This window comes from Papaver somniferum, chromosome 5 (genome assembly GCF_003573695.1).
Source record: "Papaver somniferum cultivar HN1 chromosome 5, ASM357369v1, whole genome shotgun sequence".
NCBI lineage: Eukaryota > Viridiplantae > Streptophyta > Magnoliopsida > Ranunculales > Papaveraceae > Papaver > Papaver somniferum.
The window spans coordinates 213,084,770-213,156,858 of NC_039362.1; the positions used below are offsets into that span (position 1 = coordinate 213,084,770).

Genomic DNA, 72,089 nt, shown 5'->3' on the forward strand with positions numbered 1-72,089 from the left:
AAATATGTGGTTTTAGATTTTAATGTTATTCAACGCTTCCGCCCTGCATCAGTTGGTTCAGAGACAGGCAAAGCTCCTGCATCATGTTTCGAGGAAGAAATTATGATGTTGTTCGAAGAGCCGCTCTCAGCGATGAGAAAGAGCAAGCGGTAATAGATGATCTAGAACGGAAGGTTAAGGCGCTCACCCTCCAATTGGCTGAAATGCATCATCAGCAAGAGCCCCATCATGGTCCTAGCCTACAGCGAGTGGAGGAAGTGACCGGTGATGAACAAAAAAACTTCCTTGGCGACAAGGAAGAAGGATTTCAAGGAGTTGCACATGATCCACGAGATTCGTTGGAATCCGTATTAAAGCTTGAAATCCCAAGATTTGATGGCATTTTTTCTTTTTCTGTGGTTGAGAAAAATAATGTTGCCTTGGATTGGAATCTACCACCAATTTATGATATTTATCCTGATGATGAGATCATATTATGTTCTAGTTATGTTGATTCATACTCTGTAAAAGCTTTATGCAGTCAGGTGGATCAACGACATCAACTTCACATTTTCAAAGCGCAAATATTTTTGAGTCCAATAGCAATTATGCCAAGATTATTTAAGTCGACGGATTATAAATATTTTCATCGACGAATTATTTATACAAGAACTAATACTGGCAAAATTCGAGGACGAATTTTTTCTGAGAAGGGGAGAATGGTGGAGTATTCATGGGATGAAAATATGCTTGGATATTTTCATTATTATTTAATATATTTTAATTACCTAGAAAGATATATTGTAATTAATTAAGATGTTTTCATTTATTAATAATATTTTAGAAATATAATTGTTTATTTAGGGATTTTATATATTAGTTTAGAAATCTCGTATTTTAAGAAATAAGTATTTTGATTATTTGTCTGGAAGTTATCTATATAAAGAGCTCCATGTTTTCATATTAGAGGAGAAGATTTTGATTAATTGAAAAGTAGTATTTTCCTTGAGAGTGGTATCTCGGAAACATGAGTTTTAGATTTTAATTCTATTCGACGCTTCCGCCCCGCATCAGTTATCAAAAGCTCTATATGGTCTAAGACAAGCTCCTCGAGCCTGGAATACAAAGTTAGATCAAATCTTAAGAGAAATCAGATTTGTTAAGTGCTCTAAAGAAACATCAGTATACAGAAGAGAAGAAAAGGGAACGCTTCTTGTGATTGCAGTCTATGTAGATGATCTATTTTTAACTGGCAACACCCTTAAGGTGATCAATGAGTTCAGGAGAGAAATTACATCAAAGTTTGAGATGTCAGACCTCGGAAAACTCACTTATTACCTTGGCATAGAAGTCCATCAAGGAGTAGATGGGATTCAGATTAAACAAGAAACTTATGCAAGGAGAATTCTGAAAGAAGCAGGACTTGAAACTTGTAATCCAACTAAGATACCAATGGAGTTTGGACTTAAAGTTTCAAAGGAACAAGAAGAAGCTGAGATTGATCCAACGAGTTATAGAAGAAATGTTGGATGCCTTAGATACTTGTTACACACAAGACCAGACTTGTCTTTCTCTGTGGGAGTAGCAAGACGTTATATGCAGAGTCCACGCAAGTCTCATGGTGATGTAATAAAGCAGATATTGAGATATCTAAGAGGACCAATCAATTATGGATTGAAGTATGGTCGAGGAGGATCAAAAAGAATTGTTGGGTATAGTGACAACAGTCATAATATTGACCAAGATGATGGAAAAAGTACAACTGGTCATATATTTTATCTAGGAGAAGCACCTATTACATGGTTTTTACAGAAGAAAGACATTATAGCCCTCTCTTCCTGTGAAGCTGAGTTTATGGCTGCAACAGAAGCATCTAAACAATCAATATGGCTTCAAGAACTGTTGGGTGAAATCAAAGGAAGAGAACCTGAAAAAGTTCTCATCAAGATTGATAATAAGTCTGCAATTTCACTCACTAAAAATCCAGTGTTTCATGGGAAGACGAAACACATTCACAAAAGGTATCATTTCATACGAGAATGCATCGAGAAGGAGGTCATTAACGTTGAACACATACCAGGAACTGAGCAGAAAGCAGATATATTGACAAAGGCATTATCTCGGATCAAGTTTGAAGAAATGAGACAATTGATTGGAGTACAAGATATGTCACGGATAAGGTTGAATCTTAACGGGGAGAATGTTGGTTAAACTTCAACATAGAAGTCACTAACAAGCTGGTTAGGACAAGATTAGGAAATTGATGTAATCCTAAGGGAATTAGAAGTCATCTAGTTCTAAGAAAAGGAAAGACATGTAATAAGGTAATAGGACTAGGAAAAGGAATTCATAGTTCTATATATATATATGATCACCAAAGTTGTGGTTGATCATATGAGCAAGATTAGAGCTTGTGTTTAGTTTTGAGAGATTTTCTAAACATCAATAAAGAGAGTTGTCTTTATATAAGCTAAGTTTCATCTTGCAGTTGCCATTAGATAATATCTAGCCTATGTAGCCAGTCCTCTAAGACCGTTCATAGCCCTCTCTCGACTACACTTGTATTATTCTTTTCCAGTCAATTGAGTTCGACTCAGGAAAGATTGGAATCCTTATGGCCTCCTTGGTATCTCTATTGTAATAAACAAGGCGGTCTGACCATTCTGATTGTATGAAGATTAGATTTGTCCCCGTAAGAGCTTCAAATGAAAGTTCTGGTTCTCCGTTCCGACGGATAGGCATAATTTCGATAACCTCTTTATCCCACGTAATGTTATCATCTGCGTCTTCATGAATTTTCCAAGGAGTACGAAATGGATCTAATACAGCTATGCAACCATAAATTTCTGTTAGCTCAACAGTTTGTAAAAACTTATCAAACAATGGATTCATGAGGTAATCAGGAATTGGAATCACTCTGAACTTTTAATAGTGTGAGTCATTGTCTGTGAATGTGTGAGCAGTACGTGTGAGGTTTAAGAGTTGAATGGGGGAGTATATATACTCAGGTCCCCTGTAACAGGAGAATAATATTTTCTAATCAATATCAAACCCTTAAACAATGTAGACATCAAAAATCTATCTTGATATCAGACTCAGAAATTTCAGTGATCGATCATAGCCTGTGATTTTTTCACTAACACCACCATTCCTTCATCATTAGCAATCATTTTTTTTGATCGGTGAAAGAGAGGTTTATTAAAGAAATAAGAATTGTAACAACCAGAATCGAAATAGAAAATTACAAAGGGATACACCTTTCAATTGAAAGAGTAAGGAGATGAGTCACATGACCCAAGGAGATCGAAATAGTCCCTTACAAGCTGTAAGAGGCCCAAGAGACACAAACTCATCAAAGCCCAAGACCAATTATAATACTAGGGATACCCGGATATGGACCACCCATGTAAAGTAGAGAGTTCCAACAAACATGAAACCCTAAGCAAAACAGTTTCATTACCAAAACTCGCCGCCGCTTCCGCCATTTGCACCTCCAATGCATCACCAACCATTACTAAGATTCGACGTGATATCAATATCAACAGAACCAGCACCCGATTAAGAACTCATGATGGAAGCCCTTCTTTACCAACACCATTGTTGGTTAAGAATTGAAAGTGAGAAAAACCCTGAATATCAACACAACCACCAGCACCATTAATTTCGATTAAGAACTGTGATGGAAGCCTTTTCATCTTCAGAAACCAGTACACCATTGTTGGTTTAGAACTGAAAATGAGGAATTACCCTAAATATCAGCAGAACCAGCACCATCAATGTCGATTGAGAAATGTGATGGAAGCCTTTTCATTTTCAGAAACCAGTACACCATTGTTGGTTTAGAACTGAAAATGATAAATGGGTGCAAGGGATGTGTAAGAGATGTAGGGGATGGGTGCAGGAGATCTATGAGAAGGGTAATAGCAATTGATTGATGGAAATTATATTAATTAGGTTGAAATCTATAGCAATTGGTTGCAAATGGTCTTGATTGATGAAATTGACATAGGATTTCTCTGATTATATGGATGATGAGGTAAAGAAATTGGTAGATTCACCATCAGTACCTCAAAGCTTCAAACTAAGATGAGATTGGCAGAGGAAAGTAGGAGATCCATGGATACCAACAAAACCCATTTCAATTGCCAAGAGAGACCTAATGATAAAACTATTAAAAATATAATTAAAAGAGAGCCTTGCTCGGATCTAGTTAGACTAGATCCGAGCAAACAAGGGGCGCCGGTGTTTTTCTCTACTGTAGTTTGAGTGTTTTTTAGAGAGGACATAGAAGTTTTTCCTAGGAAAAATGGAAGTATTTATAAAATAAAGTTATAAAATATCGGTCTCCAACTAATCTTGCTTAAACATGTTGAGCAGATATGGCAAGAAATAATTAGCACTTTCTCTTGGACTATCGAAGTAAGAATAATTTTTGAGAGTGATTTCATCACCAATCATCCCAACCACCACCATTATCATTAATTCATCATCAACTTGTTCTGTTGTTATGTTTCAGAGATTTAAAATGTTGATTCGGAAATGAAATCAACAAGGATTCGTGTTAATTTGATCCGAGTTTTTCTCTTAAAAGACCAAATTCATAGATCTGAGTTCTCTGCTTCTTCAACAATGGAAATCATCATTATCTTCTTCCATTAATGGTGTTTTTAGGTAAGAATTAGGGTTTATGTTTCGAATCTGATACTTCTACAACAACATAATAAGCATGTTCTAGATCTGAATTTTGGTCTCCTCAATCGTGTTCATGGCGATTTATTATCTTCGGTTTGATTTCGGTTGGTTTTTCAACTTAATTGGACGACGAAAACGACGCTGGTAATCTCTATCTCCATTTTTTGATTACTTCTGCTCTAAATCATGTGTTCAGTTCAAAATCAATTCATCTTCAAAGTTCAATTTCATCTTCATCTTAGTTTCAGATCATCAATTAGTTATGCCGGTGCTGCCTAAGGGGTTAGAGGAAGCATTCTATGTTTAATTTTGGATTCGAAGATAACTGTTGTTGGAAATTGGTAGATGTTAAGTTGTTCGTGTTGGTTTCTACTACCAAAGAGATGGGGGAACTTCCTTAAATTGTCCAGCTAAACATCCAAGGCCTCTGTTGCTGAATTTTGCTGCACTGGATGCTTAAATAGCTTTCTTCAGTTTCATTCATATTCTTTACTTCATCTCAGTCCTCTCCTAATGTATGGTGTTGATTGTCTTCTGCGCGTGTGAGGTGATAGAGTTAGGCATGAAGTATTGAAGTTGATTTTTGATTATGGGTATAATCTGCGGATTCGATTTGGGATTGAAGTTTTGTTGTTGAGTTTGCTTATGAGTTTGTATGCAACCTGTTGATAAGTTTGCATATATTTGGTATAAGCAACCTGTTTTTCACTCTCTATCTTAGTTAGGTCTTTTATGCCATTGCTGAATAATAATGGTGCTTCAGTAAGTACTTAGAATAGTGTTGAGGAGATCTCCCTGAGTGGTCATAGAAGACTTGGTGATTGCTAAGGTATGTTTGATTTGGCCTTTTGTTCTCTTGTTCAAGCTGCAACACTGTTTAATGTCCTACCTCCTACTATTGTGCTTCAATTTTCTACACCAACTGCATATACAATTCCAAGCCTGATGAGTCATTGTCAATATATTACTACATCAACTAGTGCTTCTGGCCTGCAATTTCTCTCACCTTACTATTCAAAAGCTGCAATCCACTATTAATATCCTGCTGCAACAATTTCCATTTGTTCAACCTGTGCAACAGGATGCTGCTACTTCTATTGATTGCTTATGTTTGGCTCCAGTTTTTATTGTTATCCCTGTCTATTTTTCGCTGCCAAATGCTCTGTGATCATCATCAACTGGACTTTGTTGCTGCCTCATACTGACATGCCTTTCATCTGCATCAATTAGTCATGTTATGCTCCTGCCACAATATTGTTTCTCCTGCAACTATTTCTGGCCTGTCTTTCTCATGTTTTCAGTTTCTACAGGTTTTGTATTGTGAGTGTAATGGCATGAGAATGAGAAGAGAATGTGTATGTGTTGTGAGTCATTGTCTGTGAGTGTGTGTATGCCAGTTCACTGTCCCTTTGTAAGGCACTTGAACTTGAGGGGGGATAATAGTGTGAGTCATTGTCTGTGAGTGTGTGAGGAGTACGTGTGAGGTTTAAGAGTTGAATGAGTGGAGTATATATACTCAGGTCCCCTGTAACAGAAGAATAATCTTTTCTAATCAATATCAAACCCTTAAACAATGTAGACATCAGAAATCTATCTCTTTTCATTCACACCTCTCTGATATTCCCATCGGAACCGCCAATATAAACAACTATCCAGATAAAAAGGATCTCCATAGCTACCCTGCAAATCAACTTCAAAACTTGTAAGGATGGGTGGAATCGCATCGATTCTTCTCCACGGATTTTTGCCAACCGTAAAGATTTCGAAAACCTTATTGGAAAAATAATTTCTACCTGTTATACAGATGACAATATGTTCATGACTCTGTGGATTATATCCAAAATCGATGTGGCTATGTTTCATTGAATTCATATTAACTTCAATCTAAGGTGATGATTCTCCAGTGATAGGGTTATATATGATAAATGCATCATTCGGCCGCCCGTTGAGGATAAAACATAGCAAACCACTCACAGTTTGTCTTGGTAACATATGCATTAAATAACAACCATTATCTAATTCTAATCTGTTAACACTTACTAATCCTCTATCAGGTGAACCGAGTCTGATTTCGAGAATTCCTCTTTCATTTTCTATCATTGACAGTAGTAATCTATGTTGACTGGTTTCAATTCCTCTAAGATTTAGTAAATCTTTCAAGTATTTCTATCGGACTGCTATGTCTCTCCGCTGTTCCTCTTCATTATTTTCTACCCACAACTCATGGCTCGAATTCACCCAATCGGCCCACCTCTGGTCGATAGCGTCCATCTGCCCATAATTACATTCCTCAAACCACTTGTAAGGCATTCTATTCTTAACTTTCCACCAATCTTTTAGTAACTCTTTCAAATCACAAACGTTGACGGATTCTTTGTTAAGATCTCTTTTATCTTCTCCGGTACTGTTAAAGCAACGGGGAACGCTTATCCCTTCAATTAATCGAATTTTAGGAGAAATCTTCTTCATAATTGCTCTCATCGCCATTCTTCTTCCTCTCTCGAAAACCCTAATAATCGAACCCTGATAGAAAAAAACGTTTTCCTCTCTCGAGAACCCTAATAATCAAGTATAACAGAACCCTAACAATAAAACACGTATGATAGGCTTGTTCGGGAAGTTAAATAATCCCTTAACTAAACTGGGTCATGAAATAACATGAAAGGTATTTTGTTTCGTTGCTGTTGTCATTGTCAACAAAATATTTCGCGTGCCCTGTACAAAGAATGATGGTGATGATGACGTGTAATGTATGTTCATCTTATATCACAAACCTTCAAGGTGATGTCAATGTACGACCGGTGGTCATTCAGTATGTATCCAAGCCAGTGACAGTTAACTGCTTGGTTAAGTAGCAGCGGAGACGATTCAACCTAAATTGTCCACACTGTTGGCGCAATGCGGAAATGTGATGGGTTTATGGAAATGAAATTAGGGAAAGAGACGTTGGGTAATTGAAAAGTGAGACTTATATTAATTTGGAAATGAAAATATTACAAAGGGAATTTTTAGTGTAGCACTTTGGCTCACTATGTTTATAAACACTTTGGCTCTTACTATTTTAGCTCTCACTCTCACTCACTCTCAATTCACTTGAGTTTTTATGATAATTACAAGTGAACCCATCGTCGCCTATTTATAGGCTTTGTGCACCGACCAATAGAAAAATCTGGAGATGAAACTTTCTGGACAACGTTTGCCGACCTAAGACTAGTTTAGAACATAACTTTCTATACCATGACCGAATGACCTAGAGACATAAAACACTCTAGAGTCTATGACTGACTTCGTAACTAGGAGAATGAGAAGAGTCTAGATATCTCTAGACTGGACCGATCCAAGGTAAGCCCATGGGTAGTTTATAGTTAGCTATCTAGATAATTCTACATTTACCCATCACAATTAACAAATATTTTTAATACCCCCTCTTAATTGTGATGTTGAGCTTATCTCTAAAATGATTGAATTTATCCACCGTGACTGCTTTTGTGAAAATGTCCGCATTTTGTTCTTGCGTCGGACAGAATTGGAGCTCGATTTCCTTGTTTTCTACTAACTCTCTGATGAAGTGATGTCGTAGCTCTATATGCTTCGTCCGTCCGTGGAACACTGGATTTTTTGTCATTGCAATTGTAGACATATTGTCACAGTAGATAGTTGTTGGTTCTTTTTGCTTTTGTTGTAGGTCGGTCATTATTCTTCTTAACCACACTGCTTCACATGCTGCACTTGTTGATGCTATGTACTCTGCTTCGGCTGACGATAATGCCACCGTGCTTTGCTTTTTAGAACTCCAAGAGATAACTTTTGTGCCCATACAGAAAACATAGCCTGATGTGCTCTTTCGGTCTTCAATAGAACCTGCCCAATCGCTATCTGTGAAGCCAATTAAATCATTATTTTTTTCTCTTGTATACTTGATGCCAAAATCCTTTGTTCCCTTGATGTATCGGAGAATTCTCTTTGCGGCTGCATAGTGTAACTTGCTTGGCTCGCTCATAAACCGTGAAACAATGCTGGTTGCATTGACGATGTCTGGTCTTGTATTTGTTAAGAATATCAGTGAGCCGACTAGACTTCTGAATAAGGTTGGATCTACTTTTGGCGCTCCATCATTTTTTACCAAATTCTCATTAGTACCCATTGGAGTTGCAATTGGTTTGCAATCCATCATGTTGAACCTTTTCAGTAAGTCTTCTGCATATTTTTCTTGAGAAATGAATATTTCTTCCGGAGATTGTTTTACTTGAATCCCAAGAAAATATCGCATAAGTCCTAAGCCTGTCATCTCATATTCTTTCATCATTTCCTTCTTAAATTTTTCTGCCATCTCTTGTTTTGTGCTGGCGTAAATTAAATCATCAACGTAGAGACAGACAATTAGGAAATCCGTACCTTGTTTTCTGATGTAGAGGGATGGCTCACTTGAACTTTTCTCAAATCCATTATCTCGGAAATACTTGTCGATTTTGTTGTTCCATGCACGCGGTGCTTGATTCATGCCATATAGTGCTTTGCGAAGACGATATACCATTTTTTCTTTTCCTTTTCGGATATATCCTTGAGGTTGTTCAACGTACACCTCTTCTTCAAGTTCTCCGTTTAGGAACGCCGACTTTACGTCCAATTGGTAGACTTTGATTTTGAGTTGAGCTGCTAGGGATAACACCATCCGGATTGTTTCCATGCGAGCGACTGGGGCGAATGTCTCGTTGTAGTCAATTCCTGGTTGCTGGGAATATCCTTTTTCAACTAGCCTTGCTTTGTGCTTTTGAATTGACCCATCTTCATTTTATTTTTTCTTGTAGACCCATTTCAGACCAATTATTTCTTTGTCAATTGGATGATTAACAATCTCCCATGTCTTATTTTTCTCGATTACTCGCATTTCTTCGTCCATGGCGTTTCTCCATTTTTCTTCTTTTGCCGCTTCCTCATATCTTTGAGGCTCTAGTGCTATAAATGCACAATTAGATATTTCATAAATATCTCTTAGGGAACACACCTTTCTTGGTGGGGCACTTTCTTCCGATGAACTTGGACTTTGTTGTGTTGGACTAGGAGACCTCGGGCTTGCTGGTGGAGTACTTTCTTCCTGATGTGGCTGATCTGGCTCGTCTTCAATGAGTAGTGGTAACTCGTCTTCAATGTCTAGTTCATCATTGCAGTCCCATGATTTGAATTCATCAAAGATAACATCTCTTGAAATTACCAGTTCCTTTGTATCTGGCTTTATAAGTCTATAGGCTTTAGACTCTTCGCTGTATCCGATGAATATAAGCTTTTCTCCTTTTTCATCGAAATTTTCTCTATGTTGGGATGGAATATGTGAGTATGCTACGCAACCAAAAATTCTGAAAGAAGTTACCTCGGGCTTTTTCTTATGCCAAACTTCATATGGAGTCTTGTTGAGAACTGCCTTTGTTGGAGAACGGTTAAGGATGTAAACCGCCGTGTTGACTGATTCTTCCCAGTAGCTATTGGGTAGCTTCCTTGCTTTTAGCATACTCCGAGCCATTTCCACGATCGTACGATTTTTCCTTTCCGCGACACCTTTGTTGTGGAGTGTATCAGACAATGAGCTCCTTTTTAATTCCATTTTCTTTGCAGTAGTTGATAAACTCTTTTGAAGTAAATTCTCCACCACGGTCTGTACGGAAGACTTTCAATTGATGGCCACTTTTCTTCTCTGCCAGCGCCTTGAATTCTAGGAATTTATTGAATGCCTCGGACTTTTTCTCGAGAATGTACACCCACATCATCCTGGTATAATCGTCCACGAATAAGAGAAAATATCTTCTGTTGTTGAGTGAAGTTGTTCTTTTCGGACCGCAGATATCAGCGTGCACCAATTCGAGGGGCCTTCTTGCTCTCCACGATGTCTTCGTAAATGGAAGTCTATGAAACTTCCCTAGAATACAAACTTCACATACTTTATCTCCACCGTCGATATTGGGAAGACAAATTACCATGCCTTTTGATTTCAGAACCTTTAAGGATCTGTAGTTGAGATGCCCGTATCTCAAATTCCATAGCTTTCCTTCGTCAATATGGTTTATACTCATTGCACAATTTTCAATTGATGGCATAAATAAGGGAAAGACAAAATTTCCTGACATTTTTACTTTTGCCACAAATTGCTTATTAATTTTATCATAAATTGTGCATTCTCCGTCTTCGAAATGTAGTGAGTACCCTTTTCTTATAAGTTGTCCAACACTTAATAAATTTTGAGCTAGGCCAGGAACATAAAGAACATTAGATATGTATCGAGTTTTACCTGACCTTGTACGTACATATATGACTCCTCTTCCTTCAACATTCTGGAACTTTCCATCTCCGAGCTTGACCGGTGGAATCTCTTGTTCCTCCAATTTTACGAAATATTGTTTGTTTCCTGTCATATGGATGCTACATCCGCTGCCGACGTACCATATACATTGCGCTTCTTGTTGCGAGGTGAGGCAGGAATAAAATACTTGCTTTTGAGAATCATTTTTCTCGGAATAGTTAGCTTCGTTGAGCCAACAATCTTTTTCCATGTGATTTAATTTATCACACTTGGTGCACTTGTACTTGCAATTTTCAGTTGCATGGCCAAACTTTTTGCAAACATTGCATCGGAGATTTGAGGAGTAATTTTTTTCGTACCTTTTGTTGTTGTTTATATAACCTCCTTTTCCTCTTCCACGTCCGTGGTAGAAATTACTGGGTCCTTGAGTTGACGTCGACCCTTTCTCGTACTGCGAGTTGGATGACGATCCCCCTCTGGAGCTTTCTTTTCTGGCTTCCATATTTTTCTTTTCACTGAAATTTATTTTTGATTGAAACGCCTACTCCAACGGTTGCTCCGCGAACCTATTTTTCCTTTTCTCGTTTGCCTTGAGTGAACCCATTAATTCGTGTACCGAGAGAGTCGATAAATTTTTGGACTCTTCAATGGCAACGACGATGTGATCGAATTTGAACAGTAAGCTCCTTAAAATCTTTTCTACAACTCTTTTATTTTCTATGGTATCTCCATAACTACTAATTTGATTTACTATACCATTAACTCTTGAAAAGAAATTCTGGATAGTTTCATTTTCTTTCATAAGTAGATTATCAAAATCTCGCCATAAATTTTGTAGTTTAATGGAGATTACCTTTTCTGATCCTTGGAATGCTACTTTGAGAATATTCCAGGCCTCCTTCGAAGTTTTCCCCACCGAAATTCGAGGAAAAATTGTTTTGCTTACCCCTTGTTGTAGAAATAGTAGTGCTTTAGCATCCTTCTTCTTGTTTTCCTTGTACTCATTTTTCTCTGCATCCGTCCATGACGATAGAGCTTCTGCCGTCTCGGGTACCTTATAACCATATTCTACAAAATCCCATAAGTCTTGTGAAATGAATAATGTTTTCATTTGTAAACTCTAATAATCATAACTCTCACCATCAAAAATTGGAATTAGACTTTGGGCATAATTGAAACCTTGAATACTTTGGTTAATTGCCATGGGTAGAGTTTTAGGATTATTGGGTTAGGTTTGCTCTGATACCAAATTTGTTGGCGCAATGCGGAAATGTGATGGGTTTATGGAAATGAAATTATGGAAAGCGATGTTGGTTAATTGAAAAGTGAGGCTTATATTAATTTGGAAATGAAAATATTACAAAGGGAATTTTTAGTGTAGCACTTTGACTCACTATGTTTATAAACACTTTGGCTCTTACTATTTTAGCTCTCACTCTCACTCACTCTCAACTCACTTGAGTTTTTATGATGATTACAAGTGAACCCATCGTCGCCTATTTATAGGCTTTGTGCACCGACCAACAGAAAAATCTGGAAATGAAACTTTCTGGACAACATTTGCCGACCTAAGACTAGTTTAGAACAGAACTTTCTAGACCATGACCGAATGACCTAGAGACATAAAACACTCTAGAGTCTATGACTTACTTCGTAACTAGGAGAATGAGAAGAGTATAGATATCTCTAGACTAGGCCGATCCAAGGTAAGACCATGGGTAGTTTATAGTTAGCTATCTAGATAACTCTATATTTACCCATCACAATTAACAAATATTTTTAACACACACAACTCTTAAAATTATTTAGGTTGTTAATTCAAACTAAATTTTATACTTTTTGAGGGTAAGGATATCGTCCTGGCACAAAAAATCAGTCATCAGATTATAATCCTATGGCTCAAAAACCAGTGATATCACGTCCACAATCAAGCACTTTTAAGTCCTTTGCCCTCTGGCTCCTAAACTAGTCATACAGTTAACTTAAGGAAAAAACATTAACAATTAGCTTTTAACCCTTTATTTCATTTTTGGGTTTTGTTATCTTGTGCATCAAGAGCCAATCATTGGCATGCGAAAGTGTAAAAAACTATAAAATATAAGAGAGAATGATTTTTTGCATTTGGGAATGCAAAATTCATGGATTTTTGAACTTCTCTCTCTACAAATGCATTCTCCAATACAAAAACTCATTCTCTCAAATATTTTATAGTTTTTACACTTTTTCATGCCAATAATTGATTCTTATCTTGTACGTGGATGCACAAGATAACAAAATCCTTCATTTTTTTGGAGGAAAATTGAGATTGTTGGCGAAGAACCAATTCGAAATAATGAGAGACGTTTGTTCACAACCTCAACTGCCTCTGCATTTGACGTGGAAAAAACGATCCAAACATGTGAATATCAATCTTTTTTAAAAAATTTACCTCGTTGCACATTACAATGTCTAGAAACTAGTTATTTAAGAAGCCGAGGCCTATGGTGCTTTAGTGGGCATTGAGTTGGCAGTTGTAAAAGGAGCTTCAAACATTATTCTGGAAGGTGATGTCAGTCACTTAGACATTTACGATCCAATAGGCTTTACGTTTTTACCATCCCTATGTATTACTCACCTCTTGCAGCTGAGTTTTTCTCATTTAGGCATGTTGCGTTCTTCTCTTTGTTTTTCCTTTGAGGTTTTTTTTCCTTATATCAATTAAAAAGAAAGTGAAAAGAAAAAAGAACTAGTTAATTATTGTTGGAAGTTAAACCAAGATATGGAGATTTGGTTTGTGGATCAACATATGATGTTGATCCAGTCCAAGTGGATCAACTGCTGCAGTTGACGCAGTCAAGTTGGATCAACATATGATGTTGACACACTGTGCGATATTTGGAAGTTGGAGTTAACTAGAAGAGCAAGTTGTGTCGGTTGTTTGTTTTAGAGTTTTACTATGTTTAGAGTTTCTTTGTGTTTCTAGAAGTGTGTTTTATTTGGAGTTTGATTTTATTAGGAAAATACTTTGAGTGATTGTCAAGTTTGTGAGACTATAATTAGGTTGTTAAGCCATGAGAGAATGTACACCAAACTGATTATCAATGTAATCGTTTATTTGCTTCCGCGTGTGCTCTCCTCTCTCTTGATCGATCATACATTTGGTATCAGAGCAAGGTGAGAGGAAGAGAGTGGAGAGGGAGAAAGTTGTTTAAAGAAAAATTGTGAGAAGTTTGAAGGTGTTGCGTTGGTGTTCTTAATATTCATGAAGGATTTGTTCGTCTGAGGCTTGAAGTAAAAAAAAAAAAAACAAGGTCGAAAGTTAGGGTTCTAAAAAAGCTGATGTTATCATCTGTTGTGAAGCTAAGAAGAAGAAAATTGGGTCTGTTTTCGGAAATTCTTATGAGTTTTAAAATTCATACGAGTGTTTAAAAAAAAAAAGAAGTTGAAGGCTTGTTAAGTCTTGTTGTTGTTCCGGACTTGTTATTTACGCAGGAGAATATCAGTTGAAAACTGATTTGTTGTTGTTGTTTGGTCACAAGGGAAAACCGTGAAAGTAGTCTTCAAATGTTGCTGTGGTTGGTGTGTTTTTTCACCAGAGTTTGATATTTTTTTTATTTTAAAAAAAAAGATCGTGTTGTTTTCCTGTGCTGGAAAGAAGACGTAAGAGAATGTTGAAGTCGAGATTTGATCGTGATGGTGACTGAACATGAGAGTCAGGAAAGCTGAGGTTGTTGCCCTAGATTCCGTGGACGTGTTGGAATTGGAGGCCAAGGATGCATATGGTTAGGGTTTGGAGAAGAGAAGGTGGATGTTGTTCTGATTTTTCGGAGCAAACTGGTGGTAACATCTAAGGTTCCAGTGACGGTAGTTTAGGTATCTCGTATAGTTTGGGAGTGATTGAAGGTTTGTTACAGTATGTGATGTGTTACAAAGAACAGTCACAGTCAGCAATTGTTATAGAAGAAGTTGTTACGGTGGAGTTGTAACAGATTAACAGAAGCGTGACAAAAGAATGGTCACAGTTTGTGACAGTAGATGACAATAAAAACGTGTGATTTTTTCTGTCAGAGACGTTGCAGATAGCAGATTTGTTGTTTGTTGAGGTAAGAAGTTTTTGGGTAAGTGGTTGAGTCGAAGGGTTAAGTCATGGATTCGAAAAAGACGAAAGGATTAAAGTTGGTATTGTAGTCCGAGGATTGGTACAGTTTGATAGAGGATCAAAGCTGGTATTGCAGTCAGGACTAGTACAGTTTGATTAAGTTGGTCGAATTCAAAAGCTTAGAATGACAAGGAATGCTTGGATGGTTATGTTTGAGCTTAAGGGAGGATGGTATCATGTTAAGCTCAAACATGGTGATTGAAGAGTTTGTGGCAGAAACTTGGAAGTCTTACAAAGTGTGGCAGACTTTGTGTTAGTTATTGCTTGAGGCAGAAGCGTAACAATAGAAAGATTGTGAGAGAATCTTGAAGAACAAAGAAGTGTGAAGTTTTCGCAACAATAGCGGAATGGAACAAGAGTAAAAGAAACAACAACAAGGTTACGAAGAAAGAGAAGATTAATCAACAGGTGGTGATGAAAGTGTGAAGAGAAGAGACGTCACAAGGTTGTGCTCGTGAGTTGTGTGAAGGAATCCCAGTGGGGATTTCGATAGAGTTGTGTGAAGCAATCCCAGTGGGGATTTGGCTAGAGTTGTGAAGATATTCCAGTGTGGAATTTGTGTTTGGTTGAGTTGCAGTTGGTACTGTAATTTAAGAAGAGAGTGATCAACAAAAGGAGGTTATAATACCTATGAGTTGAGGAGAACATCAAAAACATTAACAAGGTTGTGATCGTGAAGATATGGCAACATGTGTACTTTAGAAGAGAAGAAAGGTTTGTGAACTCTGAAAAGATCAGTTCTAGACATCACTAACTGTCGGTTGTGAATCTTGTTAAAGTAACATGTGAAGAGAATATTAAAAGAAGAAGATGAACTACAATGCTCGGTGTTGAGTTAAAGAATTTGGTTTTATGTTTGGTTATCAAGTTGTATAGAGCACAATGAGGTGTTTCTAGCTTGTTAAGGTTTGTGTTCCTCTGCGATGAAGAAGAATGTGAAGTGAGTGTTTGATGATTGTTGTGAAGAAGATTGGTTTCTGAATTGAGTTTGATAATGATGACGAAATTGTGGTATGAGAAAAGACAAGAACGTGCAAACGTTTATCAATGGAAGAAGAGGAATAGAAAATGATAAAAGACAAGGACGTGCAAACGTTTATCAATGGAAGAAGAGGGTTAGTGGAATTCTCGTTGAATGATATCTTGGTTTAAGGGAAGATGTTGGAAGTTAAACCAAGATATGGTGATTTGGTTCGTGGATCAACATATGATGTTGATCCAGTCCAAGTGGATCAACTGCTGCAGTTGACGCAGTCAAGTTGGATCAACATATGTTGTTGACACAATGTGCGATATTTGGAAGTTGGAGTTAACTAGAAGAGCAAGTAGTGTCGGTTGCTTGTTTTAGAGTTTTACTATGTTTAGAGTTTCTTTGTGTTTTTATAAGTGTATTTAGAGTTTGATTTTATTAGGAAAGTACTTTGAGCGATTGTCAAGTTTGTGAGACTATAAATATGCTGTTAAGCCATGAGTGAATGCATACCAAACTGATTATCAATGTAATCGTTTATTTGCTTCCGCGTGTGCTCTCCTCTCTCTTGCTCGATCATACAATTATTAACTCAGCAGATATATCCCAAAGCGTAACTACATATCAGATTTTAAAGAAAAAATGCAATGGACAAACCCTCATAGGATAGCTCCATCGAGAAAAATCTAGCCTATGTAGCCAGTCATATCCCAAAGCTGTTCATATCACTCTCGACTATACTTGTATTATCCTATCCCACTCACATTGGCTACAATCGGGAAAGATTGGAAATTTTATGCACTCCTTGGTGTCTCGGTTGTAATAAAAAATGCTATCTGACATTTCTGCTCGTAGTAAGATTAGATTAGTACCTGTAAGAGCTTCAATTGAAAGATCATTTTTCTACTCCAGTAGTTGGTAGGCACGTAGATTATCTCCTCAACCCACTTAATGGTACCATCTGCATCTTCATGAATTGTCCATAGAGAAATTCGAATTTCATTTATCCCATCATACCAATCTATTACAGCCATACGCCCATCAATTTCTGTTAACTGAACAGTTTGGCACCGCCAGTGTTCCAAGTACTCGAAATTAGGAATTGGAATAACTCTGAACTTTTCAGATACAATATCGAATATCATTAATTGTTCTGGTTTACTTGTTTCATGTGGCCGGTATCGCCAATATATACAACCATCTACATAGAAAGGCGCTGCAAAATTCATAGCCATGGTTGGAATGGCGTCGATTCTTTTCCATGTATTGTTGCCAACAGCAAAGACTTCAACAACTTGATCTGAACCACAAGTATTACTTAAAATGCAGATGAATTTATGTTCATGACTCTGTGGATTAAATCCAAACGCAACGCCGATACATTTCCCCGGTTTTTTATTAATTTTAATCCAAGGTGATCTTTCTCCAGTGATAGGGTTATATATGAAAAATGCGTCATAACTTTTGTTGGTAAAACATAGGAAACCACTCACAGTTTGACTTGGTAATGAATAGTACCATGAATAAGAACCAGGATCTAATACTAATCTGTTAATACTTACTAGACCTCTATCAGGTGAACCAGTTTTGAATTCGACAATTCTTCCTTGTGATTTCGACAATTCTTCGGGTAGGATCAGTTTCATAGACAGTAGTAGTCTATGATCACTGGTTTCAATTCCTTGACGACGCAGTAAATCTTTCAAGTATGTCCAATGCATATTGAGGTCTCTCCGCTGTTCATCTTCATTCTTTTCCTCCCACAACTTACGGCTCGATTCCACCCAATTCTTCCACCTTAGGTCTATGTCGTCTCTCTTCATTGGTCAAACTTTCTGAAACCGCTCGTATAACGTTGTTTTCCTAACTTTGAACCCATCTTTGGTTCTTTTCCTAACTTTGGACCCGTCTTTCTGCAGCTTTTCCGATTCGCAAACGTTGACAGCTGCTTTTTTATTGAGATCTCTTCTATCTTTTATAATATTACTACTAAAGCAACGCGGAGCCCTTATTCCTTCCGTGAATTGAATTTTAGGAGAAAACTTCTTCATAATTGCTCTCATCGCGATTCTTCTCCCTCCCTTCTTTCTCTGTCTGTATCCCTCTCTTGAACCTAGTAGTGAGTCTAACAGAACCCTAATAAAAAAAAAACACATGAAAGCCAAAGGCTTGGCCCGAAATAAAAGACTGGTTTCAATTCCTTCACGATGTAGTAAATCTTTCAAGTATTTCCATCGCATATTTATGTCTCTCCTTTGTTCCTCTGCATTCTTTTCCTGCCACAACTCATGGGTCGAATACACCCACCTATCGCACCTCTTGTCCATTTCGTTCTCATCCCAACACGTTCTTTTCCTAACTTTCCACCCATCTTTTAGTAGCTCTTCCAAATCACAAACTTTGACGGCTTCGTATTAAGATCTCTTCTATCTTCAAATGTACCGTTAAAGCAACGCGGAATCCTCATTCCTTCCATTAATCGAATTTTAGGAGAAATCTTCTTCATAATTGCTCTCATCGCCATTCTTCTCTCCTGGTCTCCCTCTCGAGAACCCTAATAATCAAGTCTAGCAGCAGTTACAGCACCCTAGTAGGTAAAAAATGAATGCTTGATAGGCTTGGACCGAATGTGTGTCTATTAGGTTGGCTTCTCGTCCATTCAGTCAATACCCAAGCCAATGCAAGTAAACTTCTCGGTTAAGTCAATGACAGTCCCTTAACTTATCAGGGTCAGTAAATATAATTACTCCTTGACCTCCCTGATCTGTATAATATATGTTGAGATTATTAGTCCCACATAGTATGGACAATCTAAGATCCTGTGATTTATAACTCTATGGGCCTCTCCACTCATAGCCAATTGGTTTTGAGTTGGATGTCCGTATTCTAACATGGTATCAGAGCAGGCTATTTGCGACGAGTCGTTTGACCGCGCCTTTACTCCGCGTCACCCGATTTATTGTCCACGTGTTAGACCCAACGAGGCTACACGTGAGGGGGCGTGTTGAGATTATTAGTCCCACATAGTATGGGCAATCTAAGATCCTGTGATTTATAACTCTATGGGCCTCTTCACTCATAGCCAATTGGTTTTGAGTTGGATGTCTGTATTCTAACAATATATGCATTAGGGTTTTGGCTATGAACAAGGGTTTTGGCATCGCTTAATAATGAGTTTGTTATCGAATGGCGAGTGCAATCAAGGTTATAGTAAGATCCCTACTTCAAAAGGAGTTCAAGAAAAGGCATCAAATTATGGTACTACTGATGGCCGTCAAGGGTGCAATATCCACAAAACCTCATCTTATATCAAAAACCTTCCTAGGAAAGAATTTGGTTTCGTGTCATGGGTTGCTTGGGGATGAGTTTGTCTTCCAGTGGCAATTGTAAGAAAAAATCCTTACTTCCATAGAAGGGGAAAAGAATGATGGAGCTAATGATGACCGCCCATGCAGAATCCGCAGAAACTATATATAGAGTTTAAAGAAGGATTCTAGTTTGGATGTGTATATCTTAAGCCAAAGTGTTTTGTCCCGCATCGCCTAGATTATTTTTAATTGAAAGTATAAAACTATTATAATTATTGCTAGGTCATATCAAGCTGTTATGTAAATAATACAAAGCTATTGTAATTGTAATAGAACTACGTAGGGTTTGATCCCAGCGATGGGTACGTAGGCAGCCGAGTACGGTGCAGTCCATATTCTTTTTCCTTTTTTGCCTGGATACTTGTTCTTGCAAGTTGCTTGTAATATGCATGTGCAAAATTTTGAAGTTTGTGGCGAGAGACATACTATGAAATTAATTTTTTGTGATCAACTGATTTGTGCAAGTTCAAGAGATTTTGACACCATGTACGATCGGGTATTCAGTCAATACCTAAGTCAATACAGTAAACTGATTGGTTAAGTACCAGGAGAGATGATTCAACTGAAATTGTCCACACCTCCCAAACATGAAAGATCCAATTGGTAAGATTTCAATGTTTAAATTCAAAATAGCTCATTAAAAAAATTCTGCAGCACCCATAATTACCAAAACAGATAGAAAAAAAAAATGTAATGGATATACCCAAATCACAAGATAAGGTCGGTATCTAGCCTATCCAGCCTGTCATCTAGACTACACTTGTATTATCCTTTTCCAGTCAATTGAGTTCGACTCAGGAAAGATTGGAAATCTTATGACCTCCTTGGCATCTCTATTGTAATAAACAAGGTTGTCTGACCATTCTGATTGTGTGAAGATTAGATTTGTCCCCGTAAGAGCTTCAAATTAAAGTTCTGGCTGTCCGTTCCAATGGGTAGGCATAATATCAATAGTCTCTTTATCCCACGTAATGTTACCATCTGCTGCTTCATGAATTTTCCACAGAGAACCATATGGATCTAATACAGCTATGCATCCATCAATTTCTGTTATCTCAACAGTTTGTGCAAACTTATCAAACAATGGATTCATGACGAAATCAGGAACTGGAATCACTCTGAACTTTTCATTTACAATGTCAAATCTCATTATTAATTCTAGTTCACCTTTCTGATATTCCCGTCGGAACCGCCAATATAAACAACCATCTACATAATAAGGATCTTCATGACTATCCTGCAAATCAAGTTCAAAACTTATAGGGATGGGTGGAATCACATCAATTCTTCTCCATGCATTTTTGCCAACAGTAAAGATTTCAACAACTTGATCTTAAAAAGAATTATTACCTGTTATGCAAACGACTTTATGTTCATTAACTTCGATCCAAGGTGATAATTCTCCAGTGATAGGGTTGTATATGATAAATGCATCATTCGGCCTATTGCGGATAAAACTTAGTGTAGGATCGAGCAAGAGAGAGGAGAGTACACGCGGAAGCAATAAAACGATTACATTGATAATCAGTTTGGTGTACATTAACTTATGGCTTAACAACCTACTTATAGTCTCACAAACTTGACGATCATTCAAAGTACTTACCTAATAAAATCAAACTCTAAATAAAACACACTTTCCTAACATAACACAAACTCTAAATAGAACTCTATAGAACCGGCACAACTTGCTTCGACTTCCAAATATGACACAGTGTGTCAACAACGTATATTGATCCACCCAGACGTATCAACAATACTTGTTGATCCATGCACCGTGTCAACAATACTTGTTTACCCACGAACCAAGTCACCATATCTTGGTTTAACTTCTAACACCTTTTAACATGAACTGGTTAAACCTAACAAATCCCACATACAATAATAAGAATTTCTATGACAAAAGAAGTTAGAACGAAACCTTCAGTATGGAGTCATAAACCACCGATGCGTTCAGTTCACAGGTAGCATCCAAGGAACTTCTGGAGAGCTGGACCAGTGCGTCATCCAGCTTCTAGTGAAAAATAAATCAGTGAAGATAAATCAAAGAAATTCTTATAAAAAAAAATGTTAAAAAAAAAACAAAAAAGTTACCTTCGTTGAGTCGAGCTCTTTCTGGAGATCATCAAGGCTTTCTTCTGAAAATTTTAAATACATTGACGCTTCCCGTAATTCTTCACTGGTCAGGTGTTTTGAATGCTGTTATAAAAGATTATAGATATCTGTCAAAAATAACAAAAGTTTTACCAATAAAGCTATATAGTTATAGACTTGGCAGATTTTAGTTAACCATAGCATGAAACTAGTTCTACAAAACAAGAGCTGAGAGCCCATTATTAACTCGGACTCCAAGAATAATCCATAAATACCGGAATAAAAATAAAAAGACAAACCAAAATACAGAGATTTAAGAAATACCAAAAAACCAAATAAAAATACAATTTCATGAGTAGGGTTACCATCTGGGAATAATATCATCCTCTCTTGACGACTGGAATAGTAGTAACCACGATCCATCTTTCCACTACCTTGTTCTTGATTATTATCAGACGACATATCTTACGGAAGTGATACACTCACCGCATCTTTCTCCCGCAATTGTTCCTGATTGGCAATCCAACGTCCCGGTGAAGCGTTCTTAACATCGAGATTATAAAGGGTGAATGTGGGGCCCAAGATTTATTAGATGGGGGATTTTGTGCAGGAGAAAGATGCGGTCAATCTATCATTTCCGCATATCTTATCCTCCCTTCTGAGAAGAAAACTCCAATGCTGATATCACTTTTATATACCTCAAATTTCTATACGAGGATTAGGTCGGTGGAGGGACCCCATGTGGTGTGACTAGTAGCCGTATTAATTAATTAATTAATTATAGGAGGAAAAAAACCGTTCAGTCCAAAACCGCCCAAAAAATACAGATCAGTCCATCCCAATCTATCTAGGAACAGATAAGTCCACAAAATGTATAAAGACGCTGCTGACCTCCACACGTGTTTCATAAAGTACACGTGTAGCGAATGGAATCAGTTTTGTAACTGACACAATGAACGTGCTTGCGACACGTTTGCTCAAAAAAGAAACTAAATTAAAAATTAAAAACTGCAGCGTAACGGACAAAACATTAAATCCATGTTGGTTGTTTTGCAGACTAAAAGCAGAAGAAGAAAATCTTGAAGAAATTTTGCAGACAAATCCTAAAAATTTCTTCAAATTATTGAAAACATTTAATCAAAAACCCTAAAATCTTATTAATCAAAACACCTAGATGATTGCAGTATCAGTAACATCATGTTGAAAGGAAAAAAAGTATCTTCAAAGACAAACGCACCAACAGTGGAAGATTCAACATCAACTGAAGAAGATAATCCATCAGTTGCGGTAGAAGAAATTCAAAAATCAACATCACCAACGACGAGATCGAAATCAGCATTAAAAGATTCAACACCAATTTCATCCCCAACTCCATCAGTTGTAGCAGAAAAAAATTCGGAAATCAACAGGACCAAAAACGAGATCGAAGAGATCATTAGAAGATTCAACATCAATTTCAGTACCAGAAACTTCAAAAACATCACCAACTAAGAAGAAATTAAAGACTTCAAAGCCTTCAAAGACTTCAAAGCCTTCACATCCTCCAATGCCTCCAAAGCCTTCAACATATGTTAAAAATAAAAAAGAAAAAAAAAAGGTAACAATTCAAGTTAAGTTTTGTCTGTTTTTGAGCAATTTTTATGATATTTCGTGTATATGTGTACAGATCTGTACACCACCATGTTGTTGCAGTGTTTCATTTCCAGTTTTGTCTATTTTGGACAATTTTTGTGAGTTTTGTTGCTGGTCTGTACATACTAGTACACCGCCATGTTGTTGCAGTATTTCATTTACAGTTCTGTCTATTTTTGACAATTTTTGTGAGTTTTGTTGCTGGTCTGTACATACTAGTACACCAATATGTTGTTGCAGTGTTTCATTTCCAGTTCTGTCTATTTTTGACAATTTTTATGAGTTTTGTTGCTGGTCTGTACATACTAGTACACCAATATGTTGTTGCAGTGTTTCATTTCCAGTTCTGTCTATTTTTGACAATTTTGTGAGTTTTGTTGCTGGTCTGTACATACTAGTACACCAATATGTTGTTGCAATGTTTCATTTTCAGTTCTGTCTATTTTTGACAATTTTTGTGAGGTTTGTTGCTGGTCTGTACGTACTACACCAATATGTTGTTGCAGTGTTTCATGTCATGATATGTCTGATTTTGACAATTTTTTGTGAGAATTGTTGCTGGTCTGTACAGATTTGTACACCAACATGTTTTTGTGATGTTTCATGTCATGATATGTCTATTTTTGACCAATTTTTGTGAGTTTTGTTGCTGGTCTGTACATACTAGTACACCAACATGTCCTGTAATGTGAGTGTGTTAGTGGTTTTATGGTTAATGTCATGTTATATGTGTGTTGGAGTTATTTCTTTTCAGTTGTATGTACATATTTGTACACAAGCATTCTATTGCAGTGATTCATGGCATGTTATGTGTATTTTAAAGATGTTTATGTAGCAGTGCACTGGTATATACACCAGCATTTTTTTATGAGTATCATGTGTTATGCTTCTATTTTCTTATTCTCATTTGTCTATTTTCGTAGATACAAACAAACCTTATAGATCAGGTTTTCATGCAATCAATGAGTTTGTGAACAAGCACCTTGAGGAGGATGGAGAAGTAAGGAAGAAAAAGGATCCTGAAAAAGTATGGTTCACAGACTTTCAGTTAGAGAAGAAAAAGGAGATCCTTCTTTCGCCTGTACTAGATGTCTTTGTTCACAAGAAAGCTGAAAAGAAAGAGGAGAACAAGTAAGAAAAGAAAAAGGAGAAAAAAAAAGATGTGTGGTTCAAAAATCCAGACTCAATCTTGAAGGTTGTGAACCATTTCCGCCATGATAATTCAGGAGGAAATGTTTTTATTTTCAATACTGCCGAGGAGAAAAAGTTTGTGGAAGTAGAAAGTATTCCAGAAGATTTGGTTTTAATTTTTGGATTACCTATGGTGGAATCAGAACCTGTAGAAGGATAAAGTACCAAAACTCAAGCTGAGATGAGATATGGTTCGCTGATAACCCGAATGAAACTGAAGGATCCAACTAAGTTGGGGAAACTATATGTGGAGAATGAAATCTTGTGTATAATGAAGTTAAAACCGAAGTTGGATAGAGAGATTAAAAGAAATGCTGAGGACTTGGTAGTGTTGTTTGGGATGTACCTGTGCATCACTGTTTTTTTTACCATAGAAAATGGGAGCGCGCTTACCAAGAGCCATTTTTCTCACTACTTTAAATCATTGGATAGAATGAAGAAAACCAACTGGCCAGTTCGTATACATAAATATCTAATGGATAGCATTAGGATACATATCGATTCACCACTTAAAGTTAATGGTTGTATGGTTTACCTGTTTTTGAGTTTACATGTGTACATTGTTTTACACCAGCTTTAAGTTGTACCAATTTACATGCTTTTCTTCATGTGTATATATATTTGTTGGGTTCTATCACATTTCTAACTCTTTACCTGTTTGTCAATGCAGTACCTGTTTGCTGAACACAACAACAGCATGATGCCAATCAATGAACAAGGTTTCCCTAGGTTTCTAAGGTGGGTAATAAGTGACATGAGTAATACAATCGAGAAAGACATTAATGAAGATATGAAAAAGGTAACTCGATAACTTTCTTACGATAGTGATTTCTTCCTAGATGTTTACATTAATATACACCTTGATAAGGTGTACAAAATGGTGACAAGATTCAAAATTTTGTCATGTGTACAACAATATACACCTGTAACACAGGTGTAAAAAGATGTACACCTGTTATCCATATTGATACTTTGGCATATTTTCAGATGCAACCAGGATGGGTAAAATCATGCAGTGATGAACAACAACAGATCTTGGATGAGTACAGAGAAAATAGGTAAGAAAATAGCACAAATGCACTGAAAAGAAACCTGTACATAGCACTACAGCAAAGAGATGAAGCATTAGAAGAGATTTCTGACTTGCAGGTTAAACATGAAAAGCTTGTTAGCTTCATTGAAGAAAAAAGCAAAAAAGTTCATGCAGCTGATCCGAGGAATGTGGAAAATGATAAGGATCTTGTTGATTTATTTGTTGACACCTTGCAAGAAATCATTTCATTTAACAAAGAATTAAAAAGAGAGGATGAACGTGATGATGATGAGCAGGAGGAGGAGGAAGGAGAGAAAGGTGATAAAAGTGGCAAAGGGTGATGATGATGATAGCGATGATGATGAGGAGGAGGTAAAGGTAAGAAAGGTGGTGATCTACATGATGATAGTGATGATGATGATGAGGAGGAGGAGGATGAGGAGGGTGGAAATGGTGGTGATCTACATGAAGATGACAATGACAAAGAGGGTAGCAAAGGTGGTGATGAGGAGGATAGAACTGAATCCGAAAAGAACAAAGTTCCATCTGAAAATTCTAAAAAGCAAAGGTATAACATCACCTTTATCAAATCTGCAAATCATTTGTTTTTATATTCTTTATGTGTGTACATAGTTGTACACCAGTGTGCTAAAACCTCATACATTTTCTCAAAACTTGCATCTTAGCTCTACTTCAACAAAGGCCAATGAGGGAAATGAAGAAAAGGATATGGAGGATGAAAGTGAATATGACAAAGTAGTTAGTTTGAAACTGCTAACGAGCCGAGGTATGATGATCTAAGATCTCATTTCTTTTCATTTTTTGTATATGTATATACTTGTACACCACCGATAAAAATCAAATCAAACTGTATTTCTCAGCATCCCACTGTCAAAGTCGAATGAAAAAGAGGATGCTAAGGATCTGTAGATGGTGGATTTTCGACAAGGGTTAAAATCATAAAACCATAATTATACATGCTCCTGATCCAGCAATCAGATGAGTATTGAGGCTCATGTCTCTCATTGAAGCATGAAAGCTCGTTCCATGAAATCTCTGACTGGGAATACTGTCTCTCAGAGTATATGTAGATGTGTAGTCTCTCAGTTGAGGAAACGGCAGATCTCATGAATACTGAGCAATTTCAGTAATTATTTCTATATAGAATCGAAAGATTGGACGGCTCCTAGACAGCTTGCCTGCTAGTATAGAGCAATAACGTCTTCAGGATGCAACAAGGTTTTGTCTGACGATATAAATGAGATATGACGTTTCAACAAGCTCATATTTCTCAATTCTCAGATTATTAATGCTCCTAGACAGCATGCCTGCTAGTATATAGCCATCAATTAATTATATCTGATCGTTAACTGAATATTCAGCAATATTCTACGATTCTTCGTAATATTTCGTCAATCCAATTCGTGGTTCTTCCCAGCAGAATTCCACGGGTTAGTGATAAATGTTCAACGTACGGGCGTCTGATCAAGCTATCGAGTAAGCCCCGACCAAAACAGTGCAAGTGTACTCAGCAATAATGCACAAACGAGCACCTGAATGCATGAACGAGCATTCCAAAAACACGAAGGAACGATGAACCTATGCAAAATAGGAAGGAAATGACAAATAATTAAATATTAATTGAGGCGCCAGGGGACTGTTCCCACCGGCTGGCCGGTCGTGCCGTGTCTAGTCCCACGCCCAATTTTATATTTTATCATATTTTTATTATTTTCCTTGATCTCATGAAAATCTCTTCATTTGAGAAAATGTCCTTCGTTTCACGAAAACTCCTTAAATTCATGAAATTTCCCTCAAGTCATGAAAAATAATATAAAATTAGGGAAACTCGTGGGATCGGGCCTTAGCCAGCCGGTCATGCCTTAGCCGGTCCCATACGCCCCTTATTTAATTATTATTATTTTTTATGTTTCCCTCATCTCATGGAAACTCCTTGGTTTTAATAAACTCCTTTATTTTATGATATTTTCCTAAACTCATGAAATTATGTAAAATTAGGGAGAAAAATGCACGGGACCGGGCTCACTGGCCGTCCGGCCATGCCCTTGCTGTGGCCGGTCCCACACGCTCTGTTTCCTTATTTTTTATTATTTGTTTCCTTCATCTCATGGAAACTCCCTGATTTCGACAAATTTCTTGGTCTTAACAAACCTCTTGATTTTATGATATTTCCCTAAAATCATGAAAAATATTATAAAATTGAGAAAAGTGCCTTGGGACCGTGCACATTGGACGTACGGCCATGCCTTGGCCATAGACGGTCCCACACTTCATGAATCCCTTATTTTATTAATTATTTTCATCATCTCATGAATTTTTCCTAGTTTCAGCAAAACCTTGAATCCTTCATAGTTTCTCAAAATGTTGCTCAAACGCGCATCGGAAAATATCGAGACTCTCTGGACTGAGACACGGACATTATGGTGGCACTGGCATGTCCCCTTGACCGATAAAGGACGGCCCTGGGATTGCAAATAGCCAGTCTCACATGTTTTTAATAATTTTGACCTAATTTGCTCAATTGCTCATGTTAGGTCCAAACTCTTCTCAAACAACTGGGAGTTTGCTCAAACGACCACCAAGATCCAGTCCCATGACCCCTTGGTCGGTCCCTCATCTCTCCATAATCAGGTTTTTACTACCTAACGCTCACACGAGCATTATTTCAATAAATGATTAAACCATCATTTAATCATTCTTTCCCCAACTGGTCTTCAGGAGACTTTGGTATTTTGCTCATTTGAGCATCTGGGCGTTGCATGGTCGACTCTTCATCCCATGTACCTGGTCCCTCCTTCACTCTATGTTTGATTTTCAATAAATCATCGATTGATCGAAAATTAGGGTTTCGAATCCAGAGCTCTGCAAAAACGTAATTCTGAGCAGATTCAAATACTAATAATTTTTTGATGATCCAGTGATCAACACTTTTATTATTACGCTCGGCCTAGCTGCCAGTATCTTAAACGAATATTTTATCTGGTCCTGACACCAACAATTCATCAGATGAGCAACACTTGCTCATACGAGCAATATTTTCTCAAACTAAGGAATATTGGTTCAACTATCAATATTCAACAATTCAAAAAAAAATTCTCACCTTAAGTTATCAACATTTATTTGACAATATACTTTTGTCTCAGCAGGCACGTTCAATTCATGAGTCTCAGAACATTTGAAAATCACGTTCAACTCAGCAATACAAGGACTCATCGTCCCATAAAGTCAGCAACTGACTCCACAATCACGAGATGTCAATCTGTCACATGGGGGGATATTAACTAGGGTTTTGGTATGGCGGTCCACGGCACGTGTGTTCATACACACGATGAGAATGTGATCAAGTCGTGCAATCAGTTGGAGGACTTAGCAAAGTAGTGGATGGGAAATCAACCAAGTCTCCGCACGATGAGCAACTGGTTTTGACACGATTTCCCACTTCCCCATTCTTTGACTTCAGCAACTGTCACACTTCATGGGATCAAGGTGTTTACAATTCCAGCAATATAAAAGGCCTCTGAATCATGATTCACAGAAGACAAAAATTTATCTACAAAGTTCATACAGACAATCTTTCGTCGACACGAACCCATCGTCTGAACAATCACTCTCAACTGAGTAAATTCAATCATTCAGAACTTTCTTACGCAGAATACACAACACACCTACAATATCGATCACCATTGATCTCACACATTTCTCAGCTTCCCTCCTACAGGTCAACCCATCCTCTCTTGTGACCGAATTGACTCTGGAACGACCATTATCTTGGTTTAGGCCGGAGTCCTACAGATTGATCTCTCGAACTTAAATCACTCCATTATTGAAGTGCATCTTTGTGAGGTTGAGCATTTGCTTGGTTCAAGGAGTCTCCTCCGCACGGTCATATCCTCGATTCCTTAAAACCCAGCAAATCGTTTTTCCGTATCTACAGATTGGCGACCACAATGGGAGATCATTCTCTCGGTTTCAATCTCAATTCTCACAAAGATTGTTGGTCTTAGGTCTGGGTTAGTTACAGGTTCCAACACAAATGACGCTAGCACTAGCAACAATAACAATGGGGATATCCCGAAAACTATTCCGGCCTCTAACACTGACGATGGTAATGTTATTCCTCCTCACGCTAACATGGAAGGTCATCCCTCGTTCGGCCGACACCCTGAGGAAGTCATGGGGAATCCACCACCTACCATGGATGATCACATCAAGGTGCAAGAGACTCTTGCAAATAATCAAACTGACATGGCTGCAACACAGAATGAGCTATTCAATTATCTCAAGACTCTCACTGAAAAAATGTCAGAGAAGACTCAAAGAAAAGGAAAAAAAAAGAAACATCCTCAGATACTGATCCTAAAGTAGTTCCAATTCATGCAGTGGATGACAACGAAGTCCGCAAAGCTGCATACGATCCATCAACGAAAGAATCATCAAATTCCATTACACGGGAAGATTTGGAACACCTCTTGGAGAACCATGGAAAAGACAAGACATCGCATATCCATCATCACCAGCCTCGGTAGCATGTTTATCGGTTCCTGGAAGCCTTGGGCGAACATGAGCACAACCATGTTGTTCGCCTCAAAGAATTTTCAAAATCCTTGAAAGGAAGGGCATACACCTGGTACAACAATATCGCACCAGGAAGTATCAACAATTGGGGATAAATGATTAACGCCTTCTACAAAAAGTACTTCTTTGTGTCAGAGCAAGTTACTCTCTCTGATCTTGGAAGAATGTTTCAGAAGAACAATGAACATCCCAATGACTACGTGAAAAGATTCAGAGGCCATGCCCTGGATTGTCATGATCCAAACGTCAAGGAGCAACAACTTGTAGACTTGTGTATCAACAGCATGATCCCGGCCTACGTAGCTTTGTTAGAAAATCTTCGTTTCCATACTTTTTCAGAGCTTCATGAAATGGCGAAGAGATCGGAAACTACTGCACCCGCTTTACTGCAAAGAACAAAGGATACAAAGCGTGAAGAACCACGAGACTCTAGAGGTAGCAGATGTCTGATCAACAAGCAGTACAACCTCCAGCCTTCCACAAACGTTGTCGCAGAAGGAAGCAAAAGGAAAGCTGAACCACCGCGCAAGCATACCTCAGCTCCTTCAAAAGCACAAAGGAAGGATAAACAAGATGCACAGGCCCCTGACCAGCGCATAATGGCTCCTGATCAAAATGCACCTGACTTTCCCATTTCCATTAAAGAGGTGATCGAACTCCTGGATGCTTGGATCCAAGATGGTGCTATCAAGTTTCCATATGTCAAGAAAGAACCAACTGAAGAAGACATGGAAAATCCTTGTTACTGTCGCTTCCACAGGTTCGTCAATCATCCCACCAGCGATTCAAGAGTCTTACAGCGCATATTCAGGGAAAAGGTTGTATCGAGAAAGTTTAAATTGGGGACTGAAGGAGTACACATAGATCCTCTTCCAGTCAGGACTTTCTCCATCTCTGAAAAACCAGTCAAAGAAGCAGTTCAATCATTGATCGAGTATGTCTGCGAATTTATCTATTTGTCGAAGGCGCAGAGGGGAGACATGTTTATTGCTCTGAACTACATAGTGTCCGGGAAACGTCTACCGTTTCCTGAAGTACCTCCTGAACATCCATACACTGACAAGGAAATGTATGACTGGGGACTGCTCACCGCAGTGCATATTAAAGAAAATGAATTCAAGAGAGCATTTGTTGATGTTGGCACCGCTATCAGTATCATTCCTTTGAAAACTCTCAGAGCCGCTGGAATCACTTGAAAAGAAGCTACACATGCTCCCATGTCAATCAGAGATCACGAAGGGACAGTCAGGGATGCATACGGCCACATCACCCTCAAGGTCAGGAAAAACTCGGTCTGCACTTTAACCAAGTTTTATATAATCCGGGAAGATCCAGGATATGACATGATTCTTAGACGACCTTGGATTCATGCTGGAAAATTGACTCTAATGACTTTGATTGAAGAAAGCTTTGACTCAGAAGAAGTAGAAGATACTTCATCATTCGGGCATTTGGAGGAAGTCAAAGCCTTGGTAGAATTTGCACAACAACCTGGAGAAAGCGCACACTTTTTCATCAAAAGGTTCCATACTCAGGCAAGTTTGATTCCCCTTCATGCACCTATACTACCAATGTTTAATCATGTTTCCTTGGTCCGGGGACTGCTTCCCACTGACAACTTAGTTGTCTCAAACTGCTATGAGTGGATATCCCCACCACGTATACCAAATGGTTGAGTACAGAGCCTCTTCAAACTGATCATTCTATCAAAAAATTTATTGCTGAAGACGTGGCTAAGCATGACGGACAATACGCTGGATACTCCCATCTGCACAAGTTTCCATATGTGTCGCAACCATGGAATCCCATCACGCGAGGAATCCCGAATCAGCAGAAGATATTCAAGGCGCGGACAACGAAGCCTAACAAATTTTGTGAAGGAGACCTAGTTCTCAAAGAAACTCAGCGCAATCTTCACTCTGGAAGAAGCTCCAATTGGGAAGGACCATTTATCGTTTTTAAGTACATAACCGGAGGATACTACAGGTTGATCAACACAGATGGCAGAACCCTGCCAGTGATCCACGAGAATTGGCTTAAGGCATTTAACGCCTGAAATTATTAAACATTTGAGGTACTAGGCGTTTGAGCATTCATGAAGCCTGGGATTTGGCATTTAGGATTTTCTTTCACTGTATTTCAATTTCTCCAAAACTTTTGCAATACTTGCATTCAGTATTTGAATTCAGCAATTTTTCAAAATTCAATTCATTTTACTTAAAGAAAATCTCTATCAAATCCAAAAGAAAATCCTCAATCATCTACCAATCCAAAAACTATCAATATCAAAACCAAAATAAAACCTCACATCTCTCAAAATTTCATAAGTTCAAGAGATTATGGAAAGTAAATCAAAGAAAATCAGCAAAGAAATATTTTCGCTCATCTGCATCCTTCAAGACTTGCAAGACCGCCTTCTCCATGTTCAGCTCCTCGATCAGCTTAGCAATCTTGTCTTCTTTCTCCATCACATCATTATTGGTAAAGGGTATGTTATTCTCACATGACTTCTTGATAGCATCTATTTTCTTACGAAGCCACTTCACGTTGAATCCAAGTCTTTCATAATTCTCCAAGTTGAACTCCCAATCAAAGAGTACATCTGGAGTCACAGTATTTCTGGCCCTGGCGCATATATCATTTACAACACGCAAGTTTACACTTACTTGCATTGTTAAAATCATAAGCGCCTCCAGGGTCTCTGGTAACAATGATGTGACCAAACTTCCTTCATATCTTCTCGTACAAGCCTGCATATCCAATAGGAACGCTGAATCCACCAACTAGTTCATGATATGGAACGATGCGTCAAATGGAGGATCAAAATAAACTCCCGCACTTGGATATTCATGCACCACTATACGGTTCTCAATTACTGGAGAAACTTCTACGGTCATGGAAACAGTTTCTTCAGTCTCTTCTACTTGTGGCTCGGTTTCTTCTACTACTAAAGTAGCAACAATCGAGGTTTTCATAACTTCAGTGACAACCCTATCATGGCCTTGAAGTGCATGTATGGTTGTCTCTTCATCAATAACTCCAGGGCTGCTCGCGTTATCATTATTGATTTCAGTATCCTCAACTTCGGTATTTGGTACCTAATACGAAGATTACATGAGGTTAGAGCAATCTAAACATGGAAACCAAGTGGGATCATAGACTACAACATACAAGCAGTACAACATCGTCAAAATTCATCATTATGCACTCAAGACACGAACAAATAACGTGAAATTCATGAAAACACGTTTTGCGGCAAGTTCATCTGAAGAGATTTTATTATGCCCTGTACAAGAATACTAACTGGGAGAAATATACAAGTAATCCAAGGATGAGTTATACACCATTATCTTTTTATAGATGTTATCTATAACATATCAAAATTTCATAAAAATCCGATGAACTAGCAAGGATATGTGGTCAAAACATTAGACAACATACAGTCTGAAAAAGTTCTGAAAGTCTTCTGGAAGTTTACGGTTTCGCATTTTTCAGGTCCTAAACGTTCTCAAAACTTATAAGGCTTCTTTTCAAAATCTTGGAAATTTTCCTGGCTTGAGGATACATATGCAGATATTGAATATACGACTTCGGACGAATATTTTATAGCGTTTTTACTAAAAGACTGAGTTCTGAATTTTCTGGTGACGTATTTCGGTAAAAATTTTCGTATATGTACATGGATTCTTGTTCATTCACTCATAAATCAATAGTTTTATGCTTCCATGGATAAAAGGCAAAGGAAATACTTACTTTAAGGTTCTCTGAAACGTTCAAAGAATCAGAATTGCCTATGTCAACATCAAGAGTCTCATTACTTCCATTCAGTTTTGAACCCTGGGAGTTTTCTTTATCTCTAGCCTCTGAAAGTGAACGAGCATCAACACCCTCCACTTCCATGGAGACATCCTCCTGGACATATTCTCAAAAAATTAGCATTTTATCTATAAAGCATCATGTTTGGTTGTGGAAGAGTACTCACGTCATTCTCTTCTTCAACACTCAAGTCATAAACAGTCTGCCCAGCAGCAGAGAATTGAAGACCATTAATACTTGATGGAGAAAAGTTCTGTAACCAAATAACGAATGTTCATTTACGATCCTAGTAATACGGATAAGAAAAAGTCATGGCGAAAAAGTATTAACAACTCACCAAGGAAACAACTGGGACTTTATGGTGTTAGGAAACAGCTTACAATTCTTGTTCCTGCCTTCTCCACCGTGAATAACTGTTTCTTCTTCTGAGAAGTTTACTTCGATTCGAGGTCTGACTGCACGACCGTCCTGCAAAAGAAAATTGATGTGATAATTAAAAAATAATTATTTTAATCTTATGAAGAATAGGCAAAAGATACATACTGGTGAACATCCTGGAGATGCCTTTCGCTTATCACCGCCAGAGATATGTTTCAATCTTGTTCGAGAAGCAATCATATCAGAAGAAGGAGGCTCTTTCATTAAAGGTTGGCCAACCATTACAAAATCGTGTAAACACTCAAGATGTTGATCCCAGAAATCTATGTAACCTAGAGTTACATATGTAAGTCTTTCAGAAAAAAGAAACCTGTAAGAACCTCCTTCCACACGTGTGCGATCTAAACAGGTCTTAAGTTGTTCCACTGATGGTTTCCTTCTTCGAAAAGTTGGAACGCACTGATCCATACCCATCTGACGAGCTGCTCTATCGATGTTGTATTCCTCTACTGAAAAGTCTTCATACATTGCTGATATCAAGTGACCTTGGGTACAACTCAACATAAAGGATCTTTTACCATCGTTCAAGTCAACGCCAGATTTCAGTGTCATAGTATTGAAAGTTTTCAACTGAGAAACATAAGAAGGAATTAGCACCCAGGGGCCAAAATTAAACTCAGATTCATCGTCTAACACGTCAATGAGACGTGTCTTGGATTGAGGTTGCTTTGTAGACCAGCGCATAATCCTAGCATTATCCTTCTCAGGAAAAATACGGCGAGAATCAGCAGCATTCAGCCCTTGTAAGATATTACGGGGAATAGGTGCATAATTCTTGAAGCGCTCCCACATCAAGGCCTGGAGAAACATCGTATTGGCGTAGCATTCAATCTTCATAAAGCCATTCAAAACGCTGGAGTCTATAACCAAGGAGTCCAGGTTAGAGTACAAAGAACCCAAGAATAAACTACCTATGGGAAGTTTTTCACCTTGAGACATTTTAATGGCAAAAGGGATTACAAATGGCTTTAGCAAGGTTCCGATGTCTTCAAAAACGTCCCTGGACAGCCATAAACACAAGAAAGAAGCAATAGATAACATACCGTCAGGTTCGTCAAGAGGGGTATCTCGTGGCCACCAGTGTGTTAACCAATGGGCGTAACAACCTTTGCAAGACGCCTTATTAATTCTCTCCATCTCAACTGTCAAGATGTTGGAAACTGTTGTCTCCTATGCCGAAAGCTCTTCAGGGAAGTTACTCGTGATTGGGAGATGCAATAGTAAAATCTCCCCATCTGCATATGAAGGTATGAGTTGGAATGCACCAGCGAACAAGTAGAGCTACAATACCTCGCGCATCATGGAAAATGAAAAAATCTCCAGATGCTTGGATAGCCCTGGCTACCTGTGCTCTATCCAACATGGCTTTAATACGAGGAAAACCCAGCATGTGTCTCGCCCACCCAGAGAATTTTTCTAAAGGTCGTCGAGAAAGTTTGAATTCTACAATCGACGCCAGAAAAAGTTCTCGTTCAAGACAAAATCGAATAGCTGCTCGAGGAGTCACTAATTTCTTTTGAACAACCTCTCTGGGATTTATCAGAAGGCGAAATGCTGGATATTGGAGATGTTTTTCAGTTCCTTGCTGAACCGTGAAAAATGCATCATCTATATTTGGAACATTTTTGAGACTAGGAGTTTCTTCTTCTTCTTCACCAGCAGAAATCTCATCCATACATGTACCGTCTATGGAGGCATCATTTTCCTAGGAGTCAGACATCTTTGCGAAGTAGCTGTAATGTGAGCAAACATTATTTCAGAATATTGTCATACAAGACGCAAACTTCGACAATATGATGGAGCTATACAATCTGACGACAAAATATTCATGCAGGCATCTACAAAAATGGTAATCCTTAACTCTTACCTCTTTAAAATTTCACTAGCACGGTGATTGTGATATAAGAGTTAGCACTCCGAAATAAGTTCGTTCTTTGAAACCTGTAATAACGAACAAAGCCTTATCATTTGAAAATTGGAACCCGGTTTTTCATAAAATCATGAACATAATTTTCATAGTATGATTCACAACTAAGATATGAAACTTACACCAAGACAATATTTCACCATAAATAAATTTTCTAATTTCAAGGGTTACTCAAAACCCATGTTTTGTTTTTACGAAACAATGATTAACGTGAATGATTCACGTAAAAAATTTAAAACTTTTATTACTCACGTAAATAAATATGGCATTATATTATTATATGTCACGGTTTCACATATAAAAAAAATCTCTATTTTCCTTCGAATGAGCATTTTTTTTTGAAACGAAGGTTTATTTCGGTCTTGTGAAAGGTTCATATCTTTTAAGATAAAGTTTTGATTTCCATGAAAGCTCATAAACAAAATTTTATCACTGGACACAGGTCTATTTCAAAAGAAAAATCTCTCTCAAGTTAGGGATTATTGCTAGTCTCTTGAACTAATGATCAAACGAACATACGTTTAATAAAATAAGGGTTTTCTACAAAACCCACACTCATACATACACATGTATAAAATTTTAGCATGATCAAAGTATGAACAACTCATGAATAAATTATTGAACTTATGAAGAAAAAAGAATTGTCGCATACCTGGTCGGCGTCGTCCGGACGGTGGTTGCTCCGATCGGACGGCGCAAACTCCGGCAAAAAAAAATCTCTTTTCTTTCTCTCCGACCTGAATATGAGGAAGGGATGAAGTTGGTGGACGTGAGAAAGAAATAATAAATAAAAAAAAGGATTAATCCCTTTTATATCAAATTTTATTTCCAAAACCTAATCTTAGATTTCCTTATTGGGCCCGACCCGTGAATCCTAAGTCGACTAATCTTCGTTCAAGCCGTGGTTCTCTCTCACGATCAAAAATATGGTAACATCTTATCTTACGACTAAGTTCAATTACTTATTTCGTTCATGACTGGAAAATCACCATTCGGTGCTGACTGAGGAACATGACTGTCCCTCACTAAGCAGGGGACTTAATGTAGATGGTGGATTTTCGACAAGGTTTAAAATCGTAAAACCATAATTATACATGCTCCTAATCCATCAATCAGATGAGTATTGAGGATCATGTCTCTCATTAAAGCATGAAAGCTCGTTCCATGAAATCTCTGACTGAGAATATTGTCTCCTAGAGTATATGTAGATGTGTAGTCTCTCAGCTGAGGCAACGTCACATCTCATGAATACTGAGCAATTTCAGTAATTATTTTTATATAGAATCGAAAGATTGGACGGCTCCTAGACAGCTTGCCTGCTAGTATAGAGCAATAACGTCTTCAGGATGCAATAAGGTTTTCCCTGACGATATAAAGGAGATATGATGTTTCAACAAGCTCATATTTCTCAATTCTCAGATTATTAATTTTCCTAGACAGCATGCCTGCTAGTATATAGCCATCAATTAATTATCTCTGATCGTTAACTGAATATTCAGCAATATTCTACGATTCTTCGTCAGTTCAATTCGTGGTTCTTCCCAGCAAAATTCCACGGGTTAGTGATAAATGTTCAACGTACGGGCGTATGAGCAAGCTATCGAGTAAGCCCCGACCAAAACAGTACAAGTGTACTCAGCAATAATGCACAAATGAGCACCTGAATGCACGAACGAGCATTCCAAAAACACGAGGGAACGATGAACCTATGCAAAATAGGAAGAAAATGATAAATAATTAAATATTAATTGAGGCGCCAGGGGACTGTGCCCACCGCCCGTCCGGTCGTACCGTAGCCAGTCCCACGCCCAATTTTATATTTTGTCATATTTTTATTATTTTCCTTGATCTCATGAAAATCTCTTCATTTGAGAAAATATCCTTCGTTTCACGAAAACTCCTTAAATTCATGAAATTTCACTCAAATCATGAAAAATAATATAAAATTAGGGAAACTCGTGAGACCGGGCCTTAGACAGCCGGTCATGCCTTAGCCGGTCCCACACGCCCTTTATTTTATTATTATTATTTTTTTTTGTTTCCCTCATCTCATGGAAACTCCGTGATTTAAACAAATTCCTTGGTTTCAACAAACCTCTTGATTTTATGATATTTTTCTAAAACCATGCCTTGGCCATAGATGGTCCCACACTTCATGAATCCCTTATTTTATTAATTATTTTCATCATCTCATGAATTTTTCCTAGTTTCAGCAAAACCCTGAATCCTTCATATTTTCTCAAAATGTTGTTCAAACGCGCATCGGAAAATATCGAGACTCTCCGGACTGAGACACAGACATTATGGTGACATGGGCATGTCCCCTTGACCGACCAAGGCCGGCCCTGGGATTGCAAATAGCCAGTCCCACATGTTTTTAATGATTTTGACCTAATTTGCTCATGTTAGGTCCAAACTCTTCTCAAACAACTGGGAGTTTGCTCAAACGACCATCAGTTAGTACCACGACCACCAGGAGCCCTTGGTCGGTCCCTCATCTCTCCATAATCAGTTTTTTACTACCTAACGCTCACACGAGCATTATTTCAATAAATGATTAAACCATCATTTAATCATCCTTTCACCAACTGGTCTTCAGGAGACTTTGGTAGTTTTCTCATTTGAGCATCTGGGCGTTACATGGTCGACTCGTCATCACATGTAGTCGGTCCCTCCTTCACTCTTTGTTTGATTTTCAATAAATCATCGATTGATCAAAAATTAGGGTTTCGAATCCAGAGCTCTGCAAAAACGTAATTCTGAGCAGATTCACAGCAACTGGAAAATGTGGTGCAATTGGAACTCAATAAGAAGAGAGCGTTAAAGGGTGATGCACCTATAGAATCGCACGAAATAAACATCATGCAATGCGCTGCACAAGGAATCAATCCAGACTGCCTTCTGTACACTTGTTACTTTATGAAACGAAGTATGAAGAAGAGAAAGAGTATCGAAAGAGATCAGCAGAGGGCCGAAGCCATTTGTCAGGAAATGGGAGAAAAATTGGTGGAAAAGATGCTGAAAAAAGTCGGAGTGTATGAAAAGGTGTGGGATATAGCAAAGGATGAAGAGCAAAAGCAGTGGCGCCTACGTATGGAAAAGAATTCGTTGAAGAGGAAGAAGAGTTTTTAAGCTTCATTATACAACATCACTTTCTGAATTGCTTCTAACGTGTTTTATCTTCAGATAATCAATCATTTTATTAGTACACTTTTCAAATTTCAGTTTTCAATACTATAAAGACCTTGAATTAATCTTTTTATTAGTTTCAATCTAAGACTTTTGACTACTAAATATACTTAAGACCTTGAATTAATCTTTTTATTAATTACGATATGCATGTATTGAAAGTATACTTGTGTCAGTACTAAGGTGTATATTACAGGTTAGTAAAAAAATTAAGGTATACATGATTGTGCACATTTACTGATACAATAGAGATTTATAGTGGTACTGTAAGGTCTACATAATGTTACCCATGTACTGACAGATTTTTATGATTATCCAGGCCTGCAGAACTGAAAACATAGAACTGAAAAACTAAACATAGAAAATATACCAGTTCCTTGAGTAGTTCTTCGTCTTGTATGATGATTGCCATGGAGTTCTTGAGCTTAACTACACTTTCCATCCAGTCCGAGACTTAGCTATAGTAGACTAGAAATCAAGACTTATAATTTTGATCACTAACATTGACAAACATGCTTGAGATAGCAACACATGCGAGTTCGACCGAGCAATGCTCTAATAGTAAGAATAAGCATCTTTGTAAAACAAATCAATAGCGGCCTTGGAATTCGCATCACCTGATCCAATAGGGAGATTACACTTGATGTGGTAAAAGCAATAGTTGTGATGTGAACCAGGAAATACTCTTGGAATGCCCTGCAAAAGTCCTTCGTGACGATCACTAAGGAAAACAATCGGACGACCATCGACAACTTTTTTAAGATTATCTAGAAACCAAAACCAATTATCTTTGTTTTCAGTAGACACAATAGAAAAGGCATATGTGTAAAAACCATCATTTCCGTTGATACATGTTGCAGCCATCAAAGTACCCCTGAATCTACCAGTAAGGAAAGTAGCGTCCAAGTAAATCATGGGACTGAGATACCTATATCTATGCTTGCAAGCACCGAAACAAATGAAAATCCGCTGAAATCTTCCGGTTTCTTCATCAACTTCAAGTTTCACAAATCTATCAGGATTAGTTTTCTCAATGGCTTTGACATACCAAGTTAAATCTCTATACGACTTCTCGTCGTCACCAAACTGTTCTTCAAATACCGCTTCTTTCCCTCTACGGGCATGGTGATACTTAATATTGGACCAATAAGTCTTCTTAAAAAGTGACATGATATGTCTGGGTTTTAAAGTTGGATCACCCTGTATATTGTTAGCGATCAAATGCTTAACTAACTTGGTTGTCACCGCAGGACTCTTCAACCTCAAACCAACACCACATCTACAAAAAAAAAAAAAAACTGGAATAAGTAATGTGCACCACAATGTACACCTAATAAGATCTCAAAACCAACAACACATACGCAAAAAGAAAGCACATACCAAGCAAGAATATGAAATTTACACCACAATGTGCCACCTAAAAAGCCTACAACAAGTAAGGTGCACCACAATGTACACCTAAAACAAGTCTACATATTAAAGCCTAAAAATAAATAAAGTGAATCACAAAAACAAGGATAAGTAATGTGGACTAATATGAACACCACTAACCTGTGAATAACATTAGAATCTTTCAACAAAAATGTTAGAGCATTGCTCGGTCGAACTCGCATGCGTTGCTATCTCAAGCATGTTTGTCAATGTTAGTGATCAAAACTATAAGTCTTGATTTCTAGTCTATTATAGCTAAGTCTCGGACTAGGATAGAAAGTATAGTTAATCTCAAGGACTTCATGGCGATCCATCATACAAGTAGAAGAACTACTCAAGGAACTGGTGGAACTTATCGACAAAATGGTATGTGAAGACTTGAACTTATCTATCACTCAAAAGTCTATCTACTCTATCTCCTACTCTTTGAGACAAGAATTCGTATGTTATATATATATAGACTTTGATTATACACATTTGGTATTTCGAGCCGAGTATACCTCGCCTATCTATATCTCGAAATATGAGTTGGTAAGCTTTTCGCTTTAACCAAGTTTATCTTTACCATGTGACGAAAGTCATGATATGTTTCAATAATCTTGAAAATTGCTTTGACGAGAATTGGTGTGACAACTATATAACGTCCTCTAAGAATGTTTCAATGATTGAAATGAGAGTTTAGATTACATAACCAATGGTGGACATAAGCATTGTTGTGGAAACACATTTATGTATAAGTCTTATTCCTTGAACCAAAGTTTGTGAACTTTGTTGATCAAGAGAACCGGAAGAATGGCGTGAGCCAAGTATGCGAACTCAGTCCGCGAACTGTCGAAGTTTTCAAACCCGAGAATTTATGCTGGAGTTGACAAACTACTTGCGTGAAACTAAGTCCGCGAACCCAGCACGCGAACCAGTGAAGTTCTCATACCCGAGAATTTCTGTTGGAGTTTGTAAACTCTGCCCGATAACTTAAGTCCGTGAACCTAGTCTGCGAACTTGAGAAGGTTATATATCTGAATATGATTTCTGAACTTAAACTTAAAAAGACAAAGGAATGTAGTTTGCAAACTGTGGCTATAAAAGTTCATGAACTGATTCAAGTGAATCAAATCATCTTTGCTTTAATTGTGTCTTGTGTAGTACATGATATTTCCTTGCAATTGAACAACTCTCTAACTAGTTCATTTGAAATCATTTGAACTAGTTATGGAGAATAAGAACGTGGTTGATATAGAATGCTCATATGTCTAACCTTTTGGTTAACTATTGTTGAACCAATAAGTGCATATGTTTGGGTACGGTTAACAAACCTAGAAGCGTGCATTGTCAAGTGTGTGTAACAAGCTAAGTTTTCGATCTAACGGTGGATATTGATTGCTTTGTTACCAAGGTAACTTAATTGAAAACCCTGATTTGAAAGACTATATAAGGGGAAATCTAGTATCTGTGCAAAACTAATCCCCACACCTCACGTGTGATACTAGTTTTCATACTAGAGTCGGTTCTTCTTTAACCTTTGGTTTTCTTCTTCTAAAACCAGTTTAACGACTTAAAGACTTCATCGGGATTGTGAAGCCAGACCGAAACTACTTTTATCGTAGTTGTATGATCTGATCTTGCATCTTCTATCATACGAGTGTAATCAGATTAATCACAAGCATGTTCGTCTTATTGTTTGTGATTCCGCAACATCTTGTTTCGCTACCATACGATTAGGATTGTTGTGAGGTGATTGCTAACTCTAGGCTGTTCTTCGGGAATATAAGATCGGATTATCAATTGGTTCCTGTTCACCTTGATTATTATCAAAATACGGAACAAAACCTTTTAGGGTTTATCTGTGGGAGACAGATTGATCCTTTGATAGACTTTTCTGTGTGAGCCAGATTTGTTTATTGTCAAGTCTTTGACTTTGGGTCGTAGCAACTCTTAGTTGTGGGTTAGATCATCTAAGGTTATCAAGTGCGCAATATCCTTCTGGGATCAGAGGCATAGGGAGTACCACTGTACCTTCACTACAAGAAAATCGGCCATCAGCGACATATCCCAACGTCGCCAAAACAAGGTGTTTCGTCGCTAAGTGTTTTTGGCGACCAAAATTTGTTGTCGCAAAAATCGTCGGTAATAGTAGGTCGCAGAATGTATACAGCGACATTTGATTTATCTTCGTCTGCAAATATCTTTCAGCGACAAAACCAAATCTTGTGGCCGAAAGGTTCTGTTTCCTCGACATTATACAATTTGGTCGCAGATTTTTTTTATTAGCGACAACATGTTTCTCTCGCTTAATTATTTGTGACGACAAGTATTTTTGGTCGGAAAATCTGTTCTTTTAGCGACTAATTCTTGTTGTAGCTAAACCATACATTTAGGCTTTCTTTGTTGGCGTACAATGTTGAGGCATTTTTGTGAACCGGAAAAATAGTAATTTACACACAGAAGGAAAATACAAAATGTTGATGATCGGTTTTTATTAATGACTCACTAATCGATTACATCAAGTTCTGCATCTTAGAAAAATATTGAGATTAAAAAACACCATAAGTCTTTGAAATTACAAAAAGATATATATAACCAAGGCATAATCGACTACATCACTATCTTTGAAACTCAAGAGTCACCAAGTCAACTTAATTTTCCTAGCATGATGTAGATAACTTATCACAAAGGTGCAGGAGATGGAGGGAAAAGTATGACAGGTCCATTGCAAGCATGTTAGAACCCATATTGGCGGTGGCAAGAAGTATACAAAATGGATTCGTTTTCTTATACGATAACATTATAGCTTCAATCTCAAGTAACAACAATTAAATATACAATAAGTCACCTTCATGCCACCCATTACAGAGCCAATCACAACGCCACAATTATCTTGATCTAACTCAATCAGGACATCTTCTTTCACCAAAACATCTGCAAAGGATATTTTGCCTGCAATAAGAATGTAAAGCACCAAATGTTGTGCCTAGCCACATCTGAAACGAATAACAAAAATTAGTGCAAAAAGAATAATGAGGTGATATCAGGAGATGGAGAAGTTCTAGCCCTACAAATGCATCTTAGAATACATGTCACCTTACGAGTCGTAGCCGTCGTTGCCCACGAGCTAGTCATGTAAAAACACGATGTCACAGCTGTTGCAGGTACAAGCAGTAGCCATGGTACTTGTTCAAATGCAACAACTTCCAACGGTTTGGTATACAATAACACCAACGTGGCAGTAAAAAATCTTGGTAGTGCTACCTACGCATTCCTCACGAAAGGCATCCCCTTCACGTACTCCTCAGAGTATCCTCAAGCTTTGACTTATCTAACTTGTCAACCCAAATCCCACGACTTGACATCCAATAGATTTGAGCACTTCGCAGCTGAAGGAACAAATGTAAAAGACACATTAAATTCAATAACCAAACAAATATAGCTTGAATCAAAACATAAACTGAACAACAAACGCTCGATGATTTTCACAGCTTCAAAAAAAATATACAACCAATGCCACAGGAATTGTAGGAAAACGTAAAACATGGAAACAAAATTTTACCAATCCAACAAAAACAAAATGGAGCAAAAATGTTGGGTTTATAGCATGAGCCGAGCTATCTAGAAATAAACTATCAAACATGAAGAGCTTCATACAGTGCAAAGAGAACAGAACTCCATGAGTCGGAAGGAACTAGTTTAACTAAATCCAATAGTTTAAAAGGAAAATCAAGTATTCAAAACAACAAACAACACTCATTTATTCTTTAGTCTATTGCGTGGTGGCATTTGGTCAAATCTGCGTACAAAGAAACATTCCACGACCTGGTATAACTTAGATAAGAATCCAAAAAAAGGAGGCAATATGTATATTCAAGGTGGAGCACATATTAAATTCATATAACAATTCACAACAAGGTTGAAGACACAACACTAAAACAAGATTAATTAATTTAATTTCCATCCATACTAGCCTACCATGCTTATAGCTAGCTGTTGAAACATGGTATGCATATGTAGGTTAGAAATCAGGTGATTGTATTCATAGAATTTATCACATTAGAATCTTGTCAGTGAATCTTTGCATAATGATAAACTAAATTCAATGGTGAAAGTATGGCTCAAATAAATTCATACAAGACGCTGACATACTTAACAAACATATGAAATTATAATCAGGAGAGCATTTCAACCATACTCAAGGAATGGCAACCAGAAAGGCTACCTGTTTATCTGACTCTTATTATCCGACCAAGAGTATATGGAATAAAAGAGAGGGGCATTACTTTATCCATTCGTATGATCTGATTATCCATCAACCTAATTGACACGGTAAAGAAATAAAAACCAGTAACTGTTAAAGGTTCCAAACTACGAAATACATGTGACTTAAACAAAATTCAGAAATTGATTTTACCTTGGTAGGATTCTCGCATTACTTAAATCTTCGATTCAGAACAATTGAAAAAACCGCTCATATACGATGTCATTCGCAGCAGATTGAAAAGGCTTCAGAATAACAATCACCCTTTTCAACATTTACATGATTCTTCTTTTTCTTCATGGATCCATCTCATACTCCTATTCTCTAGACCCAAAAAAAAAAAATCTAATTCACTACTACCCATGAAACTAATTTGAATGAATTAGACATTAAACATAGTATCATGATTGAAAAGAATTAACACCTCACTTCATATCATGAATTAGAGATTACACACAAGTTAGGAAGAAATCCCCAATTTTGTTCAAAACCCCAATTTAAAATTGCACAATATCGACCTGTTAAACATGAGTCCATGATGATTGTTTGCTGCAGCTTCCTCGATTTCAAGGAACTTCATCATCATTTGAAAGCTTATTCAACAAATCAATTCGTTAAAGAAAACCTAATTTCAATTCGAAAGAAATCAAAGAAACCCCATTACCTCTTTAAGCCAAGCATCTAATGATCCATAGCAGAATCCTCTTCTCAATTCATTGATTTTCTTCAATCTAGAGAACATGAGTTTCGGTTGAGAAACAGAAGGAGAAACGAAGATAAAAACCCAAACTAAAACTCTGATTTCTATTTTTCTTTTGCGATTGAGAGAATGGAATTCAAACCCTAGCATTCGAATGATATGTGAGTGAATAGAGGGAGGACTGAGGAGATTCTAGAATACGAGATCTCGTTTTTTTAGCAGTTAAGAGAGATAATGGAGATATGAAATCAGTTTCACGGGAGGTGAAAGAGGGGATATGATGAGATCATGTTTTAGGAGTGGTGTTCTAATTTTCGGTAGGTGTTAAAAAAGATTTTGTATTAAGATATGACATGGTTTTAAGGGGGTCCATAGTTTAAGAGCATGAGATGTATCCATTCTGAACATACTACCCATATGAACGGGGGAAGCTACTATGGGAGACGCCTTTCTAAAAAAAAAGTCTATTGGTAAAGAATTTGGTGGCTTCTAAAAGCTTTTAGAATGTTAAATTTAATGGTTAAAAGAATTTGATGTTTTAACTTGAAACGAAAAATAGTGTGTTATATACAATCAATTTTTTTTGGAAACAGTCGATCGTATGTCGTCTAGTGTTCACTTTTTGACCACTCTTTAGCCTAAAGGAGCGTATGGTAGTATTTAGAGTGAAGGAGGGCTGAAAGACCCACATAGTAGGGGAAATTTTTCCCAAATTGGTAGTCTCATTCATTTCGAAAGAGTGACACGACTCGGAGGATTAGCTCCAAGAAGAAAACTGGCTTCACCATAGCTCGATGTGTCTAAATGTCAGTCTAACTCATCGCTAAAAGTAAACCCTTCGGCGACGTAACTGAATTACGTCCCTAAATTGTCTTTTAGCAACCACTAATATCGTCGCTAATATATAATTTTGGTTATGATATTAATTTAGGTCGTTGTTCATAATATTTAGCTACCACATTAAACTCGGTCGACGTTTGTATGATTTAGCGATCATCTTTGCTACGAATTTTTCAACTTGTCGCTGAAATTATTATTTGGCGACGAGATTTTTAGTTGTCGTTGTTTATTATATATAGCGACGAAATTCCATGCGTCGCCAGGATTTTCATCGCTAATTCCATGTTTTCTTGTAGTGCTTGGATCAGTGGGAGACTGATTGGTGTTCAACTACAGTCCAGTCTGAAGTTAGCTTGGAGTAGGCTAGTGTCTGTAGCGGCTTAATACAGTGTGTGTTCAATTTGGACTAGGTCCCGTGGTTTTTCTGCATTTGCGGTTTCCTCGTTAACAAAATTTTTGGTGTTTGTGTAATTTCTATTTCCGCATTATATTTGTTTATATAATTGAAATAATACAGGTTGTGCGTTTGAATCAATCAATTGGAAATCCGAACTTCGGTTGTTGATTGGTATTGATTGATCCTTGGATATTGGTCTTTGGTACCATCCAAGTTATTCCTTGTATTTGTTTAGAACTCGTAGTTTTTGCTTGAGTAAATCAAATCAAGAAGAGAGATATAAACTCGTTGATCTACTTTTAATTGATTGAGTCTTGTGGATTCTCTTAAAAGTATATTCGAGTTTGTCCATACAGATTGCTAAGCGAAATATTGGGTGGTGTTGTTAGACCCCCGCTTTTTCAATTGGTATCAGAGCAGGAAAACACGTTAAAGACCTTATAAATCTGTGTTTGTAGTGATCTGATTATGGACGTGTCTATCTCTAATAACGTAGCAGTTCAGAAATTACCAGATGATTCTAAAAACTTGGATTCACCTGAGAGACCTATCGCATCTAAGTCAATATTTAAACATTCTCTTGATGTATAAACTGTTGACTGCGAAACTCTCCTAGAAGAACAGTTGGATGAACTTTCTGATGAAGGTGATTCAGATATTGATAGAGATGTTGATGAGGAAGTCTCAGAGTATGTTAAGTTTTTGGATTCGTGGAAGATGAAGAACATTAAAACTTCTCATGTCTCACCTCTTATGACTCCTCTCTATCGAGAAAATAATAAATTGAGAACATGTTACGCAGGTGTTTATTTTCCGAATCATTCTAACGAAACGATCCTCAAGGATTATGAGAAAAACCTATTGTTTGAAGGTGAAAACGATTTATGCTGATTTTGATAATTTCGGGTGTGTGGGTGAGAAACGAGTTTAAACCCTAAAAAATGTACTGCAAGGGAGTACTTTAGATTCGAGAGATCAATCTATACAAATACGGCCTAAACCAATAAATGGCCGTTCCAGACTTGTTTCGGTCGCAAAGCGAAGGAGAATGGTTGGTTTTGGGGAGGGAAGCGAAGAGAGTGTTGATACCAGAATAGTTGATTCTGGAAGAGTAGTTGTTTCACGGCTTGTATCAGAAAGTGGGAATCTAAAAGATGGAAAGCTAGAAAATATTTTCTGAGTGTTGTATGCTCCTGACCAGAACTTGTTGTTCGGTGGAAATAGGTAAGACCTATTTATACAAGTCGAAGTGAAACGTACTCTGGTCTCGTAAGAAATGGAAAACGGATGAGTAAATGGGAGGAGGTGGTAACCGGTAACGCCTGGAATTGATGTTCCATAAAAGAAAGCGTTTCACCATTACTCCATGTATTTACTAACCGCCTCATCCTTATGACACTGTCTTATAACGGGCGTAGTATACGCCGCACGCTGTAAACCGCCAAACCAATACCCAATGAGCATCCCCCAGTTTGTGACATGTGTTAATGTCTCGAGTGTTTTTGTGGAAAACATGTAGCATGTTGTTGTTCGGCAAGTTGATCTTGGGAGACTTGACGTCTCGATGGTGACCTTCGACGGTCGAGATTTTACATCTTGGGAGGAAGGGTAGCCGTTGATTATTGCAACCCTTCGTTTGGTAGCCAGTGGCATGAAATCATGGCCGGTACGGCTTTTATATGGCCTAGTTTGGGCGCGGCAAGGTGGTTGGCATGCAATTGGAACATGTGGCAAGGCTGGCATGCCTTGGCGCGGTTTGGGCGTGGCCAAAACAAAGGTTTTGGCGTTGTCCCAAAGGTTACCATGCGTTGGTTGGCGACCTTGGACGGCTAAGATTTGCATCTTAGATTGAAGGATGGCCGTTGATCGTCGCCAACCTTTTTTTTGGTAACCGCATAGGGAAGGCCGTCATAGTATGGCGCGGCAAGGTGGCTGGCATGCCATTGGCACATGTGGCATGGCCGGCATGCCTTGGAGTTGGGCCAAAGGTTACCATGTGTTGGTTGGTGACCTTGGACGACTGAGATTTGCATCTAAGATGGAAGGGTGGCCGTTGATTTTCGCACGCCTTCGTTTTGGCAGCCGTGAAGGGAAGGCCGGCATGGCATGGCTTAGGCGCGGCAAGGTGGATGGCGCGGCATGCCATTGGCACATGTGGCATGGTCGGCATGCCTTTGCGTGGTTTAGGCGCGGCCAAACTAGGGTTTTGGCGTTGGTCCAAAGGTTACCATGCGTTGGTTGGTGACCTTGGACGGATGAGATTTGCATCTAAGATGGAAGGGTGGAGGTTGATCATCGCATGCATTCGTTTTGGTAGCCGCATAGGGAAGTCCGGCATGGTATGGCGCAACAAGGTGGATGGCATGCCATTGGCACATGTGGCATGGTATGCCTTGGCGCGGTTTGGCGTGGCCAAAACTAGGGTTTGGGCCAAAGGTTACCATGCGTTGTTTGGCGATCTTTAATGTCTAAGATTTATATATAAGATGGAAGGGTGTTCGTTGATTTTCGCACGCCTTCGTTTAGGAATCCATGAAGGGAAGGCCGTCATGGTATGGTTTAGGCGCGGCAAGGTGGCTAGCACGGCATGCCATTGGCACTTGTGGCATGGTCGGCATGCCTTGGCACGGTTTAGGCGTGGCCAAAACTAGAGTTTTGGCATTGGGACGAAGGTTACCATGCGTTGGTTGGTGACCTTGGACGGTTAAGATTTGCATCTAAGATGGAAGAGTGGACATTGATTGTCGCACGCCTTCGTTTTGACAGCCGTGAGGGGAAGGCCCACATGGTAAGGTTTAGACGCGACAAGGTGGCTGGCATGCCATGCCGTTAGCACATGTGGCATGGTCGGCATGCCTTGGCACGGTTTAGGCGTGGCCAAAACTAGGGTTTTGGCGTTGGGACAAAGGTTAGCATGCGTTGGTTGGTGACCTTGGACGGCTAAGATCTGCATCTCAGATGGAAGGGTGGTCGTTGATTGCTGCGACCCTTCGTTTTGGCAGCCAGCGGCATGTAGCGGGGCCGGCATGACTTTGGCCTGGAGTCGTGGCTGGCATGGTTTTCCATTAGCACGGTGGCGCGGCTGGCATGGTTGGCATGCCTTGCGCGGAGGTGTGGCTAGCACGACATGCCATTGGCATATTTGGTGCGGCTGGCATGGTTGGCATGCCTTGGCGCGGAGACGTGGATGGCATGGTTTGCCATTGGCACGGTGGCGCGTCTGGCATGGTTGGTATGCTTTGGCGCGGAGACGTGGCTGGCATGGTTTGCCATTTGCACGGTGGTGCGGCTGGCATGGTTTCCATGCCTTGGCGCGGAAATGTGGCTGGCATGGTTTTCCATTGGCACGATGGTGCGGCTAGCATGGTGATAGACGCATTTATGTGTCTATTTTGTTCTCAATATTCTGTATTGTTAGACTCGATTAAGTACTTATTGTGTTATTTTGTGTTTTTGTAGATGTTTTTAGAGAAATAAGCCTTTGCGGCGAAATGAGCTCAAAAAAGTGATGATTTACACCCCGGAGAAAAGTACTAAAGGCACCCCAGAAATGCACCGGAAGCGTCCCAGAAATGTACCTGAGGAACCCAGAAAAATTACTATTTCCACCCCAAAATTACTATTTCCACCCCAATTGCTAAAGGGATACCCGTACAGGATTAGGGGGAGGACACTTTTCTTCTCATAATTCAAATTTCATTTTTGGCGGGAAAATATATTCTCTCTCTGGCAGATTTTCAATCAACAAAATGAAGGTGTTGTGGTGCGATTCAATGGCTAAAAATTGGTAGGAAGATGTGATATAGCTTAAGGAATACAGTATGTGTGTCAGAATCGATCGAATTTGGCTAGAATCGGCTAAACAAGTCATCATCAGAGAACATGGCAGTCACGGGTTTGAGAGGATTTTTTGAGGGATTCGGACGTGTTATGATGATGCATGGAGGACTCTAGCACACTTTTGGACCGTGTAGAAGCTAAATAAGGGAGTATCAGAGGCTGTTTACGCGTGGAGAATCATTTCAGGGAAGAAAATATTCGGAAAATATTTTCTTTAAACACCGAGTAATGAAGATTATATGGAGTAATTGAGGGAGATTCAACGAGCTGTAGGTGTATAAATATGTTCCCTGGGAGTACTAGAGAGGCTGTCGAGAGTTGGGAGAAGAGAGGAGAGCCACAGACGCAGAAATCAAGAGTTGATCAAACTCTGCTGCTGCTGCTGCTGCTGATGAAGAACACCAAGAACACGAAGAACGGACTCGCAGTAGCAGTCGTTTATCAACAGTGGAAATGACTCACGTCCGTGGGTCATAGGTGTGGGTCGTCGCATTTCAGCGACAACAGCACCTCAGCTTTGTCGTTCATTTTGGACGCCTTCTGTGGGTCGCAGAATTCTGTTTTAGAACATTTACTTATCTTTCTCTTTATTGTAAACATCAATTGAGCTTAATAAAATATTTTGAGAGGTTTTCCAACATGATGAGTTAATTCCCTCGTAACCAAGGCAATGGAGGAAGCTATTCACGCAACATAAATGGGTAACTATTTCATTTAATTATATAATTCACCTAATCGCTGCTTTTGCAGAGTTTTAAATTGTTTGAATGATTGTCTTAATTATTTGTTATTCAGTTTGATAGGTTATGCTTGGTTTAATCTCTTGATAATCTATGCTTAAGGTTTACAAATAATATTTGAGAATTTGTATGATTGATAGTGAATTAAAGATAAAAGAGGACTTAAGAATTGAATAGAGTTTTGAAATATTTATCATTCAATCTTGCGTAGTAGTGGAATCTAGTGTCTTGGTTACCTCTCGCCCAAAATTGTTAATATTTTGTATATATATTTTTATAAGTCTAAAAAAATCCTTTACCTTCACAAGTCTTAGAGTTCGAACCTTTATTACTACAACCACGGAAAATAATTTATAATCATTTTGGCGCCGCCGACGCGGATTTGTGCTTAGGTAGAATTTTTTTTTTTTAGGTTTACTATTTTTTTTTAGAATTATTTGTTCCTTTTTACTTTGTCTTTTTGTCTTTGATTTACAGGTTCGAAGTGGAGCACTAAGGACTTGGAAAGGAAAAAGCTTAAAGCGAAAAGCGAAAAGAGAAGAAAAAAGGACAATTTTAGGATTTAATTTTTAATTTTTAATTTTTAATTTTTAATTTTTTTTAGAGTGTGTGAGGAAAACTGTAATTTTTTTTTATTTATTTTGGACTTTAGACTTTAAACAATTGGACTTTATTTTTTTTAACCCTACGGAAGGGTATTATTAAAAAAAAAAAAATTATTATATAAACTGTGTACAGGGAAGGACGACGATTACTATATCGTCTCGGCCCCTCGGGTTCGCACACGGCATAGGAGTCGTGGCCCGAGTCGACGACAACGGTTCATCGCCCGTCTGGTACGGGAGGTAAGTCCAATCGAAACACCCGCGAATCTCCTGCAAGCGGGTTACTGTCTGCCTTAAGGTGATAATTGTTTGAGGACGAACCGGACTGTTTTTATTTTCCTAGTAAAGGGCAAGGCCTGGCCTAAACAAGATAAGGGTTCGGATTTCATCACCGTTCCCTTCTTGCCCGCCTTAGGAAAACGAAACCTAACGCGAACCCAAGCTTAAAATTTGGAATAGAACGAGACCGATAGGGTAACGAGCTTAATAGGAAACTCGTTCGAAAAATATTGGTTGCTCTTTAAGCACACTCCAAAGTTCATGATGGTTTCTGTGGGTTGAATGCGTGACTGCGCCGCCTTGTGATAGCGGTGAGGCCTTGGGTATCAAATCTCCACTGAGCTTCCCTCGCCTCAATTCAACTTACTTTGACTCGGATTGATTCCAGAGGGGTTTGCTCAAATTGCAACGAATTCCCTTTCGAAAGATAGAAGCTGGTCTAGAAACAATCTAAGTGGAGCCATCATGCTTTTGTTTGCTAGAAATCTTTAGGTTTGTTTTGGGGAGTCGAGTCGGCCTTGTTTGTGATTGTGTAGAATTCCCTTGCAATTAAGAATGTCGAACTGGTATGATAGAAGCCAATACAATGAGTATCGACCTGAATTTGAATATGGACATCATCAGTTTTATGACCATGGTGGGAATAGTAGTTGGGAACGCCAACCTTTTCAAGGTTATGGTTCATACCATAGTGAGCCCAATTACTATCCACACGAATTGGTCTTACGAGCAAGAAAATCAGGAATATTATAGTACTAGTGATGCGTTTTTGGAAAATTACTTAAAAACTAGTCCTGATTATGACATTTCTAAACATGTTCAATCTCTAGAAGAAACCTACCAACAAATTCGAAGGGAGTATGAACGTGCAGTTAGTTCAAGAGAAGAGAGTACACAACGGTCTAAGATATTCAATGAGACTTGTGAAAGTATAAGTGTTACACTCAGTGAAATTCAAGCACGTTTAGAGGGAAAATGAACAGTTAGCTAATGCTGCTCGAAATAATCTAATTTCCAAAATAGTGTTCCAATTTACCCTTGATATAAATAGTGAATATTTGCCTAATTTAGAGGACGAGGTTAGAATAAAAGACACTACTTATTTAGATAAGGTTCAATCATTTTCGTACTATGATGATGAGGATAGCAGTGATGAAGAATCTGAAATTGTAGGCATAGTGATCAGGAGTCTAGTAATCCAATTGAGTTGTATAGTGATTATATTATTTCTAGTTCAAATCCAAATAATTTTTATGATTATTCACCTATTCAAAAGGACGAGGATTTGATTAGGGATACCACCGTTTTAGACGACGTAGTATTTCCTGTTTACGAAGCCGATAGTGGTTTAGAGGAACGGGTTCATTTCGAAAATACTGTTTTAGAGTCTAGCGACTTAGAAACAATAGTCTTGGAAGAAAAGATAGACCCGTAGAGATGAGTAAAGATGCACTACCTGATAATAACTTAGAAGAATCTCTTGAATATTTTAAGGACTCTGAAGATACGGAAATTCAAGAAATAATTAGAGGTCTATCTAGAGACACTGAAAACTCTAAGTTTGGGGGTGATTATCACTTCCCTAGTGCCTTACCTTTAACTCTCAGAAAGTCCCTACACTTAGGACTTGATATCTGTGCCTCGACCATTTTACAAGATTACCTTCATACTCGTTTTCCCGAGCCTAATGATGTCCATGAAGGAGTTCAGTCGTTAGAAACCCATCCTCTGGTTGATGTGGTTTGCCCAGGCTATGATCCCCAGATTGACTTTGTTTTCCCACCAAATAGTTTTCTTCCAACTGTGGGAACGTTTATATTCCAAATGTGTCGAATATTAAGTTGTGAGACTAGACCTAAATGCTTTAGGAAATTAGAATCGACACATTTGCTTAAGAATGACCACTACTCTCATTGTGGTCAAATTTGTAAGTCAAATCTTATTGGCTTAGAGGATCCTCAGTTATTTAGGTTATTATTGTGCGCTTCTAAGATCATATTTGAGTTTTTCCAGACTCTAGGACCTAATAATTTGGATCCAACCTATGAGGAAATGCATCCGAGGAAAATATTTTATTTAGACCCTTTCATAGAACCTGAACCTGAACCACAATTAGATATAAATTTCTTAATCAAAAAACTAGATAAGGGCATGTTATTCTTGTTCACTTTCTTGGGTTATTGTAGTTTCCTTTGGTCAGCTCTTTTTCGTTTTGAAGACCCACAGTTATTTCGACTGTTACTTTATGGTTTGAGTTGACTAATCCTTTCCTAAGTCTGGCTGAAGACTTTAAACTTAGCACTTCTTGGGAGGTAACCCAATATTCTTGCGACACGGTAATATCCTTCCTTATCTCTTTTGCTTCAAGTGGTAACAGTTTCTCCTTGTTCATGCTTTTAGTTTCATCTTTAGAACATTGAGGACAATGTTAGATTTAAGTTTGGGGGTATGGGAGAAACTTTTTAGTTGCATAATAAATAAACTCCAGAGCCTAGAAATTTACGCCTATTAAGGATAGCACTAACCAATCTAAGTGGATGGAAACATTTTTGTTTTAGGAGTTGAGGAACCAATCTGACTAGATGGAAACATCTATAGAGTCTATTCATAAAAGCACAGAGCTCAGGTGTTAGAAATAACATGATAGTTTCGCCATATCTTGTCGAGTCCTTTTCACTTTCTATTTTTAGTTTTCTTTTTTTCAAGTGATTTGGTGGGGCACACGATTCAAGTTGTTACCTTTGCTAGGGTGAAATAGAGTGACTGAGTTACCTTTTCAAAAAAAAAAAAAAAAAAAAAAATTATTAGACCGGACCAGTTAGACCAATCGGAATAAGTATTAACACTTGGATAGCAATATGCGTGTGTTCTCCCTGTTTCCGTCGCCTAAGCAAGCGTGGAATGCAGGACCCGTGGGAACTATCGTGTAATCTGCTGACAAGAAGCATGCGCTTGGATCCAAAAGATCTATTCATGCCGTTAAGTTAAAAAAAAAAAAAAAAAAAATGGTTATTGTTATGTGTAGTCAACTGCTGGTTCCCTTGTATTTGCCAGTTTGTTGATCTAAATTTAAGTTATTGACCACTGGTTCCCTTGTATATGCCAGTGTGTTAATATTAGTCAGACCGGTATCTCAGTCATTTAGGTTAGGTTCATCTTGGCAGAGGCCTTCAGACAGATATGGGAAACACCGTTCACTTTTCAACCATCTACATTTTTCTTTTTCCATCTTCTTAATCTTTTCATGTGATTAGTCTGACTCCGAGTATGATGTCCATCGTGAAACTATCTTAGTAGAGCTCTGTCACTTATATGAATTTTAGTATGCTTGAGTGCAAACTCGTGTACACCAATTGGAATTTCGCATCAGGGTTCTTCCTCTTAGAGTCAATAATTGTATGCCAACCAAGGAGGTTCTTTAGTGCTTTCCAAGGTTCTGCGTAGATAGCTAGGGTCTGGAGTATTGGTTTTTGTGGGTACACCTCTGATAAACCCACCCGAGATTAACTCGGTCACTTTTCAAGAATAAATTTTGCTCGAGGACTAGCAAATAATAAGTTTGGGGGTATTTGATAGACGCATTTATGTGTCTATTTTGTTCTCAATATTCTGTATTGTTAGACTCGATTAAGTACTTATTGTGTTATTTTGTGTTTTTGTAGATGTTTTTAGAGAAATAAGCCTTTGCGGCGAAATGAGCTCAAAAAAGTGATGATTTACACCCCGGAGAAAAGTACTAAAGGCACCCCAGAAATGCACCGGAAGCGTCCCAGAAATGTACCGGAGGAACCCAGAAAAATTACTATTTCCACCCCAAAATTACTATTTCCACCCCAATTGCTAAAGGGACACCCGTACAGGATTAGGGGGAGGACACTTTTCTTCTCATAATTCAAATTTCATTTTTGGCGGGAAAATATATTCTCTCTCTGGCAGATTTTCAATCAACAAAATGAAGGTGTTGTGGTGCGATTCAATGGCTAAAAATTGGTAGGAAGATGTGATATAGCTTAAGGAATACAGTATGTGTGTCAGAATCGATCGAATTTGGCTAGAATCGGCTAAACAAGTCATCATCAGAGAACATGGCAGTCACGGGTTTGAGAGGATTTTTTGAGGGATTCGGACGTGTTATGATGATGCATGGAGGACTCTAGCACACTTTTGGACCGTGTAGAAGCTAAATAAGGGAGTATCAGAGGCTGTTTACGCGTGGAGAATCATTTCAGGGAAGAAAATATTCGGAAAATATTTTCTTTAAACACCGAGTAATGAAGATTATATGGAGTAATTGAGGGAGATTCAACGAGCTGTAGGTGTATAAATATGTTCCCTGGGAGTACTAGAGAGGCTGTCGAGAGTTGGGAGAAGAGGAGAGCCACAGACGCAGAAATCAAGAGTTGATCAAACTCTGCTGCTGCTGCTGCTGCTGATGAAGAACACCAAGAACACGAAGAACGGACTCGCAGTAGCAGTCGTTTATCAACAGTGGAAATGACTCACGTCCGTGGGTCGTAGGTGTGGGTCGTAGCATTTCAGCGACAACAGCACCTCAGCTTTGTCGTTCATTTTGGACGCCTTCTGTGGGTCGCAGAATTCTGTTTTAGAACATTTACTTATCTTTCTCTTTATTGTAAACATCAATTGAGCTTAATAAAATATTTTGAGAGGTTTTCCAACATGATGAGTTAATTCCCTCGTAACCAAGGCAATGGAGGAAGCTATTCACGCAACATAAATGGGTAACTATTTCATTTAATTATATAATTCACCTAATCGCTGCTTTTGCAGAGTTTTAAATTGTTTGAATGATTGTCTTAATTATTTGTTATTCAGTTTGATAGGTTATGCTTGGTTTAATCTCTTGATAATCTATGCTTAAGGTTTACAAATAATATTTGAGAATTTGTATGATTGATAGTGAATTAAAGATAAAAGAGGACTTAAGAATTGAATAGAGTTTTGAAATATTTATCATTCAATCTTGCGTAGTAGTGGAATCTAGTGTCTTGGTTACCTCTCGCCCAAAATTGTTAATATTTTGTATATATATTTTTATAAGTCTAAAAAAATCCTTTACCTTCACAAGTCTTAGAGTTCGAACCTTTATTACTACAACCACGGAAAATAATTTATAATCACATGGTTGACATTCCTTGGCGCGGAGATGTGGCTAGAACGGCTTGCCATTGGCATGGTGAAGCGGATGGCATGGTTGGCATGCTTTGGCGCGGAGACGTGGCTGGCATGGTTTGCCATTGGCACGGTGGTGAGGCTGGCATGGTTGGCATGACTTGGCGCGGAGACGCGGCTGGCATGGTTTGCCATTGGCACGGTGGTGCGGCTGGCATGGTTGGAATGCCTTGGCGCGGAGACGTGGCTGGCATGGTTTACAATTGGCACGGTGGTGCAAGAATTTAGGGTTTTTGGTGTACGAAGGTGATGTCAGTCACTACTAAGGGTTCTACCGTGGAACATGACACATATATATGTAAAAAAAAAAGGTACCTTGGTAATTCTTACGTAGGCGTGTTGAATGATTCAATAAATGCGCTAGTGGTCCTAGTGACGTCATGTCACATTTAAGGTTTTATGATTTTAACCCTAAGCTATAAACCACAATCAACATTAAGTCCCCTTCTTAGCTCGGAACAGGAGCATTGTTGCGAGGTAAGCATAAGATAGTGACAGGCGATGACAATATCGAAATGACAAGTCGTGAAAAGATGGTCAAGAAGACCCGACTAACCTTTTTTGAGAGGTAAGGAGAGTTCGTGATTCTCGTGTTGGCGGCTTTGCATAGATTCTACTTGTGGTGTTGCTGGCTAGAACGTGAAGTGGTGAGATGTAGATTGTCGGCTTGGAATGGGAGCCGCAGGCGTTGGTCGTCTTGGAATGGGATCCGCAGGCGTTGGTCGGCTTGGAATGGGATCCGCAGGAGTTGGACGGCTTGTAATGGGAGCCGCTGGCGTTGATCGGTTTGGAATGGGAGCCGCCGGTGTTGGTCGGCTTGGAATGGAGGAAACTGGCTTCGGTCAGCGCAATGGTGGAAACTGTCTTCAGTCCGCAGAATGGTGTAAACTGGTTTCAGAACATCGGCTACCAAACGATGGTGTTGATGCTGGAACTTCGGTTATTAAATTGTAGTGATGGCGCCTGGCAACTTTGTCGAAATCAGGGTTTGGGATGCCGAAACCCTAATTAGCGCTCCTTACTAAAATTGTTGCTGAATTCTCGTACGAACTCGGATTTTGACGGTCCACCCCTCCATATGACCGGAAAAGAATTTCCTATCTCCTTACGAGGGAATATTTAGGTTTTGATCTCGTTTAGGCGGGGCCCGGGGTAGCATAGTCGCGCCGAGTCATCTGTTCTCGTTCATGGAGCAAGAAGGGAACTTTATTCAGTGCAAAACTCAAGAAACTCCGTCCGTATGAAAAGAGGTATTGACCTTCTTCTGTTTTCTGTTGCTCGTTTGTATCCGCGCTTTCGTCTGCAGTGTCTCTCCAGTGGATTCCAAAATTTACCAAACTATACAAGAGGTAAATTAGCTTCTTTTCGAATTCATCAAGACATTCTCCAGAAATTGTACTATACAATAGGTAAATTAGCTACTTTTCGAATTCATCAAGAAAGAGCGGATACCTCTTTTAGACATATGATCACTATCATATCAACCATTTTCTTCTTCACCATAACTTGTTCAAATGACTCAAATGAACTAGTTAGAGAGTTGTTCAATTGAAAGGAAATCCCATGTACTACACAAGGAACAATTGAAGCAAAAATGATTTGATTCACATCAATCGGTCATGAACTCTATAGCCAGGGTTTGCAATTGCATTCCTTAGTTTATAAATATAAGTTCACTAAACATCGTTTTTAGACATAACCTACTCAAGTTCGCGGACTTGGTTCGCGGACTTAAGTTCCCGGATGGAGTTTACAAACTCCAGCAGAAATTATCGGGTTTGAGAACTTCACCAGTTCGCGGACTGGGTTCGCGGACTGAGTTCGCGGACTTAGCTCACGCACTACTCCGGTTCACTTGATCAACAAAGTTCGCAAACTTCGGTTCAATCAATAAGGACTTATACATATCTGTGTTTCCACAACAATGCTTATATCCTCCAAATGGTTATATAGTCTAAACTCTCATTTCAATCATTGAAACATTCTCAGAGGACGTTATATAGTTGTTATTCACAAACCATTTTTCGCAAGAGCAATTTTCAAAGTGATTGAAACATAACATGACTTTCGTCACTAGGTAAAGATGAACTTGGCTAAAGCGAAAGCTTTACCAACACATATTTCGAGAAATAGATAGGCGAGGTAAACTCAGCTCGAAATACTAAATGTGTATAATCTAAGTCTACATAGCAAAACGACTTTTGTCTCAAGATAGGAGATAAATATACTTTTGATTGATAGATAAGTTCAAGTCTCCACATACCTTTTAGTCGATGAAGATCCACCAGTTCCTTGAGTATTCCTTCGTATTGTATGATGATTGCTATGGAGTTCTTGAGCTCAACTACACTTTATATCGTAGTCCGAGACCTTAGCTATAGTACACTAGAATTCAAGACTTATAGTTTTGATCACTAACATTAACAAACATGCTTGAGATAGCAACGCATGCGAGTTCGACCGAGCAATGCTCTAACAACTTAGAAATTATTACTTTTTGGTTTTTGGATATCAGAGAAATTGTGTACAAGTAGGTAATTTCAATTTTGTTTTTTTAACTTTATCCAACTGATGATCTAAGCGATGAGGGACCTAACACATAAGTTCCAAGGCACGTGATAAACAAGAGTACCTAAATCCATGAGATACAAAAGGTTGGTCGAGTTCTTATACAGTGATTGGATAAGCGGACACGTCACATACGGGCTTGGAAGTATATTCCTCGTATTGAGGGAAGGATTAAGAGGCAAAATTTCCCAAAATGGACCCCAAGGTTGTGAAAATCCCCGGACATTAGGAAAAGATTAAAATGCCCCATTGCGTAAGAATTTTCCATTAGAGAGAGTTATGTAGTCGAAATTTCCCTTCAAGATACATTATTCATAATTCAGGGTTCAGTGTCTAAAATTCAGGGTTCAGGGTTTGGGGTTCAGGATTTAGGATTCAGGTGGTGGTGGTGGTGGTGGTGCGGTGGTATTGGTGGTGGCAACGATGGTGATAGTGGCGGTGGTGGTGCAGTGATGGTGGTGGTGGCGGTGGTAGTGGTGGTGGCAGCAATGTTGTGGTGGCGGTGATGGTGGTGGCGGCGATGGTGGTGGCGGTGGTGGTGGTGGTGGAGGAGGAGGCGGTGGCGGTAGTGGTTGCATGTTGGTGGTGGTTGTTCTAGTGGTAGTGGTGGTGGCGGTGGCGGCAGTGGTGGTGGTGGTGGCAGAGATGGTGGTTGGTGGTTGTTCGTTTGGCGGTGGCGGTGGTAGTGGTGGATTGGGGCGTTTTGATTAAGAAAGAGAAAAATGGAATTTCAAAACTTCATTGACCGGCCAAGATGCCCAATTTTGATCAAAATGCCCCAAAACTAACAGAATTGGGCATTTTAATCTTTTCTCTAATGTTCGAGGCAGTTTCACAACCTTGGGGTTCATTTTGGGGCATTTTACCACTTAACCCATAAGGGAAATAAAGGAGTAAAATATGAGCAAGCTTCATTGATAACTGGAGAAGGTGTATTTTACTAAACTTGCGTGTTTGCATTTCTATAGTTCTGTTATGTTTTGGACTAATGTAGCTAAAGGGTGATTGTTGTGGTGAGTCCTATACTGTCTACTTTCTGTTCTCCTCAATGTTCGGAGCTGCAGAATTGGTCACCGAAGAGGATGGAATGCAACTATTAGCCGAAGTGTGTTAGTATCTATATGTCTAAATCATTTCAGTGCTTTTAGAAGCATCTGTGGTTGGAAATATAAATACTGCCCCAACTTCTGTCAGAAAACCACAAAGAGCTCAAGTAGTAGTTGTGTGATCTTCCACATGTGTAGCTGTTAAAGTAAGGGTACATTTTATAATTCCTTTTCTCCATTAGTTATTTCTGCCAAGACCCAGAGTACATAGTCCGTTGTAGATTAGACTACATGAAATATCAGTGCTAAGTTGTTTATGTATCTTTGTGGGAAAATGGTAGTCCAGCTACAAGAAAACCAATGCTCAGAGATGTGGGAGAAGACTGCTCATCAGACTATTAAAGATTTGAATAATAAATTGTTGCACATAAGAAGAATAATAGAGGCACTGGGGGCTGAGACACCTTGAACTCAATTAGGGGCTTCTTGGTCTTATCAAAAGCAATAGAGTTTGGACGGATAAAAACAGGTCTTCCTAAATTTAATATGGCAAGAAGTGGGGATGTACAACATACATTTGTTTTAATGATATGTTTTTCATATATTTTAGAAAATGTATTTAATTTCGAACTTGTTACGCAAGCATGGCATAAGGGTGGCCCACCATTATATGGCCGTCTCACATAACTTGGATAAGACCGAGATTCTTCCAACTGATAAGGGATGCATAAACATGAATGTTATGCAATAGGAGATCATGACACGTGTACCAAAATGTGTCTATCTCATGTCAACAGACATGCTCGACTGTAGGCTATAAATAGCCGCTTTGTACTCCATTTTGAAGAGAGATGAATATTGTAACAGGAACAAGAGTAATAAAATCCCTCTCCATTTTCTCCTACTTACAAACTTCGTGAATTAGAATCGGTGTCCCCATATATGCTGCATACGTTAGCTTAAGTTGGTGTTATTAACAGTAGTACACCACTTACTACATTTCTATATGACTGTTTGATTAAACGACAAATAGTCCGGCTAGCTAATTAGATATAACATGTTATCGGCACGAATTGCTCTGTGGCAATTGATGTGGAGCGGACCATATGGAGAATGATAATTCTCTTCAACCCTTGCATATTTAATTTAACTATTATTAAGTAATTTATGTATATAATTTTTATACGATTTAACTATGTTTCCATTTTATTAGGAATTGTTAGAAAGAGATGTTAGACGACTATCGTGTCATGCGTATATGTTAAATTTGGCATAAATAATTGTTGCGGTATTTGAAGAGATATCCAAAATAGGTATGTATTAGCAACAACTCATATTTGTGATATTATTCGATTTCCGAATTTAGCCAAATATTTGAGTTTTGTAGATTTTGCTATTTTCCTCTTTAGCCAGCTAATAGAAGGTTTTTCTGCGTCCTTTTTGGATAGCGTAGAGAATAAAATTATCTTTGTTGGTACACCAATAATTTGGTGTTAACGGTTTTTAATATCGGCAGAGCGAGGAATTTTTGCATCCAAAGGGATAGCAAAATTTCGATATTCCTTTGCTATAATAATCTCCGGAATTTAGAGTCGTTCCACCAGAGGTCGGAATGCGATGAAAATGGACACTGGGTTAACATGGTTAGCCAGTCTTTATCAGCGATCCTTGAAATGACCTGCAATTGATATCGAGACAATTTCTCTTAAGATAAAGAATGTGTTCATATTTCAACTTCGATAAATTAATTTCGTCGACTCTAACTGAGGAAGTTGGAGATTTGTCGGTATCATGTTAGAAACGTATGTATATTACATTTTGAATGTTTTCTTCCTTGTTTCACCATTGATTTTTGTGGTAAATAGTTCGGCTTAATTTTTGGATAAGATATATGCATCGTATAAAATGTTACGACGAGCAATAAGGAGAACTGCATATTTTGTGCCCTTATGTGCTTCTGCTAGCTTTGCGGTGTGCATAATATGGGCCTATTATATGCATCGACGATCTTTAAAGAGCTAGTTCTTAATTTACACCTTGTATATGTTGTTCCAGCAACAACGAAATATGCATAATTAATTGCGTCTCGTAGATATGCAAAAGTCGAGCAATAATGAGTGTCGCATTTCTTTAAATGATATTTAGGATTAATATCATGTCTTCTCGTCGCCTGAGCTATTAACTAAAATCATGAAATTGGTGAATTAAATTTGCAGCAGTGCCTATGCAAATAAGCCTATCTTTGGAAAAGAAGGAAAATACAATTGTGGTAGGCCTATCTTATCTGGGAACCACAATAGTTATCAGGTTTGAGAATCTGGTAAACCCCGTACCGCCAGAGATGGGGAAATACGGGACGGTAGCATAATGATTGGGTAAATAAGCCATCTCTGAGCCTGGTAAATCTCTTCTATCGTTGTGATAGACACGAGACGTGCATCTGAAATGCCGTTTATTGTTGTTGATCTCTGTCAGTCGTCTTGGCAGGACTGGAACTGATGTTGAGATAGTGTCTAAGCTCACATAATTTATATTATAGTTTACTGTGGATTTTACATGACAATGTAAATTCTTAAAATTATTCCATCTGGACAGTATACGAGATAGGAAAACTGATCAGTTACCTCTCCTGGGTTGCGTGTTATTGTTTTTTTATGCACCCAGTTTCTCCCTTATTAGGTTGAGTAATGCAGAACTAAAAGTTCTGTTGATGAGACATTCCTGCCTGAGGATCAAGGGGAGAATCGTCGACGATAATGGTTTACACCAATTATGTCTCATCTAAATTCTCACACTGAGAAATGTCTGAGGTGTTGGAAATTACTCTGTTGCTAGATTTAGCAAGAGTACGCTTGATTGATTCGACGTAAATTAAAGTCCTTGCAAGGCATGCCATGGAATCGCAGCGATTGTTTCGTCTGGATAACATGCTTAAAAGCATAGACGAAAACCTCTTATACGAGGTATTTCAATCTAATCAGATAACTTCCATATTCTCTTTGAGTTATGAGTAGATATCTTTCCTGCGAGGAGCACATCCATAAAAGTTGCGTTGATATCTCGTGACGAAGAATATCCGCATGTTGAAACTTGGTACAAATAGATTATGATATCCTCATACTCTGGAGAATGATGTAAGATCGTTTATTAACTGATTATTAACTAGTTGTCGATAATGTTCAGAGTAGCTACTGAAATTGTTGTGGATAGATATCCCCCTTTGCAAAGGAATTATCGACAAAGTTTATATGATTGGCAAATATGGATCTCTGTCCATATTGAGTTGTTCTCTCACTTGTGTCTGCTTTAGGATCGCAGTCCTAGCATCCACGAATTTTAGTTCGAAAGTTGATGCTTATAAGAAAGCATAATGAGAGAATTAAGGTCGCTTGTTTATAATGATAACCTTGACAAAGAGTTTCCATAGACACTAACCAGGAACCTGGAAGTATGGTCTGGCAGTCAGACATGACTTGACATATCACCTGGGTGGTAACTGTGTATCTATACTCGTACATATTTCAAAAGAAACTCTTGTTTGTCAGTTGTTGATGTTGTATCATCCTAGTGATGCTCTGGGCATTGATGGTGAGTATTTTTATTGTTCTTTTGCATTTATTGAATGGTTTAGTTCATTCATTCATAAAAGCATTTTGAACCTATTACTCATGAAACCATTGTCATGTTTTTTGTTTAAGACGTGCTACATTCCACGGTTGTTACTACTCTACTGCAAGATTTGCAAATTTGATGAGAAAATCTTCCCACCGTCTGGGGAGGAAAGGTTTTCTCCTAAAAAACGACGTGAAGTATCCTGTTTTTTAAAATGATGAACCAGGATGTATCTTATCTTGATGCTTTTAGCAATGAAAGACATGTTGAAGATTTGATATCTTCATAAATTGCAAATCAAGTTGCTTTCTTGAGAAGCTGTGCATGTAGTAGATAGTGTGTCATTTAAAACACACCACAGCGTGGATGACTAGTTGACTTAAAATATTATGCGCCTCCTAAAAGGAAGAACCGGTCACAATCATTTAAAGATAGCGCTCTCAAAGAGACTATCAAAGGAAGATCTAATTTCTCTGAGTCTAGTTCTCCTAATAAGAGAATGTCTCTGCAAAGGCTGTGAAACCTCAAAATGAGAGGATTTCCATTAGGCGTGCATACAATAGAGAAATTTGCGATCGTAATCCAATGATTGTTAATGACATAGGAAAATTATCCATTGATACTGTCATAGATGTTGTTGGTATAAACCATTCTCTATGGGAATGTCATCAAAGGTATGATTGGTTAAACTAGGAGAGATCGAAGCAGAATAATGTCTTTCTTGAAAAATGCATAACATTGGTACTGCAACCCGAACACTCTATAATGTGAGCCACTCTTAGCCGCAGGTGGGTGTTTGCAGTTCCGACATCCGAAAATGTAATCCCGAGTGGCTACAGGTGGGTGTTTGCGCATAGTGAGAAAAGCAAGGTCAACTAACGGCACAAAGTCTTTCAAATATACATGAGATGGATTTCCTTGAGACATATTCCCTTTTATGGATGAAGCTACCTCTTTGGTATTTGTCTGGCAGTCTTTAATGACTCGACGTGTATCCAGAAGATGTGGTTACTGCAGATCTGTATGAAAGACCAGATACTAAAAAACTGCGTACAACTTCCTGAAGGTTCGCACCTATCAGTAGAATTACCATGTCATATACATTCGCTCAATAAGGACGAAAATGGTCAATCGTCTAAGTGAATGCTTTTATTATCCAGGGATATGTGAGCCACCTTATATGCTCATAAACTTTGCGTTGACTAGTTTTGATTAATGCAACATCTACTTGATTGGAACTCCTGAAGAGATCTCAACTTGTTGGTTGAGCATTGTAGATGGAAGTCCATTAATTTTGTCAACCTTAAAGGTTTGGACATGTTTAATGGACAATCTCACACAATTGCAGCTACGCGATCTCTTACTTTAAAGATTGATCGGTTAACATCTCAGCAAAGGAGATGTATCACTCTGTGGTTTGTATTACACGAAATATGTGTAAATGGTATATTAGATGAAATATGTTATAGATACCTGATATTGGGTGTGTGGTAAACATGTAAGTTTGGTTCTACCCAGCACCAATATCGAGACATTGGTCCGAAGAAAACCCCTTTCATCTTCGTGGTACCATTAAGCCTCATCTTTTGCATGAAAGATCGCTGGATGTCTCCCAATGAGAAAAGATAATCAGAATGTTTAAATTTTGATTTTTGGCAGGTTTAATAAAGCAGCTAAACATTTTCCTAGCTAATAGTCTGGTAGTAGAGGATACTTGTTCATCCTCCGATTGATTACGATTGTTCAGACAAAGCTAGTGGAGAATAAAAGGCTGTCACAACAAGATGATCATTAAGAAATTGCACAAAGGTAGATCAGACCAAGTTTTTCAACTAAAGTAAGTTGAAGTTGTTGAAGTCAATCAAAGATGGTTCGTGATCTCTATGCAATACTATCAAACAGAATGATCCACTGAGACAACTACTCATCAGGGGGAGTAAAGCCACAGAAGACTATGGATATTGGGAGCATTGGACATTACGTCGTGTACTCTTTTTCCCTAGCCAAGGTTTTTTCCCACTGGGTTTTTCTTATCAAGGTTTTAATGAGCCATGCGAGTTCAATGATACCCGCAGTTCGATATGTTGTACTCTTTTTCCTTCGTCTTGGTTTTTGTCCCTCTGGGTTTTTCCGGACAAGGTTTTAACAAGGAAACATCTGCGGGTCCAACACTGTTCTGAGGACTCATGTTTTCCTACGTTCAGGTTTTTATCCCAATGGGTTTTCCTGACGAGGTTTTTAATGTGATAACAATCTTAGAACGGTGATCACCATCTTAAGATATGTATATCCATAAATTTTCCTGAAATGCGCATATGCATGTCCAGGAACCGTTATCTGGCGACTTCCGTTGTACTTTTTTTCGTATGGGGTGACCAACATCTTTTCTGACCTCCAAGTGTTCGGGTTTTGACCCAAACGGATTTTCCCGACACAACATTGTTGAAGGAAGAAAAATTACGGCAATCAATACCGTTTTAAGGCTACCAAGATTGTAGTTTCTCTTCTGATCAGTTGGATTTTCCTATCGAAGTCTTAACAAGACAACATTTTAGAATGGTGATTCAAGGAAAAGTGTTACGTAAGCACGGCATAAGGTGGCCCACCATTATATGGCGGTCTCAAATAACTTGAGTAAGACCGAGATTCTTCCAACTGATAAGTGATACATAAAAATGAATGTCATGCAATAGGAGATCATGACACGTGTACCAAAATGTGTCTATCTCATGTCAACAGACATGCTCGACTGTAGGCTATAAATAGCCGTTTTGTACTCCATTTTGAAGAGGGATGAATATTATAACAGAAACAAAAGTTATAAAATCTCTCTCTATTTTCTCCTACTTACAGACTTCGTGAATTAGAATCTGTGTCCCCATATATGCTGCATACGTTAGCTTAAGTTGGTGTTATTAACAGTAGTACACCACTTACTACATTTCTATATTACTGCTTGATTAAACGGCAAATAATCCGGCTAGCTAATTAGATATAACAGAACTAACTTAATACTCTATCTTTATTTGATAGGAATGTGAGGTCGTATGCAGTAGTAGCGTATACAAACCACTCACTCTAACCATCAAGTGCAATAGTAAAATGGATAGATAAACGAAAGTGGAAAGAGGGAGAATCTTATTTCTCATATGTTTCTCAAAAAGTTTGATACATTTGAAAGGGGAAGACTATTCGGCTATTTGTAGCCATGAGTATTAAGGCGGTTACAAAAACAAAGCCCACACGTGTCTACAATCTGATATTTACTTAGTTCATAAGCTGGTGATGCTTATCTAATTTAGGCGGTTAATCTTAACCTGAAAGTAAATCCAGTTCCAGATCAATGGTGGGCCACCCCTACTTAGACGTGTTCACATAACATTCCTCTTTGGAACACCATTTCAAAGAACGTTGTCTCATTAAAATCTTGCCGGTAAAATCTGATGGGACAAAAACCGAGCATTTGAAACTCCAAATGAGGTTGGTCTCTTCAATGAATCCCCTCCTTTGTCGGAACTGCGTTAGAAAACCCATTAGGAAAGAATCTGAACTGTAGGGAGTACACAACGATGTTGATGACGCTGCTGATTTTGCTTCGTTAAAATCTTGTCACAGGATCGGAGTGGGACAAGGCGATTATCCGATAACTGTACTCTGGGGACACTCTATGGATATAGATTTCTTTAGAGTATGACCACCGTTCTAAGATTGTTATCTCATTAAAAACCTCGTCAGGAAAATCCAGATGGACAAAACCTGGACGTAGGAAAACATGAGTTCTTGGAACAATGATAAATCTGCAGATGTTGCCTCGTTAAAACCTTGCCTAGGAAAACCCAAAAGGATAAAAATCATACGAAGGAAAAAGAGTACAACATGTTGAACTGCGGTTATCACCGGACTCGCATGCCTCGTTAAAACCTTGACAAGGAAAACCCAGTGGGAAAAAACCTTGACTAAGGAAAAAGAGTACACGGCGTAATGTCCAATGTTCCCATATACATAGTCTTCCATGACTTTACTCCCCCTGATGAGTGGCCTTCTCAGTTGACCATTGTGTTTGAGTATATTGCATAGAGACCACGAACCATCCTTGAATGTCTTCAGCAATTTCCTTTACTTGAGAAACTTGGTCCGATTTTACCATGTGCAATGCTTTAATGATCTTCTGATCGTACCAGCCATTTATTCTTAACTAGCTTTGTCTGAACCATCATAATCGATTGGAGGATAAACAAGTATCCTCTATCACAAGACTAATAGCTAGGAAAATGTTTAGCTGTTTTAACAAACCTGCCAAAAATCAAAACTCAAACAGTCCGATTAGATTTTCTCTGTGGGAGACATCCAGCGATCTTTCATACAAAATATCAAGCTTAATGGTACCACGAAGATGAAGGGGTTATCTTCGAACCAATGTCTCGATATTGGTACTGGGACAGATCCAGACTTACGTGTTTACGACAAACCCAATATCAGGTATCTATAGCATATTTCAGCTGATATACCATTTACACATCTTTTGTGTAATGCAAATCACAGAGTGATACACTACCTTTGTTGAGGTGTAAGCCGATCAATCTTAAATGTAAGAGATCGAATGACTGTAACAATGTCATCTTGTCCATTTAAACATCTCTAAACCTTTAAGGTTGACGAAATTAATGGACTTGAATCTAGAATTCTCAACCAAACCATGTTTTACCGGTAATTCATCTCGAACTCCTGCTTTAAGCATTTTCGTGCTTTGGAGAATTCTTCAGCTGTTCCAATCAAACAGATGTTGTACAAACCAAATCTAGTCAATGCACAGTTTATGATTATATAAGATGGTCACATATTCCTGGATAATATAAACATTCACTTAGACGATTAACCACTTTCGCCCTTATTGAGCAAATGCATATGACATGGCAATTCTTCTGATAGGTGGAAAACCTTCAGGAATTTGTATGCAATTATTTGTACTTCATACATATTCGCAATAACCACATCTTCTAGATTCATTTCGAGTCCTTAAAGACTTCCAGACAAATACCAAAGAGGTAGTTGCATCCATAATAGGGAATATGTTTCTCTGTAATCCATTTCATATTTCCGTGAAACGACTTTTTGCCATTAGTTGACTTTGCTTTTCTCATTATGCGTAAACATCCACTTGTAGCTACTAAGGTTACATCATCGGACGTCGGTACTAAAAACACCCACCTGTGGCTAAGAGTAGCTCACATTATCGAGTGTTTTTTTTGCAGTACCAAAACTATGCATTTTATGAGAAATTGTTATGCTGCCTGAATCTCTCCTTTCTAGTTTATCCAATCATTCTTTTGATGACATTCCTATTTAGAGAGTGGTTCAACACCAACATCATCTATAGAAGTACCATTGGATACTTTGAGTATGTCACCAACAATCATTGTATTACGATCACAAATTTCCCTTTGCACACAGGCCTTATGGATATCCCTTCATTTTGAAGTTCCATAACCTTTGTAGAGATGTTCTATTATAGGGAGAACTATCCTCAGGAAATTAGATCTTCCCTTGGTAGTCTCTCTGAGAGAATTTTCTTTCAATGATTGAGACTGGCACTTGTTTTAGGAAGTGTAGAATATTTGAAATCTTTCAATAGATGTTCATTTCACGTTGTGGTATGTTTTAAATGACACACTAGCTACTACATTTACAGCTTCTCAAGGAAGCAACTTGATATGCAACTTCTAAAGATACTAAATCTTCTGCACATCATTGATTGATGCAAATACTAAGATGAGGTAGATCCGGTGTACGTTCACACCATTTTTCAAGCGGTAGACCGGTTAATTCACGCCATTTTTCAGGAGACATCCCTTCCTCCCCCTAACGGCGGGAAGACTTTCTCCTCAAATTTGCAAACCTTGTAGCAGAATAATAACAACATTGGAATATAACACGTCTCAAAACAGAAAACATGACAACGGTTTACGAGTAATAAGTTCAAAATGCTTGATGAATGAATAAACAAAACCATTCAGCGAATGCATAAGAACAATAAAATACTCACCATCAATGCCCAGAGCATTACCAAGATGGTACAACATCAACGACTAACAATAAAGAATTTCATCTAAAATCTACACAGTTACGTACCTAGGTGATATGACGAGTCATTTATGACTACCAGACCACACTTCTATCAACCCGGTTAGTGCGTGTCTGCGGAAACTCATTTTCAAGGGTTGGAGCTTAACAACCGACCTTACTACTCTCATTACACTGGGACTTTGGTCCTGAAAGCGTATACAAATGAGAGAATACTTCAATATAGACTGAGGTCCATATCTTCCAATCATAGAAACTTTGTCGATAATTCCTTTGCAAAGGGGGATATCTATCCACAATAATTTCAGTAGCTACTATGAATATTATTAACAACCAGATAATCAGTTAATAACGATCTTACATCATTCTCTAAAGTGTGAAGATATTCTAATTCATTGGTACCAAACTTCAATATGCAGATATTCTGCTCCATGAGATATCAACGAAACATTTATGGATGTGCTCCTCGTCAGGAGAAATATCAACTCACAACTCAAAGAGAATATGGACTTCATCTGATTAGATTGGCATACCTCGTACAAGAGGGTTTTTTTTTGTCTACGTTTCTAAGCATTCAGACAAAATAACCGTTGCGATTCCATGGCATGCCTTGCAAGGACTTTAATTTACACCGAATCAAGCAAGCGTACTCTTTCTAAATCTAGCAACAGAGTAATCCCCAACACCTCAGGCATTTCTCGGTGTGAGAATTTAGATGAGACACAATTGGATTTAACTAATATCGTCGACGACTCTCCCCCTCCTAAGGAGGGAATGTCTCATCAACAGAACCTTCAAGGGAGCAAGGGAGATAACTGATCAGGTTTTCGCTACTGGGTGCAGAAAGAAACAGTAACACGCAACCCAGGAGAGATATCTGATCAGGTTTTCGCTCTCTTTTACAGTCCAGCTGGAATAGTTTTAAGAATTTACATTGCCACGTAAAATTAACAGTAAACTGTAAACGAATTTTGTGACCATAGACACTATCTTAATATCAGTACCAGTCCTGCCAAGACGACCGATAGAGATCAACAACAATGAACAGCATTTCAAATGCACGTATCGTGTCTTTTATGTCACAGCGATAGCAGAGATCTACCAAGTTCAAAGATGGCTTATTCAAACCAATCATTATGCTACCGTCCCGTATTTTTCC

General features: G+C 38.3%; 1 protein-coding gene across 1 annotated transcript; it reads left to right on the top strand.

Annotated features, from left to right (window-relative positions):
• The first annotated feature begins 22,727 nt into the window (after window positions 1-22,727).
• On the top strand, window positions 22,728-39,295 carry LOC113280734 (nucleolar transcription factor 1-B-like). The gene is made up of 9 exons (XM_026529321.1): window positions 22,728-22,989; window positions 24,086-24,293; window positions 24,786-24,882; window positions 25,024-25,152; window positions 25,341-25,411; window positions 25,526-25,704; window positions 25,756-25,954; window positions 26,073-26,173; window positions 38,931-39,295. Exons 1-9 carry the CDS (start codon window positions 22,728-22,730, stop codon window positions 39,293-39,295), a joined length of 1,611 nt encoding a protein of 536 aa, XP_026385106.1.
• The last annotated feature ends 32,794 nt before the right edge of the window (window positions 39,296-72,089 follow it).

Excerpts from the sequence above, each read along its gene's own strand:
- LOC113280734 (XM_026529321.1), top strand. The coding sequence starts at position 22,728 with ATGTTGAAAGGAAAAAAAGTATCTTCAAAGACAAACGCACCAACAGTG. Across the intron at positions 24,294-24,785 it reads GAAAAGAAAGAGGAGAACAA|AATGAAGAAAACCAACTGGC; the intron begins GTAAGAAAAGAA and ends ATCATTGGATAG. Across the intron at positions 25,705-25,755 it reads GGAGGAGGAAGGAGAGAAAG|GAGGTAAAGGTAAGAAAGGT; the intron begins GTGATAAAAGTG and ends GATGATGAGGAG.